Source organism: Triticum aestivum, chromosome 2B (genome assembly GCF_018294505.1).
Source record: "Triticum aestivum cultivar Chinese Spring chromosome 2B, IWGSC CS RefSeq v2.1, whole genome shotgun sequence".
NCBI lineage: Eukaryota > Viridiplantae > Streptophyta > Magnoliopsida > Poales > Poaceae > Triticum > Triticum aestivum.
In genome coordinates, this window is record NC_057798.1 from 161,103,170 (window position 1) to 161,175,258 (window position 72,089).

Genomic DNA, 72,089 nt, shown 5'->3' on the forward strand with positions numbered 1-72,089 from the left:
CTTCAAGGAAGGCGTTAAGTACAGAGAGCTAAATCTGAAATTTGGTCGAACCAGAGACATGTCTTTGAGTCGAATGATGGAGATTGCCACCAAATATGCCAATGGTGAAGAAGAGGATCGGCTCCGGAGTGGCAAGCACAAGTCAGTTGCCCACGAAACCGGAGGAGGGAACTCCAGTCGGAAGCAGAAGCGGAAAGCCGAGCCAGCTGCTCCTGGAGAAGCCTTGGCCGTGATTCAAGGAAAGTTTAAAGGGAAGCCCAAAGGGTCTTGGAACCCTAAGAAGGTGAAGGACAAGGAAGGAAATGACGTGATGGATTTGCCGTGCCACATCCACACGAAGAAAGATGAGGAGGGTAAGTTCATTCACCTGAAACATACCACTCGACAGTGTCGGCTCTTGATCCAGCAATTCCAGGGGAAACAGCCCAAAGATAAGGAAAAGGAGTCGGACAAAGTTGAGGACAAAGAAGATAGTGATGATGGATATCCCCATGTCAATTCCACCCTGATGATTTTTGCTGATGTTCAAAGCAAAAGTCGACTGAAAGTTATCAACCGAGAAGTGAATATGGTTGCTCCGGTGACACCCAGTTATCTGAAATGGTCTCAGACTGCCATCACATTTGACCAGTCCGATCATCCGACACACATAGCCACCCCTGGGAGGCAAGCTTTGGTGGTTGACCCAGTCGTCGAAGGCACTCGACTGACTAAAGATTTGATGGATGGTGGTTGTGGCCTAAATATACTATATGCAGAGACGTTGAAAGGGATGGGCATTCCAATGTCCAGACTCAGTACCAGCAACATGAGTTTCCATGGAGTCATTCCTGGAACGAAGGCCGAGTCACTCGGCCAAATTGCTCTTGATGTGGTTTTCGGTGATTCCAAGAATTAACGCAAAGAAAAGTTGACGTTTGAAGTTGTAGATTTCTAGAGTGCTTATCACGCTATTTTGGGCAGGCTAGCTTATGCGCGTTTCATGGCTCGACCATGTTATGTGTACCTCAAATTGAAGATGCCTAGTCCCAAAGGAGTGATCACTATTACTGGCAATCGGAAGAAGGCGGAAGAGTGCTTTCAGAAAGGCTCAAAGATCGCCAATGCTCAGATGGCAGTGGTAGAGCTGCAGGAATACCAGAAAACTGCACACCCGAGTGATTTGTTGCGAGCCAAGAAGTCCGCTACGGAATCAGCGTTTCAGCCGTCCGATGAGACAAAACCAATTCACATTCACCCGACCGACCCCAGTGCTGCTCCGACTCATATCTCTACAACACTCGACTCCAAATAGGAAGAAGCGCTCATCCAATTCCTCCGTGAGAACTGGGACATCTTCGCATGGAAGCCTTCTGACATGCCGAGTGTTCTCAGGGGGCTGGCTGAGCATCGTCTACGAGTCGACTCAAAAGTGAAACCTGTCAAAGAACATCCGCGACGGTCCGCCGTCCAGAAAAGAAAAGCCATTGGAGAGGAGGTGGCTCGGCTCTTAGCAGCGGAGTTTATCCGAGACATTTACCACTCCGAGTGGCTTGCCAATGTTGTCATGGTCCCCAAGAAGGACAAGTCACTTCACATGTGCATCGACTACAAACATATCAATCGGGCCTGCCCGAAAGATCATTTTCCTCTCCCCCGCATCGACCAAATAGTCGACTCGACCGCGGGATGTGAGCACCTATCTTTTTTAGACGCCTATTCCGGTTACCATCAGATCCGTCTGTATGGACCCGACGAGATCAAAACAACTTTCATCACTCCATTCGGGTGCTTCTGTTATGTCACCATACCATTCGGCCTCAAGAATGCCGGAGCCATGTTCATGAGGATGATTCAGAAGTGTTTGCTCACTCAAATCAGTCGGAATGTGGAAGCATACATGGATGATATTGTGGTCAAGTCACGGAAAGGTTCCGACCTGCTGACTGACCTTGCTGAAACATTTGCCAACCTCAGGAGGTATGATATCAAGCTTAATCCATCAAAGTGCACATTCGGAGTTCCTGGCGGAAAGTTACTCGGTTTTCTCGTTTCCGAACAAGGAATTGACGCCAATCCAGAAAAAGTTGGTACTATACTCCGAATGAAACGTCCTGTGCGTGTGCACGATGTCCAGAAGCTTACTAGTTGCTTGGCCGCTTTAAGTCGATTCATCTCTCATCTCGGTGAGAAGGCATTGCCTCTTTACCGACTGGTGAGGAAGTCAGACAAGTTTGAGTGGACTCCTGAAGCTGATGCAGCGTTTGCAGAGCTAAAAGCCCTGCTCTCCACCCAGACAGTGCTTGCTGCCCCAATCAGTGAAGAGCCTTTGCTGCTTTACATTGCAGCCACGAGACAAGTCGTCAGTACAGTACTTACGGTCGAGTGGGAAGAAGAAGGAAAAGCCTTTAAAGTTCAGCGCCCAGTATATTATGTTTCTGAAGTTTTGACCCCATCAAAGCAAAGATACCCTCATTATCAGAAGCTTGTATATGGAATTTATATGACCACGAAGAAGGTTGCTCATTACTTCTCTGACCATTCCATTACAGTCGTCAGCGACGCTCCATTGTCAGAGATTCTGCACAACAGAGATGCAACCGGTCGAGTGGCAAAATGGGCGATTGAACTCCTTCCCCTAGATATCAAGTTTGACGCAAAGAAAGCCATCAAGTCCCAAGCAATAGCAGATTTCATCGCCGAGTGGACTGAACAGCAACTGCCGACTCAAGTTCACTCGGAGCACTGGACCATGTTTTTTGATGGTTCTAAGATGCTAAGTGGTTCCGGTGCTGGGGTAGTGTTGGTGTCCCCCCGAGGAGATAAGCTTAGATATGTGCTCCAGATTCACTTTGATTCCTCCAATAACGAAGCAGAATACGAAGCACTTTTGTATGGGTTGCGTATGGCCATTTCGCTCAGCGTCCGTCGCCTCATGGTCTATGGCGACTCAGATTTAGTGGTTAACCAAGTGATGAAGGAGTGGGACATCAGAAGTCCGTCCATGACTGGTTACTGCAATGCAGTGAGAAAGCTAGAGAAGAAATTCGAGGGGTTAGAGCTTCATCATATACCCCGACTGAAAAATCAAGCGGCTGATGACTTGGCAAAAATAGGTTCCAAGAGAGAAGCCGTTCCCAGTAATGTGTTTTTGGAACACATCCACACACCATCAGTTCAAGAGGATCCTTTCACTGAAGAAGCCCCGTAGCCAAAAAGTGCCACGGATCCGCCTGAAGTTGAAGTTCCAGCTGTGATCGACCTGATCATGGAAGTTTTGGTCATCACTCCCGACTGGACAGTGCCGTACATCGCATATATCCTAAGGAAAGAGCTCCCAGAGAATGAAGAAGAGGCTCGACAGATCATCCGTCGATCCAGGGCCTTTACTGTGATAAAGGGACAGTTGTACAGGGAAAGCGCGACTGGAGTCGGTCAGAAATGTATAACACTAGAAGAAGGTCAGATAATTCTTGACGATATCCACTCGGGGACCTGTGGTCATCATGTGTCCTCTCGGACCATTGTGGCTAAAGCATACCGAGCGGGGTTTTACTGGCCAAGAGCAAATGAAATGGCGAAGGAGATACTCGACAAGTGTGAAGGATGTCAGTTCTATTCCAATATGTCATGTAAACCCGCCTCAGCCTTGAAGACCATTCCACTCGTCTGGCCCTTCGCTGTTTGGGGATTAGATATGGTTGGACCACTGAGAACTAGCAGGAGCGGCTTCACCCATGTACTGGTGGCAGTCGACAAGTTCACTAAGTGGATTGAAGCTAAGCCTATCAAGAATCTTGATGCCTGCACTGCTATCAGCTTCATCAGAGAGTTGATATTCAGATATGGAGTTCCACACAGCATCATCACTCATAATGGTTCAAACTTCGATTCCGACAAGTTCAGAGCCTTTTGCGCTTCTCAAGGCACGCGGGTCAAGTACGCTTCCGTCGCTCACTCCAGTCGAATGGACAAGCAGAAAGAGCAAACGGCCTAATTCTCAAAGGAATGAAACCCCGGTTGATGCATGATCTCAAGCACGCAGCAGGCGCGTGGGTCGACGAACTTCCTTCAGTTCTTTGAAGATTGAGGACCACTCCTAATCGGTCGACTGGGTGAACTCCATTCTTTCTGGTCTATGGAGCTGAAGCAGTTCTGCCGAGTGACCTGCTTCACAATGCACCCCGAGTCGAGCTCTACTCTGAAGATGAAGCAGAACAAGCCCGGCAGGACGCAGTCGACCTTCTAGAAGAAGAAAGAGAGATGGCTATGATCCGATCGACTATCTATCAGCAGGACTTGCGTCGATTCCATGCCAGAAACGTGAAGAGTCGAGCCTTCCAAGAAGGAGACTTGGTCCTCCCAGTGGATCAACAGAAACCGCACAAACTCGCTCCTACTTGGGAAGGCCCCTTCATCGTCACCAAAGTTCTCCACAATGGAGCGTACCGTCTTTACAATGTCGATCGCTAGATTGATGAGCCACAAGCTTGGAATGCGGAGCTGCTCCGCCCCTTTTATACTTAAGTACTCACTCGGATGAGATGTAATAAAAAGTACCTCTGTAGTTTGTTTATCAAAGACAAGAGTGTTATAATTTTCCCAGTGATTGTTGTTTCTTTTGTTTTCGTGAGAAATCCCCCCAGTGGGTGGCTTAGCTACGAATCCGTTTCGCCTAAGTATCTAAAAATCCTACCGAGTGACGAGCAAGCCTCTCACTCGAAGGTCTAGCTGTGAATCCGTTTCGCCTAAGTATTTAAAAATCCTACCGAGTGAAGAGCAAGCCTCTCACTCGGAGGTTTAGCTACGAATCCGTTTCGCCTAAGTATTTAAAAATCCTACCGAGTGAAGAGCAAGCCTCTCACTCGGAGGTTTAGCTGCGAATCCGTTTCGCCTAAGTATTTGAAAATCCTACCGAGTGGAGAGCAAACCTCCCACTCGGACGCTTAGCTGCAGTCTAGTACTCGCCTAAGTATTTGAAAATCCTACCGAGTGGAGAGCAAGCCTCCCACTCGGGAGCTTAGCTGCAGTCCAGTACTCGCCTAAGTATTTGAAAATCCTACCGAGTGGAGAGCAACCCTCCCACTCGGGGGCTTAGCTGCAGTTCAGTACTCGCCTAAGTATTTGAAAATCCTACCGAGTGGAGAGCAACCCTCCCACTCGCAGGCTTAGCTGCAGTCCAGTACTCGCCTAAGTATTTGAAAATCCTACCGAGTGGAGAGCAACCCTCCCACTCAGGGGCTTAGCTGCAGTCCAGTACTCGCCTAAGTATTTGAAAATCCTACTGAGTGGAGAGCAAACCTCCCACTCGGGAGCTTAGCTGTAGTCCAGTACTCGCCTAAGTATTCGAAAATCCTACCGAGTGGAGAGCAACCCTCCCACTCGGGGGCTTAGCTGTAGTCCAGTACTCGCCTAAGTATGAAATCCAGTCCAATCCGCAAGGACAATGAGGTGCAGGTCAACTGCTACCTTCTCCTTCGGAGCTACGCCACAAATACAACATGCGCTCTGTAAGGACGACGAGGTGCAGGTCTACTGCTACCTTCTCCTTCGGAGCTACGACACAAATACAACGTGCGCTCTGCAAGGATGACGAGGTGCAGGTCGACTGCTACCTTCTCCTTTGGAGCTACGCCACAAATACAACATGCGCTCTGCAAGGACGACGAGGTGCAGGTCGACTTCTACCTTCTCCTTTGGAGCTACGCCACAAATACAACGTGCGCTCTGCAAAGACGACGAGGTGCAGGTCGACTGCTACCTTCTCCTTCGGAGCTACGCCACAAATACAACGTGCGCTCTGCAAGGACGACGAGGTGCAGGTCGACTGCTACCTTCTCCTTCGGAGCTACGCCAGAAATACAACATGCCCTCTGCAAGGACGACGAGGTGCAGGTCGACTGCTGCCTTCTCCTTCGGAGCTACGCCACAAATACAACGTGTGCTCCATCCCGATCCGCAAGGACGCAGGTCGACTACAATATGTGCCCCATCCCTACCTGCAAGAGCGATGAGGTACATGTCGACTGGATTTTCCACCTCAGAGTCGCGTCTCAAAGCACTAAAGTATATTCCGAGTGAAGAACAAAGTTCGCTCGAAGGCTAATGCAATCATATTCAACGACAAGCCAAGTTCAGATAACATCCTACGGGTTCAAAAGTGCTCAGGCGTCAAGCCTGTAAAAGTTTATCGATTACAAAACCACTCGGCATTCACAGGCAAATTTAAGGCGAAGAATAGAAGTTTTTTTTTACTCCTCAGGTGGAGGACTGGAGGGCGCGACAAACTGGTCCAAGTTGATTCCGTCAGCAATCCGAGTGGCAGCAGCAATGAAGGTCTCCATGAAAGATTGGAAGTCGTGCTTCTTGGTATTGGCAACTTTGATGGACGCCAGCTTTTCCTCTCGCGCGTCCTTGCAATGAACACGGACCAGGGACAGAGCAACGTCAGCGCCGCACCTGGCAGAAGATTTCTTCCATTCTTGCACTCGACCTGGAACTTCACTCAGTCGAGTCATTAGAGACTCTAGGTCATTTTGAAGCGTCGCTCCTGGCCAGAGTGTCGTGTCGATTCGCGACGCCGCAACCTTCAGTCGAGTAAGGTAGTCAACCACACTAGCAACATGAGACTCCAGTCGGAGCACGTTCATAGCAGCTTCATCCTTCACAAGAGAGTTAATGGGGTCCAAGCTTGTCTCCACTCGACTGGTCTCCTCCTCGAAGTTTTGGCAGAATTCTGTAAGCACAATTCAGAGGTAAACCAGCAGTTCTACGATAAGTCGATGATTACAAGTCAGTCGGGTAGGAGAGATTACCCTCAAGCATGATGAATAACTTCTTGGCGAGCCCTCCCAGATAAGCCTACAGATCGTTCTTCTTCCCCACCAGTTCACCAGCCTTGTCATTCAGAGCAATCTTATCATTCTTCAGACGACTGACTTCCTTGTTGGCCGTGTCGAGAGCAGCTTTCAGATTGGCGTTCTCCTCTTCAAGTTTACCGACTGAAGCCAGTTTTTCTTCTGCAAGCTTCGTTTTGTCCAAAGCCGTCTTCTGCGCCTCGGCAAGGTCGTGGTCCTTCTTCTTCAGAGCCTCCTTCATTTTATCTGCAAAATGACAATGAGATCAGAATCAGGAGTGGGCAGAAAGATAAAGATAGTTGTCAAGTTCTCACCAATCATACCTTTTGCTTCGTCTTTCGCCTTCTGAAAGTTCTCCTGAACAAGCTTCAAGTCAAGGTAGAGCTGGATATGTTTGTTTTCCAACTTAGTATAGCGAGCCACAAGCTCGCAAGATTTCTGCGAAGGGTTAGTCGACAGACATCAAAGATAGGTTGCTTCCGAGTGACTAAGAGAAAAAAACCGTAACATTTCTAAGATTACAGCTGAATCAAAATATTCAACAGTAGTCTCGGGGACTACACCCAGTGGATGCACTCAGCGTGCCCCCACTGGTTCTACCGACTTGGTCCGATCAGTCGGCTGAAAGAGACAAAGAGGTTATGATCCTAAACCTATAGCTCTATAGCTAACTGCCAGCAGTCATCCTTGGTCTCATCATGATCTACCAAAAAAACAGGTTCTTCAGACTACAGTCAACTGCCAGCAGTCCACCATAGTCTCGGGGACTACACCTAGTGGGTGCACTCAGCGTGCCCCCACTGGTTCCAAGATTCCATTCGACATGGTCCGACCAGACCGAGTGAAGAAGTTAGAGTGAAGAAATTCAAAATAAAAAGACTACAGTCGACTGCCAGCAGTCCACCATAGTCTCGGGGACTACACCCAGTGGGTGCACTCAGTGTGCCCCCACCAATCCAAAAATTCAATCAACACACCCACTGGGTGTACAGATACAAAGATCTTCGGAAAGAAAGTCTTCAGATAGCATATCCTAACAGAACAAGCGGTGACCAACTAACCTGGACGTTGCTCTGAAGGGATGAGCTAGCATCATAGGCCGCTTGGCTGGCTTCCCGGATCGCCTTCACATGCTCCATCATGATCCCCGCCTGGCGTATAGCCTCCTTAGCAGCACCCGCTTGGTCCTCTGGGACGTGGTGTGTGGCGAAAAGGGAGGGCAGATCAGCAGTCGACGGCGAAGGCCGGGCACTCGTCAGCGGCACAACGAAGGACACGGAATTCCGAGTGATATTGCCACCCTCTTGAACCAATGTCTCAGGCACTGATGTTGTCTGAGTAGTCTTGCCAGCTGGCGCCTTTCTATTCCTCCTCGACCTCAGTGGCACCTCGTCGTCATCATCAGGGAGATCGATGACATGAGGAGGAACTTTAGGAAAAATCCAAAGTTAAAATCGAAAATCCAACCGACCAAAAGTGAAACCACAGAGAGCGTACCAAGGTTGGAGGTGGCAGCGTCTTCCATTTCCTGGTCTTCGTTCTTGGCGGAGGTCTCGAAGGTAGCAGCACTGCAGATTTCAGAAACCAGTCGGTTAGTCAATGAGTCGACCAAGAGTCCGTCATGCTAAACGAGAAAACACAAGTTCTGTTGTTACCCGGAAATGGTGGGAATGGACATTCTCATCTTGGACAAGGCCTTCGGCGGCTTTGATGGCACCGCTCGTGGATGCTTCGGTGCTTTTTCAGTCGGCGCCGGAGAAGCCGCCCGAGGGCGCTTTGACGACTGCCCAACGGGCGCAGTCGCTTTGCCACGCTCGCTCGCGGGGTCGTGGGTGAGCTTGGATCGCCTTTCCGTGTGAGGAGGATCGACTTCCTCCTCCCCCTCACCATCATATTTCCACTCCTCCTCACTTTCACCTCCGCTCGCCTCTCCCTCCTTGGCCTGTTCTTGCGCCCCGTTGGGCATCGAGTACATCTCAGTAGTGTCCTAGAAGACAACAAACAAGACAAAAGTCAGTCGATTGATTTCAAGCAAACAGAATGAAGAAAGCAAGACCACAGTTAGAGATGCAGAATTGGACCTTATCCACTTCATACGATTGGTCGAGTGGAGGAATCCTCCTGGCTCCTCGGGGGTTGTCTTTGTTCCCTGTGATACTTGACAACCACCCCTCCAACGTAGCCTCGTCGACCTCCTCCGGGTGAATCTGAGTGGTGTCATCGAGACCCGAATACATCCACATCGGATGGTCACGAGCTTGGAGCGGTTGGATACGTCTCCTGAGGAAGACTTCTAACAAATCCATACCAGTCACCCCGTCGCGGACAAGCTGAACCACTCGACCAACCAACACTTTGACTTGTGCCTTCTCTTCCGGTGTCACTTTCAGAGACGAAGGTTTTTCTGCTCGGTTCAGGGAGAAAGGGGGAAGACCCGTCGCCTGTCCAGGAGTCGGCTGGTCTTTGCAGTAGAACCAGGTCGACTGCCACCCGCGGACTAAGTCAGGAAGAGTCATAGCTGGAAAACAACTTTTGCTTCTCATCTGGATCCCAAGACCCCCGCACATCTGAATCACTTGCGTCCTATCGTCACTTGACTTGGCTTTCTTAACCGACTGAGAGCGACAAGTGAAAATGTACTTGAAGAGGCCCCAATGAGGAAGGCAACCCAAGAAATTCTTGCACAAAGACACGAAGGTAGCAAGGTACATGATGGAATTCAGAGTGAAGTGATGAAGTTGCGCTCCGAAAAATTTCAAGAAACTCCAGAAAAAAGGATGAGGGGGCAGGGAGAATCCGCGGTCGACATGAGTGGTGATAAGGACACACTCACCCTCGAGAGGCTGCGGCTCGATCTCGTTCCCCGGGAGGCGCGCAGATTCATGAGGGATGAATCCCCCCTCGGCCAAGTCATCGAGATCTTCCTGACGAATCGCCAAGGGCATCCAGTCACCCTGGATCCAGCCCCGCGGCAAGGCAGACCTCGAGGAAGATCCGCCACGACCGGACTTCTTCGCCTTCGCCTGCGCCGTCGCCTTCTTTGTGCGCTCTAGGTCCGCCGTCTTCTCCTTCACCATTGCCGCAGGCAAAGCCTGAACAGACCGATGGCACCGAGACGAGAGCAGAGGTGGCGGAGGAATTCAAGAAGGAAGGGGAAAATGAAGGCACACTGTTCAAAAACCCTGGGCCAGCGGCTTATATGGAGTTGCCTCCGAGTGACTGACCTGTAGGCCCAGACGATCCTGTCAAATCCCGCAACAGTCGCACGCGTGATACGTGGCGAAAAAGGTGGCGCGGAGATCAAGGCGTCTCCACCCTATCCCGCCCGATTACTGCGGCCTCCTCCGCCCCGCGCACTTCCCAAAATTCGAATCCCGCAAAATCCGCGAGCAGCGGAACAACTTGGCAGACGGAGGATCTCCTCCACACCGTCACTCGGAGCTTTGCAAGTAAAGAAATTCACTCGACTGAAACCAAGAATGGACCAAGGCGACCAAAAAAGAAGTTGGTGTCGTTATTTAGGTTCATGGACCCAGAGCAAGATGTACTCATATCACACAAAATGGGTCGGAAGAGTTCTCAACTCCTTCCCCACTCAAACCTCGATCCATTCGGGGGCTAATGATGAAGCTATTTACCTAGGGTAGGGTCGTGGACCTGTCCAAACTACCCTCCCCAAGGACATCTTTAGAAGAAACCACCTGTCAATCGACTCAGAAGCGTTCCACTCGACGGACTCGAAGACACTCGACCATGAAGCCAACCACTCGACAGCGAGAAGATCTAAAGTCACTCTGTACGCAAACGGTCGGCCATTGAGTAGCTTTAATGGTCATCATAGGACTTTATTCGTGGCATTACCAGTAACGCCCGACCTTAATGTACCTTAAACCCTACATAACTGAGGGCCAGAGGGGTCTGGCGAACTCTATATAAGCCACCCCTCTCCTAAGTGTAAAGGGTTCGCACCCCTGTAACTCATACACACATAATCCAGTCAACCGCCTCCGGGTTCCGAGATGTCGGGCTGTTACTTCCTCCGAGAAGGGCCTGAACTCGTAAATCTCTTGCGTATACAACTACTCCATAGCTAGGATCTTGCCTCTCCATACCTACCCCCCTACATTACTGTCAGACTTAGAACCACGACAGTCGATGTCGGAGTACCCCTTTTAAGAGTGTAAAAGTGTGAAATTCACCCCTGGTACTCCCGGGTTGGGAAGCTTGTTGGTCATGTGTGATACCAATATTTTTCCTTATATACTGCCGTAAAATGTATTTCCAATATTTTCATTGAACTCCGTTGGATATTATCTTTAAATTCAGCCTTTGGTAATACTATTTTCGTTACTAAAGTTGTCCATTGTTGCCTTGTCATTTCCTTGAAATTGAATTACACCGTTCTGATATTCATAACACTTTCTCCTTGTGTACCCTTGATAAAATGCTACTTGCTGGCTAGGAAACATCGTACTCACCCTTACTTAATTTCTATTTTTGCAGCCCAAAGCGGTAATGACCCCGAGCATGACTTTGAGCACTAGGAGTAGCACACGCCCGGGAGGGAATAAATTAAGTACTTTAGGAGTTTATTTTCAGCAAGAACTATGTATCCCGGGAATAAAGAATAGATGCTATGTATGTGTATTATTGTGAAATGATTAGTTAGGTCTCACACGTTTATAAGCTTTAATTTATAAACGTGTGGCGGCTGTTACGTCCGAGCCATGTTTTGGGGCGTGACACCGTTTCTTTGGCGACTGGGTGTTGGAGGACATCCATTGGCATCATCGAATAAACCGCCGACACCGTCTGTCGATCTTTCTAGTGCTCGGCTCCCTCCTTGAACGGGTCACCTCCTTAATAGACTACATCCCATAGCTTGTTGGTGCGGAGACCACATACCATGAGGGCCATTCAACTTCAAAGTTCTTCAATCAAATTATGGATACAATGAACTGCGCACGGCAAGTACTTTAGCCGCACCGAACGCTGCCACGATCTTCTTGCTCGCTTCCTTCGACATGATCCTTCAAATTTTTTATAAGAATCACAACCAAAAACCAAGGCTCTAGATATCAATTATTGACTCAAGTTCCGACCTCGATGCCGACTACTTCCGGCAGTAGGCACCAAGCTGCTCAATTACGATGCAATAGGTACGAACTAGCAGTAAGCTAGCTAGCTTCCTCGTGACGATTGCTAATCCAGTGAGTAGGTACGCGCACCAGTACACAAGGAGACACACGCGAGATTGATTGCTACGGTCCTGTTGTTTATTTCTTGCTTTTTGATCTGATCTGTTTACACGGTGGGGTAGAGATATATTTAAAGAAGACAACTAGACTAGTCCTACTCGGATGACTGGTCCACCTAGCAGTGGTTGATTCCAACAGAAACAATCTGCAACGTTTATTTTCCATCCAACCGCTCTAAAGCATCGACTGATCCAAATTCGTTTTTCAAACGACTTACTTCTAGCCATTCCTCTTATTTAGGCCTAATCAGTGTTTAAACTGTAAAGATGAAGAGAGAGAGAGAGGAGGAATAATGGGAATAAACAGTATCACTTTATTGATGACAAACAAGGCTATATATACAAAGTGAGGGGACGCGTTGAACGGACGCGACCTTTACGAAGGACACCATAAAGGCGGTAACCAATGACGGTTACTTATCTAAGGCGGTTGTTAAGCATGGATTATTAGGATTATAATTAATCCTTAACACTCCCCCTAATCTATGCTTGTCTTCGGTTATATGCACCATCTTGATAAAGACTCCTTTAGTATGTTTGCCTTGAGATTGTTCATCATCTTCATATTGAGAAATACTCCTCCAAAAACCCTGTGGTAAAAATATGAGGAAAATAGTGTAGATACGTTGCTGAAACTCCTTTAAACCCAATGGGAAAAATAAGGAGAAAGTGATGCAACCTATAATGATTATTGTCTCTTGATAACTTGTGACGCTCGGATAATCATGCTACAGTAATCTCACGTTAATGATGCCATGTCACCTCGGTCACTGTAGTTAATCTCGGGTTCATTCGAAAACGTTTCAAATTCAAATTCAAATAATGTCAAAGGACGAAGTTTTCAAAATATTAAACTAAAATGTTCGGGGTGTACAGTTAAATGCCTGGGTAATTATAATAAAGCAAACACATTTTTATAAAATACCTAGATAATTTAAAATGATTTAAAACAGAAAAGAAAATAAATAAAAAAGAAAAGAAACTACAAAACAAAAAAAAGACAAAAGAAAAGAACCCCTCTCTCTGGGCCGAATGGCCCAGCTAGCTACAGGCCGGCTCGGCCGGACCGGCCCACCCCACCTCACCTACTAACCCACCCAGGGGACACCGAACCCTAGCCCACACCCCCACGATCCCCACTCCACCCATCTCTTCCCTCGCTCCCCTCCTGGCGCCGCCACACTCCCACTAACGCACGACGTGCGCCGTACAGGAGGCGCTTGCCCCTCGCGCTACCCGCCGACCGCTGCTGCCAGGAGCCCCCCTCGTCGGAACCACCCCGCCGCCCTCCCCGCCGGACTCCCTCTGCCTCCTCTCGATCTGGATCGAGGGGATCCGCCCCGACTCCACCGCCGCACATCGCCATGGCCGCCGTCGACCTCGCCCACCCGCGCACTCACCCTGCCGCCTGGGATCTCGCTGGGAGGACCGTCGTCGACCCCTGCTTTGTCTACGCCGCTGGACCAAGGCCGGGAGGCCACCACATCGACGTACGCATCATCGCCACCGTCTGCCTCGATCCTCTTCGTCGGACGACGCCGCTACCTCGCCGTCGATCCTCTCGACTCCGGCACCCCCTGGCTCCCCTGAGCCCCCTGCCGGCCCTCTGTGAGCCCCCCACATCCTTTCCTCTTCCCTTGAGCTCTGGCTCCCCCACTAGCTAGCCCCGCTACCGCGTCCGAGAACTCGTCGCCGCCGCTTGACTCTCCATCGTGGCCACAGCCCGCAGGACTCGCGACCGAGCTTTGCCTCGTGTTCCTGGACTCCCCAGGAACCATCTGATACCCTTTGGTCGCCTCGCCATATGCTGCAACCTTGAAACCGAGCTCGCCTAGATCCGGCCATCACCATTGCTCGTCGTCGGCGTCGCTTGGGACCTCCCTCACTCCCACCCCTAGCACCATTGGACGCAGGACTTCACGCGCGTTCGAATGCGACAAGCGACGCCCGTTTTGGTGGCCTGTAACCGATTTTCGGTGACATCCCGTGCGTCATCGCTATGTTTTGGTCGCCGGCGACTAGACGTCGGCGCTGCTGACGTGTCCTCTTAACCCAGCCGCTTATGACGCCAGTACCACTGACTGCTGGGACCCGCCTTCTAATTAATCACAACTTAAGTAAACTGGCTAATTAACTAACCGAAATACTCCCTGACACGTGGGGACCAGCCCCCAGAACGTAAAAAAAGAGAAGAAAAATAAATAATAAATATAATAATAAAAATATTAATTAATTAATTAACTTAATTAAATCAGATTAGATTAACCTAATCATTTAGTTAAAGCTAATTAACCTTGTTTAATTATTGTGAGTCAATGACATGCGGGACCCACACGTCAGTTGTCCAGTCAACGCCTCTGTTGACTGCTGACGTCAGCGTGCACTGTTCTGGATAATGTTGAATTTAAATAATTAAATAAATCCTAAAAATGAATTAAATCTTTTAAAATTAATATAAAATAAACCGTAGCTCTGATGAAAATACTTTCTACATGAAAGTTGCTCAGAACGACGAGACGAATCCGGATACGCGGTTCGTTCGTCCGCCACACACCCCTAACCTATCGAACCCGCAACTTTCCCCCTCCGGCTCCTCTGCCGAAAACACGAAACCGGGATAATTTCTCGGATGTTTTCCCCCTTCACCGGTACCACCTCATACCGCGTTAGGGCACACCTAGCACCACGCTTTGTCATGTCATGCATCGTCTTGCATTTGTTTGCATTATATTTATTGTTTCTTCCCCCTCTTCTCTCGCTAGACACGAGACCGATGCCGCTGCTACCAGTACGACTACGGAGTTGACGACCTCTCTCTCTTGCTAGAGCAACCAGGCAAGCCCCCCCTTTGATCACCAGATATCGCCTACTCTTCTCTATACTGCTTGCATTAGAGTAGTGTAGCATGTTACCGCTTTTCGTTAATCCTATTCTGATGCATAGCCTGTCCTTGCTACTACTGTTGTTACCTTTACCTGCTATCCTACTGCTTAGTATAGGATGCTAGTGTTCCATCAGTGGCCCTACACTCTTGTCCGTCTGCCATGCTATACTACTGGGCCGTGATCACTTCGGGAGGTGATCACGGGCATATACGATATACTTTGCACAGTTACATTACCTGTGATACTGTTCGGAGATGGGGGCTGAAGGGGCAGGTGGCTCCATCCCGGTAGAGGTGGGCCTGGGTTCCCGACGGCCCCCGACTGTTACTTTGTGGCGGAGCGGCAGGGCAGGTTGAGACCGCCTAGGAGAGAGGTGGGCCTGGCCCTGTTCGGCGTTCGCGGATATTTAACACGCTTAACGAGATCTTGGTATTTGATCTGAGTTGGCTACGAGCCTATACGCACTAACCATCTACGCGGGAGTAGTTATGGGTATCCCGGCGTCGTGGTATCAGCCGAAGCCTTCTTGACGTCAGCGACTGAGTGGCGCGCGCCGGGTTGGACTGCGTTAACGCAACTTCCTTTGTAATGGAGGTTGCTAGGTCTGCTCACCGGCCGCGTACGCAACGTGCAGGTGTGCTAAGGGCGATGGGCCCAGACCCCTGTGCGCTTAGGTTTAGACCGGCGTGCTGACCTCTCTGTTGTGCCTAGGTGGGGCTGCGACGTGTTGATCTTCCGAGGCCGGGCATGACCCAGGAAAGTGTGTCCGGCCAAATGGGATCAAGCGTGTTGGGTAAGTTGGTGCACCCCTGCAGGGAAGTTAATCTATTCGAATAGCCGTGATCTTCGGTAACAGGACGACTTGGAGTTGTACCTTGACCTTATGACAACTAGAACCGGATACTTAATAAAACACACCCTTCCAAGTTCCACAGACAACCCGGTGATCGCTTTTCCACAGGGCGACGAGGGGAGGATCGCCGGGTAGGATTATGCTACTGGAGATGCTACTTGGAGATGCTACTTGGAGATACTACTTGGAGGACTTCAATCTACTCTCTTCTACATGCTGCAAGACGGAGGCTGCCAGAAGCGTAGTCTTCGACAGGATTAGCTATCCCCCTTTTATTCTGGCATTCTGCAGTTCAGTCCACTGATATGGCCTCCTTACACATATACCCATGCATATGTAGTGTAGCTCCTTGCTTGCGAGTACTTTGGATGAGTACTCACGGTTGCTTTCTCCCCCTTTTTCCCCTTTCCTTTCTTCCTGGTTGTCGCAACCAGATGCTGGAGCCCTGGAGCCAGACGCCACCGTCGACGATGATCCTACTACACTGGAGGTGCCTACTACTACGTGCAGGCCCGCTGACGACGACCAGGAGTAGTTAGGAGGATCCCAGGCAGGAGGCCTGCGCCTCTTTCGATCTGTATCCCAGTTTGTGCTAGCCTTCTTAAGGCAAACTTGTTTAACTTATGTCTGTACTCAGATATTGTTGCTTCCGCTGACTCGTCTATGATCGAGCACTTGTATTCGAGCCCTCGAGGCCCCTGGCTTGTATTATGATGCTTGTATGACTTATTTTATTTGTAGAGTTGTGTTGTGATATCTTCCCGTGAGTCCCTGATCTTGATCGTACACGTTTGCGTGCATGATTAGTGTACGATTGAATCGGGGGCGTCACAAGTTGGTATCAGAGCCGACTGCCTGTAGGAATCCCCTTTCCAACTCCTTGGCCGAAGTCGAGTCTAGTCGTTGAAAAACTTTTACTAACATGGCTGTGTGGCCCATGGGCCCACGTCGCCATCGGGTGGTATTAGGATCTTTTATTCCTCGACCTTTACTCTGGGATTCTGAACCCTCTTCTATTCGGGTTAAACGATTTTTACTAAAAACTAACTTTAGGTTATCGAAAATACTTTCTCCCGGAGAGCCCCTTCAGTCCAGATGGTCACCGACTGCACCAGAAGATTTCGGAGATACTCTTTGATATTCTCTCGAGACTTTGTGCCCATCACTTTTGCTATTCCCGACCACCGAAAAATCCTTATGGATAACTACTTACACTTGCCATTCTTATGATCATTCCCCATTGATCTTGTTATTACAAGATACCCCGAAGTTTTCTCTATTGTTCCGAGAATACTTTGTGCCTACTGCCAGGCAGTTCTTTGCCACATGAATACCCCTTCGAATAAATCCTCGCACTTGTCGAGTATCCGCTCATCCCCAGTTGTTCATGTGTTTCACAAAAGTCTTCGAAATAATATTCGATCTTCCGAAAATCCTTTGGGGCCTTTGGCTCTTGAAATTCTTGCTTGCTTGCATTATGGATAATCCCATAAGTCTCGTAGTCATATTGACATTCCTTGTCATTACCATTTTGAGTCTGTTGACTCAATATGTTTGCGAATACACGCAATCATCATTGATCCTTATAAATTACTTTTCCGGCTGAGCTGCCATTCTTTTAACTGGAATTGGTTCTCGACCAATCCAATTGTCTTGGATTGTACCCTACGGCTATTCAACTTATCCATCCCTAATCAGAGCATTGCTTCTGATCCCTTGATTTGGAAATCATAATTCCTTTGCATTTGACAATTGAGTTAGTCAGTTGTTTCTATAATCTGATCTCCTTGCATTCTTCTTCCTCTGGTTGAGTACCGATGCTCACGTCAGATCCCTTGTGGACCACCAGGTCCTTTGTTAGATTTTATCTGACAACGCCCTTCATATTCAATAACCTTGTGAGCCTTTCCTCTGATACATAATTCCTTTGGTAAATTGTATCCTCTGCTTTCTCAACCATGCTCTGCCTTCGAGCTTGAGTTAATTATTTCTAAAGATTCTGGTATATGATTCCAAGAAGCCCCTATGGGTTGAACATATGCCTTCACTAAACCGTGTGAACCCGAAAGTTTTCACGAATCATACTCTTCTGGTGCTTCGCCAGATAAAATTTTCAACACTGCAACTTCATCGAACGTGAGAAGTGAATGAAAGGTTATGCATTGGAGAAGTGGGAGTCGACCTTGAACTTGTGTTCATGCCCATGGACACGATGTAGATCTTATCATTAAAGCTTCTCTTAAAATTAGTTATTCCTTCGGTATAAGTTCATCTTATATCAGGGATCCGGCCTTTTGCAATCGGGGATCCGACCATGTTCTCTTTTAAATACCATTTCTCGTGCAAGTTTTAGCACTTATCTTCTGTAGAGAAATACCCCCGTCCAACCTCTACTTTGATATGTCATCGAGTATTACCCCCTGGTATCTCGAGATTATCATGGAACTGCATAACTTCTTATGAGTTCTTCATCAAGTGCTACCTTCCCACTGATTCCAATTTTTCACGGGCTATGAGTTATTAAACACTCAAAGACACCGATAACTGAACCGAGTCCGCACTACGGTTCAACAACTCTTCAGTAAGCTTCTATAAGTATGAGTTTGTACCCGATCACGCCATTCCTAGCCTGTTTGGCTATATCATTGTCGTGATTATTTTAACTGTGCTACCCGGTCCTTCTCCTCGGAGCGCAATTTTCGACGATGAACTAACCTTACGTCGATCCGCATCGTCATATCATTTCGCCTTGAACAACAAGCTTGGTTTCGAGTTTGTGTCGTACCCTTGGTTCCAATAACCTTTCACTTCATCATTACTTTGACTTGTTGTTGTCGCCGATCGATTACGTCTTCATGAACTCTCGCGACAAAGGTGTCGTGATCATCAACATTCTGAGCTCATCCAGGATACCAATTGGATCCATGATGAGAAATACCATCCTTGCCCTTGATGAATTGTATTATCATCGACCACTTTATTGCCTTCCGTTCAACACAAGTTGTTCGTGTTTTGTGTAAACCTTGGGATCCCTGCTACCCAGCAGTTGATCTTCCTTACCTTGGAAGTATTACCATCTCCTTTTGTCAAGGATGTGGTGAGAATTTCACCACCTCTTAAGAATTCTTGATATCATAATACTTCTTGCCATCTTCGTTCATTTCTTGGTCCCCGTGTTAATTCCAACAAGTGAATGGTGTTGTTTGGATTCTTTCCTTCTAGCAACCCTATTTTTTTAAGTTAATGGTCGAAAGTTCATTCTTAGGCTATTGACTATTGAATCACCATTCTGACATTGGTCGTGCAACCCAACCCATATTTCGGGTGCACCTTTCAACCAATGTTTACTTGGGTATGTTCTCCTTGACTATACCTCATTATATTATCTGATCTGACAAATGTTATTTCCTTGTTCACATAATTGTGGAAATCCATCTTTTGAAAATCTCAATGGATTGTCGCTGAGTTCATCAGCTACCTCCTTATCCCTTCATTGGTTTAATGATGAGCTTTTGTTTCGGAACTCGCTTCCGTAGTAAATTTTCCGAGAATCTTACAATGTCATCTCGTCATTTGTGTTGCACCTTTTCTTCTCAGGCATCCTGAGCCTGAGGTATCCTGACACCAATCATACCTGAATCTCCGTCAGATATGATGGTTAGGACAACTTTCCAAGAGTTATGATGTTGATCCTTTGATGACCCGGTAACATGATGTCATGCCTAGCACCCCCCCCCCCTCGGCTGGAGGACCTATCACTATAGATTCCTTTTCAGCAAGGTTATCCGTTCATCCATGGGGAAATTGTAAGACTTATTCTACAAGTTATTCCTGATGGATCCTTCATGTTTCCAAAGTTTGATCTTCACCTGAAGACCATGTCAATTCTATCTCGAAGCATGTCTATGGTACTCTGATGTTTCAACAAGAACATTTGAAGCCCAATGCTAAACGTTTCTTGCTCAATTATCCAAACACCACTGTATGGATAATGTCATGAAAATTTCTCTCCCCTCACCTAAGAGGCTTTTCTACTTAATATCATGTCATGGTTATCATGTTCTGCTTGTCCTTGGGAAGGATATACCCCTGAAATAGGTGTATAAACATATTTTCCATTCCATTGTTCTTTTTGATCTGATGATCACCTTTTCCTTTCCATTGTTTGTTTAACCTTTCTTGTGATCTATATGATCTAAGCAGTAATGTTCTCCTGCTTATGTAAACACCTCGGTGTACAACTCTGTCAGCAAGACCCTGTTACTATTGTTGAAAACATTCCGGTAACCACCGATGGACGAGAACTTTGCCTATTGGCCCGCCTCGTTCAACGAGCAGGAAAATGGTTCTCTTCGTCCCTCGCCCTTGGTATCGATGTTGTTGCCGACATATCTGACAGGCTACCCTTTGACACACCTTACTATCATGACCGTGCAAAATGTCGGCCCCCTTCCTACTTTCAACCACATGGTGGGCCCATAACCCACAGTTCCACAGGATCGAAACCTGACTCTCCTGCACCCCCTGTTACTAAAGTTAATCCTCGTGCTTGACTTTGTATGTAATTCACGGGCCACTTGCCTGTTGATCTATTCTGGTATCGGACACAATACTTATTCCCGTTGCTCAGAACCCCTTTCGCACTCTGCTTCAGGCAATGAACGATTGCCTATCCGCTTGAAACTTCTTATTGCACCGTCTTACTTTGCTCTCGATAGGTGTAATTTGTTCAACTCGAGAGATACTCATATGTTCATTCTTGGGATACCCCAGATGAATTTCCCTTATAACCTCCTATCATTGTAGAGCTGCCCCTTACCTATTCGTAAGTACGATGGAGTTCCCCGAAGGAAGGACGACAACTTCATCATGATGCTTTGGAATAAAGAATTGAAGACATCAACGAAAGGGATTAACTTCTTCAAGAAGATCCATTAGAATAACCAGAACCCCCCCCCTACTCCCCTCTTAAATCTCGGGACGAGATTTCTTGTAGTGGAGGAGAATTGTGACGCTCGGATAATCATGCTACAGTAATCTCACGTTAATGATGCCATGTCACCTCGGTCACTGTAGTTAATCTCGGGTTCATTCGAAAACGTTTCAAATTCAAATTCAAATAATGTCAAAGGACAAAGTTTTCAAAATATTAAACTAAAATGTTCGGGGTGTACAGTTAAATGCCTGGGTAATTATAATAAAGCAAACACATTTTTATAAAATACCTAGATAATTTAAAATGATTTAAAACAGAAAAGAAAATAAAAAAAAAGAAAAGAAACTACAAAGCAAAAAAAAGACAAAAGAAAAGAACCCCTCTCTCTGGGCCGAATGGCCCAGCTAGCTACAGGCCGGCTCGGCCGGACCGGCCCACCCCACCCCACCTACTAACCCACCCAGGGGACACCGAACCCTAGCCCACACCCCCACGATCCCCACTCCACCCATCTCTTCCCTCGCTCCCCTCCTGGCGCCGCCACACTCCCACTAACGCACGACGTGCGCCGTACAGGAGGCGCTTGCCCCTCGCGCTACCCACCGACCGCTGCTGCCAGGAGCCCCCCCTCGTCGGAACCACCCCGCCGCCCTCCCCGCCGGACTTCCTCTGCCTCCTCTCGATCTGGATCGAGGGGATCTGCCCCGACTCCACCGCCGCACATCGCCATGGCCGCCGTCGACCTCGCCCACCCGCGCACTCACCCTGCCGCCTGGGATCTCGCTGGGAGGACCGTCGTCGACCCCTGCTTTGTCTACGCCGCTGGACCAAGGCCGGGAGGCCACCACATCGACGTACGCATCATCGCCACCGTCTGCCTCGATCCTCTTCGTCGGACGACGCCGCTACCTCGCCGTCGATCCTCTCGACTCCGGCACCCCCTGGCTCCCCTGAGCCCCCTGCCGGCCCTCTGTGAGCCCCCCACATCCTTTCCTCTTCCCTTGAGCTCTGGCTCCCCCACTAGCTAGCCCCGCTACCGCGTCCGAGAACTCGTCGCCGCCGCTTGACTCTCCATCGTGGCCACAGCCCGCAGGACTCGCGACCGAGCTTTGCCTCGTGTTCCTGGACTCCCCAGGAACCATCTGATACCCTTTGGTCGCCTCGCCATATGCTGCAACCTTGAAACCGAGCTCGCCTAGATCCGGCCATCACCATTGCTCGTCGTCGGCGTCGCTTGGGACCTCCCTCACTCCCACCCCTAGCACCATTGGACGCAGGACTTCACGCGCGTTCGAATGCGACAAGCGACGCCCATTTTGGTGGCCTGTAACCGATTTTCGGTGACATCCCGTGCGTCATCGCTATGTTTTGGTCGCCGGCGACTAGACGTCGGCGCTGCTGACGTGTCCTCTTAACCCAGCCGCTTATGACGCCAGTACCACTGACTACTGGGACCCGCCTTCTAATAAATCACAACTTAGGTAAACTGGCTAATTAACTAACCGAAATACTCTCTGACACGTGGGGACCAGCCCCCAGAACGTAGAAAAAAAAAGAGAAGAAAAATAAATAATAAATATAATAATAAAAATATTAATTAATTAATTAACTTAATTAAATCAGATTAGATTAACCTAATCATTTAGTTAAAGCTAATTAACCTTGTTTAATTATTGTGAGTCAATGACATGCGGGACCCACATGTCAGTTGTCCAGTCAACGCCTCTGTTGACTGCTGACGTCAGCGTGCACTGTTCTGGATAATGTTGAATTTAAATAATTAAGTAAATCCTAAAAATGAATTAAATCTTTTAAAATTAATATAAAATAAACCGTAGCTCTGATGAAAATACTTTCTACATGAAAGTTGCTCAGAACGACGAGACGAATCCGGATACGCGGTTCGTTCGTCCGCCACACACCCCTAACCTATCGAACCCGCAACTTTCCCCCCTCCGGCTCCTCTGCCCGAAAACACGAAACACCGGGATAATTTCTCGGATGTTTTCCCCCTTCACCGGTACCACCTCATACCGCGTTAGGGCACACCTAGCACCACGCTTTGTCATGTCATGCATCGTCTTGCATTTGTTTGCATTATATTTATTGTTTCTTCCCCCTCTTCTCTCGCTAGACACCGAGACCGATGCCGCTGCTACCCAGTACGACTACGGAGTTGACGACCTCTCTCTCTTGCCAGAGCAACCAGGCAAGCCCCCCCTTTGATCACCAGATATCGCCTACTCTTCTCTATACTGCTTGCATTAGAGTAGTGTAGCATGTTACCGCTTTTCGTTAATCCTATTCTGATGCATAGCCTGTCATTGCTGCTACAATCATTGATACCTTACCCGCAATCCTAAATGCTTAGTATAGGATGCTAGTGTTCCATCAGTGGCCCTACACTCTTGTCCGTCTGCCATGCTATACTACTGGGCTGTGATCACTTCGGGAGGTGATCACGGGCATATACTATATACTTACACTGTTACATTACTGGTGATACTGTTTGGAGATGGGGGCTGAAGGGGCAGGTGGCTCCATCCAGGTAGTGGTGGGCCTGAGTTCCCGACGGCCCCCGACTGTTACTTTGTGGCGGAGCGACATGGCAGGTTAAGACCACCTAGGAGACAGGTGGGCCTGGCCTTGTTCAGCATTCGCGGATACTTAACACACTTAACGAGATCTTGGTATTTGATCTGAGTCTGGCTACGAGCCTATACGCACTAACCATCTACGTGGGAGTAGTTATGGGTATCCCGACGTCGTGGTATCAGCCGAAGCCCTTCAGACGTCAGCGACGGAGCGGCGCGCGCCGGATTGGAACGTAAGCCTGCTCTTGTATTAAGGGGGCTAGTTCTGCTTTCGGCCCCGTACGCAACGTGTAGGTGTGCTATGGGCGATGGGCCCAGACCCCTGTGCGCTTAGGTTTAGACCGGCGTGCTGGCCTCTCTGTTGAGCCTAGGTGGGGCTGCGACGTGTTGATCTTCCGCGGCCAGGCATGACCCAGGAAAGTGTGTCCGGCCAAATGGGATCGAGCGTGTTGGGCTATGTGGTGCACCCCTGCAGGGAAGTTAATCTATTCGAATAGCCGTGATCTTCGGTAACAGGACGACTTGGAGTTGTACCTTGACCTTATGACAACTAGAACTGGATACTTAATAAAACACACCCTTCCAAGTTCCACAGACAACCCGGTGATCGCTTTTCTACAGGGCGACGAGGAGAGGATCGCCGGGTAGGGTTATGCTATGCGATGCTGCTTGGAGATGCTACTTGAAGATGCTACTTGGAGGACTTCAATCTACTCCCTCCTACATGCTGCAAGACGGAGGCTGCTAGAAGCGTAGTCTTCGACAGGATTAGCTATCCCCCTCTTATTCTGGCATTCTGCAGTCCAGTCCACTGATATGGCCTCCTTACACATATACCCATGCATATGTAGTGTAGTTCCTTGCTTGCGAGTACTTTGGATGAGTACTCACGGTTGCTTTCTTCCCCCTTTTTTCCCCTTTCCTTTCTTTCTGGTTGTCGCAACCAGATGCTGGAGTCCAGGAGTCAGGAGCCAGCGTCGACGACAACTACTACATTGGAGGTGCCTACTACTACGTGCAGCCCGCTGACGACGACCAGGAGTAGTTAGGAGGATCCCAGGCAGGAGGCCTGCGCCTCTTTCGATCTGTATCCCAGTTTGTGCTAGCCTTCTTAAGGCAAACTTGTTTAACTTATGTCTGTACTCAAATATTGTTGCTTCCGCTGACTCGTCTATGATCGAGCACTTGTATTCGAGCCCTCGAGGCCCCTGGCTTGTATTATGATGCTTGTATGACTTATTTTATTTGTAGAGTTGTGTTGTGATATCTTCCCGTGAGTCCCTGATCTTGATCGTACACGTTTGCGTGCATGATTAGTGTACGATTGAATCGGGGGCGTCACATAACTCATATGAGAAAAGCCTTTGAAGAAGGAGAAAACTCATCGATAAGTTTAGAGAACAATTAATATATCTTGAGTACTTCCTTTAAAAACCCCGGTAGGGAAAATGGAAAGTATGATATATGATCTTTGAGAAGATATTGCCTCGTTAAAAACCATTATGAGAAACATTGAGAGAAAACTCATAATGGAAAAGAGTGCGATCTAATATGCCATTGAAAACTCCTTTAAAACCCGGTAGGAAAAATATAAGGAGAAAATGATATGGCATATATAGACACTTGTGTTTATATTGTCTCATTAAAAACCTTTTATGATAAACCATTAGGGAAAACTCATGAAGGGAAAAAGAGTACAATATATGCAGTCTCATGATTGTTAGCAGGTTATAGATTTGGTAAATTACTCCCCCTGAACTTTGCAAACCTGGAGAATGTGTAAAACAAATTCCATTGATATGATCATGACATTATTAATAATCTGTAGGATTTTCAAAGTATGTTGTTTGCAAATTGTTTCCTCACTTTCTATAATTTCTGAGGATAAGTAATTTTCGAGCAATGTGCTTTATGATATTGCTCTTCATATAACCTTTAGGTATTGAGTAACACAAGTGGTGGCGTCTTGATAAATCAAGTTATGTGATTCTAATGAATCTCAACCACATGATTTTGAATGTGGTTAATCATTTTGCTAAGCCAAGCATATTTTGCAATTCTTTTAGATAAAGCAATTATGTCAAAATGATAACTAGAAATAGCCATTAATGCTCATTTAGATCACTTCCATATGAAGGCTATTCCCGCAAATTCAGTCATTGATATGGCATTGTTGGGATCAAAGAAAGAGCCAATATCATTATATCATATCATGGTCATATCTTGTATTTCCTGATGGAAATATCCAAGCTTTATTGTGAGCTTGATATATAAGCTAATATTTCTTATATCGTCCATATACCTTTTGTTGTGGGTTGCACTCTGAACAAAGATAGCAAATTTAGTGTCAGGCCTGACGTAGTTTTGCAATTATATGAGTGCTTTGACATTAGTGAGATAGAACTTCAGGTCCTGATATCACTTCATTATCACCCCTAGGTATGAATGGATTTGTACCCTATCAGGGGTACTATGACCATATTACATGTCTTTTATTGGTTTGATATATCCACATTGAACTTCTCGTATATGTCTTGGATATATGTAGACTGATATGTATTCTTGATAGAATGCTCAAGTTGTAAGCTTAAGCTAAATTTGGTTGAATCCAAATTTCCCGTCTTGAGATGATTATGTGTATGTTTAGGTCTTGTATAGACATTGATGATGAGGTCATCAATATACACTGAGGTGATGAAAGGAAATCAAATTTGGGATTCCTTTATTAAACATGTAAATAATCATCATTATTCGAGTAATCCTTTTGAAGAAGGAACTCATTTAGTCGGTAGTACCATATGATTTTCGACTATTTCAAGTCATAGAGTGACTTATGAAGTTTTACACAAAACTTGTTGCGATTTGCTTTTGGATTCGGAAGTATAAGCCCTTCAGGGACTTCAATAGAGATTTCCGAAATGAGTGACTCATATGAGTATGTAGCCACTTCATCCATCAACTGCATGGACATTATTATTATTATTATTATTGCCAATGATATTTAGTATCGAAACATAATTCCACTCATACCAAGCGGGTATGACATCGTAATCGATGTCGGGTCTCTACGTGAACCCTTTTGCTACAAGCCTCGCTTTCTCACCACCTCATTGACTTAGTCTATGAATGAGAAGTGTTTAGTATTCCATACGGAAGATACTTATCAGGAGTAGGTATTACTGCGGTAAATACTACTCATTTTCAAAGCGAGTACTATTCTTCGTTACTTGCTTCCTTTTATGGAACCAATATGAATGCAAGAGGCACTCTACCATGGATTTTGGTTCAGGGCCCAAAAGGTTTTAGCAATTTTGAGAAGAAATATATGTCGACAAATGTAGTCTTTAGTTTATATGATTCTGATGGAATCATTGAAGTTTGTGGATAATATATTTATTCCTTTTAACTCCTTGTGATTTCCTAGAACAAATGGAGTCAAGGTGTTTCGATGTCCCGGCACCAAAACATTTATGCACATTTATGCCGGGCTTTGGATGATGAGCATCCAGTCAGGTGTCTTTCAACTTGATGTTGAATTACATTTACTGGTTGACGATTTGATTTCCTCTGTTTCCGCGGAAGCATATGAGAAGTTATATCTCGTGTTGTCAGATTTTCTCCCCCTCTTGCTCTCATTTGGGGAGAAGAGTGGTTTATCAGGTACCTCCACTCTTTCTGACACTTTACTGCAGGAATATAGAATTTAGTGACACCTTGTCATCAGTAAATGTATGTGGCAAATTTGCAATGTGTTGCAAATATATGATTCTCTAAACTTCTAGTTCAGATTCTTTGAGTACGTGGATATAAGGATTGAATGTCAATAACATTTCTAATTTATTTCTCGGCATTCTTTGTGGTACTTATCTCCCCCTAATGCCGGAAAATATCCTTATTGCTGATGCAATCAGCATACGGGCTATGAATAATTTTGATTGACGGATAAATTTTATTCCTCACATAGATCCCTAATTTTCTGTGAGTGCCCATTGATGTACGCTGGAGTGGTGATATCGGTATGTAACCGAATTATTGCAGATGGGAAATACTTTGTTGATTTCCACGTAGTAACTACAAGGGGAAAGTAGTATGATATGCAGTTGTTATGATTTAGATCATACTTACGGTGTGTAAGGCCGTATGTGTCCAACAAGAGGCTGGTAAATTTACAATTCTTTAAAAGTGGTCATGTAATTCATTTAACTCTCTTTGATAAGAAATTTAGCTAAACCATCCTGGGTATGCACAGAAAGTACTTAATGCAAAAAATGCTCATTGAATGAGTTCAACAACATTGTTCATTTGAATGGGTTTATAGATCCTGTTTCAGGAGAATTTGCTCTTACTTTGATAAGTTGAGCAATTTATTTAGTAAGATCATGCATGGTTGTGTGTGATAAGAGACACACTTAAAAACATTTTATGAATGTGTATATGAGTACCATGAAGTATCTAAATTATCCCAGATAATGGTTAAGCAATCCAGACATATCTTTTGAATGTGTTCAAGGAAGAATAAGTGTCCTGCTTAGAATTTTAAGGTGAGAGTGCCTTAAAACTTATTTCCCCAATGACACATGCGGTGCACATAAAATCTGATGATTTGGGAAAATTTGTTACTTGATAAGTTGTGACCAACAAGATTGTCAATAATTTTCTAATCATCCCAAACCAGGATGGTTAAGGCTACCAAGCCAAATATTTAATTTATTAAGATCTAGAAAATTATTGTGTACGCAACAATATTGAGTATGACTTGATTCATACATTCAAAATTTATCGAATATGATGTCCAAGAAATAAGATATTGAACATCGCACTACTTGTAGTACAACAAGTATAGGTTAATAATATTTTGGGATAATTAAAAGATTACATGAGGTCTCCAATATTATTGAAAAATTTATTACGCAAACATATCATCGTCGCAATGGAATTCACCATCCTTTTATTGCACTAGATTTTTGGTTCTCACCTTCTGATGAAGATTTGAGAACGATCAATTACCAAAATATTTTCTGGTTGTAAGTTTGCAAATTTTAAAATTTATCCCAAATATGTGGTGTGGTTTGACTATGTATTTGAGGGTTTGGTAATCATAGGTATAATCTTTGTATAACCACACATTTGACAAACTTGAAAGTTGTCTTTGTGATCCTTTGAAGACGATATATTCCCTATTAAGAGGTAATTTTGTCTTTGGTTGTCTATTAGCCTCCACTTTACTTCGTATTCCTCATTGTTCTATTTTGTGACCACTAAGTTGCATAGTATTCTCGGTACAAGCAAGAATTTCAAATAATGGTATAGCACCCGTTGGGTAAATCTGATGATTTTAAGAAATTCCATGTTTCTCCATCGTGGAAAAATGATAATACCATCATATGAGGATGTAAAGGGTATTAAGGGATTTTCAACCGGATTACATATGAAAATATATGATCATGGGATCTCAACTTGAAGTTGATTACATGACATAATTGTGAGATGCGATAGACTTGAGGTCTTGAAAAACGAATGGGTGATCATTCGTGATGTACTCATGACAACATGTTTCTCTTAAGGGAAATATTCGAGATGAATAAATATCCATCCATTATGTACTTAGTTTGAGAACTGAGTGAAGTTTGCGAGATGTAAAATGAAATATGTACATATTTAGCTATCAAGAGAATAGCCATGACATTTTTTTGAACATGGGGTTAGTCAGTATAAAATACCAACCAAAAATGTGATGTAGATCTTGTAATAGTGTTTGAGACACTCGATCTTTGCTATAAATTATGGTCTCCACCTTTATGTATGGACGACAATATCATCACAAAAAGTAATATTTGTGTAATTTTCCACGACTTATTCAAGCAAAATGATGCTTAAATAATTGGTACTAGAAGAAAAAAAATGCCATTTTAATCATGTAAGATCAATATAATTTTTTTATTAGGAGAGTAAATAATTTTAGTGAACAACAATAATTGCTTCAGAGGAGCAAATTTTATGATAGCTGATGCTCTACACTCATATGTGTAGACCTCAATTTATATAGGATAACACTTTGAAGATAATCACCGGATGCGGTGTAGATCTCGCAGTAATAGGAAACATAGTCTGACTTTTGTCAGTAGATGTTCATAATTCTATTACCTTATGTTATGTAAAATGTGTGAAATCACTTTGAAGGTAATCATCTGTCAAAGTGACATGATGTAGACCTTGCAGTAATAATGGATAGTCTGCAAAATTTGCAGTAGATGCCAGTATTACCTTATGATATCTTGAGGTAGTCACATATAATATTAATATTTGGAACAACACTTTGAAGGTAATAATCTTGTTAAAATGACAAGATGTAGACCTCACAATAGTGGTTGATAATCTGCAAATGGTGCAGTAGATACCACCAATACCTTGTGATTCACAAATTAAATTTGGAATAGTCACATTAATATTTGGAAGAACACTTGAAGGTAGTCATCTTATCAAAATAACAAGATGTAGACCTCACAGTAGTGATAGATAATCTGCAAATTATGCAGTAGATGCCATCAATACCTTGTGATTCACAAATAAAATATGATGTGGTCATATTAAGTATGACACTTCAAAATCCTTATTTTGGATTTTGTTAAGATTTGCAAGAAAAATTAATTCCAATTGCAAAAGACAGAAAAATGTTGTTCTAAAATTAATATTTACAATGAATGTTGAGGCAAACATGTATAATATGGCACAATGTCGTCTCTAATATATAATGGAAATTCAAGGTATGAACACTTGAACAATACTACTATGCTCATAATACATGTGGAATTCATTTTTTAAAATATGATGCACAATATGACAAGACCAGAGGGTCTGAGTGATACGATCACAATTAGCCTGAGGGCTTCTATGCAAGTAGTACTAAAGCTGATGTCCTTATTTGGCAATAGAAAAAAAATGCAAATTGTTAAATGGCCGAAGAGATAAGGTTCTCCGGTGATTCTCGCTACGGCCAAGAATCCATCGATTGAGTTAGCTTTGGCTGTACAGAGTCATAGCACATCTCCTCGTGAGGAATTAGGAGGGAAGATGGCGTCGCCAATCGAAGGTCGTCTGCGCCTGGGAAGCATCTCCACGCCGTGGGACGGATGTTGGCCGCCGCCACCGCCGGCCGCCGCGCCATCGCGCCGCATCAGGAGAAGCGGCGTCGGAGCCGAAGGCCGCCGCCGTGCCAAGGTGTGGCGGAGAGAACCGCGCTCCGCATGCGCGTTGGCCGTCTCTGTTGCCGGGCTGCGTGGCGGGCCGTGGTGCTCCTCCGGAGGGAGGAGCGTTGCTGCCGGGATGTGGTCGTCGCCGCTGTAGACGGCCGTGCCGATGGAGGCCGCGGGTGCAGCCTCAACCATCCGCATCCAGGGGGAAAAGGGAGGAGGAGAGTGGACGAGCGGCCGCCGCTTAGACCTTCCTCCGTCCGGAATCGAGTCCGCTGAATCCGCGGCCGATCTCATTTAAGAGGCAAGAACATCACAAATTGAAGAAATCACATGGATGCTTACAGTTATTGGTATGGATTTTCGATCGAGTGATCCTGGATGCCAACGCCCATATCCTTTTCTGTGCGTCTTCCTTGTGTAATTGAAAATTGTGCCCAATTTCAAGTTCTGATGTTCCTGCTTGGAGTATGATAAATCCGCTCAATTGATTGATTTTCTGTCCTTTGGCAGAGTGTGTTCGAGGCTTCCAATTGTTGAATCGATGGAGGCTGGCGCTGCGTTCTTCCATCGGTTCTTCTTTCTTTGTAGTTCACGATTGATCAATTCTTCGTGAGATTCGTGTGAGCGCATATACATACAGGAGAAAAACAATTCATTGTTAGATTATTAATTGATGATTGCAAGAAGACAAGATCAATCAATCAATCTCCTGATTAGTTTCTTTCCTTTTTGTACGAGGAACATCTCGTCTCCGCCGTGAATCGCGTGGTGGCCGAAACTCTAGTAGCCAACTTCTCCAGACTTGTCCAGTCATCGTCTGCGGCAATTGCAGATCGCCGGAGTGGCCTCCTCTGGCCATAGAGAGGCCTTGCCGTTTGCCGCCGCTGTCGTCGGCAGTCATGTGGCGGATTGAAGCGCCGGAGGGCGCCGCTTCGACGCGCCTACAGAGGAGGGCGTCGTCAACCATGGGGTGCCTCAGCCGCCTGCATCGCGCGCTGGTGCTGCGCCGCTGGAGCGCTGTCGAGGCCGAGGGTCCTTGTGTCCTTGGGGCCGGAGGGAGTCGCCGCCACAGCCGTGTATCAGGCCGATGGTCAGGGACGGTGGTGCCGTCGAGTTCTCGGCCTAATTGCTCTCTGGAAGAGGCGTGCGTGATAACGTGTAAAGATGAAGAGAGAGAGAGGAGCGAATAATGGGAATAAACAGTATCACTTTATTGATGACAAACAAGGCTATATATACAAAGTGAGGGGACGCGTTGAACGGACGCGACCTTTACAAAGGACACCATAAAGGCGGTAACCAATGACGGCTACTTACCTAAGGCGGTTGTTAAGCATGGATTATTAGGATTATAATTAATCCTTAACATAAACTAAAGATTAGCCCCTTCCTCCCATTAATTTGCTCCCCTTCAACCAATGGTCCCCTCTTGGATTATGCTTATGCTCAAGCTCCGCCACTGCCGACGGGATAACACCACCGTGCAGCGCGTCCGCGTCCAGGTAGCCGGCGAAGTCCGCCGTCTGGTTGTTGTTGTACCCCGACAGCGACGACAGGGACCCATCATCGCTGCACCCGCCGACCGCGGCGTGCGCACCGCCGGCGCCGTCCGTGCTGCCCCCGACTGTACACGTAGCTCTCCGCCGACACCAGCGGCGGCATGTGCGGTCCCCCCACGGGCGACGACAGTATCAGCTCATTCTCGCTGAACACGGCGTTGCGGCTGACGGGCGTGGCGGGGGCGGCAGGGGCGGCGGGGTCGAGAGGCTTGTGTTCGTGTGTGGCCGGGTCGATGCCGCGCTGGCGGAGCTTCTTCTTGATGAAGGAATTCCAGAAGTTCTTGACCTCATTGTCCGTGCGCCCGGGCAGGTGCGCGGCGATCTGAGACCACTTGTTGCCGCGGATGGAGTGGAGGTGGATGATGAAGTCCTCCTCCTCCTGCGAGAAGGCGCCCCCTCGGCCCGTCGTCAGGTAGTTCATCCACCTCAGCCTGCAGCTCTTCCCGCACCTCTCAAGGCCTAATAATGCAGCAACAAAATAAATAAAACCCGATTAGTTCCATCGAATTGGCAGATAAAAACTGTTAACCAGTTCTCCACACAAAAAACATTGTCAATCAGTTGCATCACATAAAAGGAAACCATCTCTAATTCAGATAGAAAATGTTATAGTGGCACTAGCATAACTGACGAGAAAGCTACTGCTGCATTGGCGGATCAAGGAGGGGGCAGGATAGCTAGTGTGGCCGTAGTGAACTAGGGATGCGGCTATAGGTTGGTACGGTACCTGCAATCTTGGCGACAGAGCTCCAGCAGCCGTAGCCGTACTGGGCAACGTGGTTCATGAGCTTCTCGTCCTCCTCCGGCGACCAGAGGCCGCGCTTCAGCCTCTTCTTCGTCGCTCCCGGCCACTTCGACATGCCGCCAACTGAGATGACGCAGACTCAAGCTCAATGGCGTTGCCGGCCGTGCAGCTTTGCTAGCCGGCCGTCGATTGCGGCAATGACAGAGGAAGAAACGACCGACGGAGCGATGGAGGGGAAGACAAAGCGAGGCCAGAGTATAAAAGGGGCCTCAAGGCGGAAGGCGCGAGGTCCCTCTCAGGAGTAGGTGCCAACGTAGCGCTTGCTACTGCTAGCTAGTCGTAGAGAGTACACACAGCTAGTGTCAGTGATGTGTACTCTCTCGTCTTTTCAGCTATGGATCGCTTCTAGTAAGTCTGCCTTTTGCTCATCCGAGCAAGGCTGCTGGTCGTGAATCATGCCATGTGGTACGTACGTACTGCTAAATCTATGGCCCGTGTGTGTGCGCTGCTGATTAGACAAAGAGATTAGGTCTCGTAACTGTCCACCCAGCTGTGCTGGTAGGGCTGGTTGACTCTTTTCTGCCCCCCTGCTTTTCCGCGCCTTTCCCTTGCTTAATCATTTTTCACCTTGACACCTTTGCATCCTCCACTACCACCACACAGATGCTGCATGCGTTGCATGCACCCTAGCCGGCCCTGTGGGGCTTTGGATGACGCTCACTTTGCGTTAACATCACTTCTTGATGCTGCAACAAGTTATCTGGAACGCAGGCAATTGAGCAGCTAGCACGGCAACAAACATGTCATGTCCATCGTCGCTCATGTAATGCAACTATTCTCCACCACGCATATGAACCACAACAGTAACGTACGTAGCCCATTCAATTCATGTCAATATGCGTATGGGTCGCTTTTGGTTTGCGAGATCTATTATAAAGATTCAGTGGAGTACAAAACACCCCAAACATAATAAAAATTACATCAAGGTCGATGAACAATCGAACAACCATTGCCGCCGCTAGAACGAGCCGCTGACGCGCCGCTGTCGCCGCATCCAAACTGGAGCCGGCCTGACCTTGTCGATGACAGCCGGAAAGTCATCGTGCACGTGCCCCTAAGGATCAGCGTTTGGGAGCCACAGTTGTTGGCATTGAATCCTTGGATCGATGTGAAGAACCTGGCACCAAATCTCACCCTTGCGTATGCACGACGAGAAACCCTAATCTCGCTGCTCCGAGGAGCTGGCAGGAATCTACGCCGGAGCTCCGTCTAATCCATCCCGACGAACGAGCTTGAGGAGGATCGGAGCACGAAAGACTGACTCGAAGAAGAAGTGCCGCCATCTGTTCGAGCACGGCCCTTGCGTGAACCAAAACCCTACCTATCTAAGCCAAGGCACGAGGAATACCCTCCCCACACCAGCTGCCGGAGCGGTAGGCGGAGGAAAGCCAAATCCATGGGCTCGCCGGCAAAGATCGAAGGGAAGAATGCTTTCCCTAGTCGCGTTTCATATGCATGACAAGAAATCCTAATCTCGCCGCTCCGAGGAGCTGGCAGGAATCTACGACGGAGCTCCGTCTAATCTGTCCCAACGAACAAGCTTGAGGATGATCGGAGGCCGAAAGACTGACTCGAAGAAGAAGTGCCGCCATATATCCGAGCGCCGCCCTTACAAGAACTAAAACTCTATCTATCTAAGCCGAGGCATGAGGAATACCCTCCCCGCCACCGACCGCCGAAGCGGCTGGCGGAGGGAAGGCAAATCCACAGGCTCCCGGCGAAGATCGAAGGGAAGAATGCTTTTCCTAGTCGCGTTACCAGAGGGGAAAGATGAAGCTTGTAATCAACTTGCCGGTATGTTCTGCATACGTGTCACTTTAGAATAATGTCTCAATCAAAGTAAACATTTTCAAGTTAGCATGGCAAACATTTAGCTGCTCCTGTCCATGTACGTAGAAAGAATCACAAACAATTATTGACAGAGTCAAAATATTTCTGTCGGTCATGCAACATTTACGTACATAACCCCTTCACCTCCTGTCGGTATACGCGCTACTCTAGAATATGTCTCAATCAATAAATACTTTTTGAGTTTGTCAATAGATGTAAAAAGAAATCAATTAACATCCATTGGTAGGTCTTTTAATATATATAATTTTAAAATTAAATGTTTCAGAGAATCAGTAATCCAAATGTTTTGTTGGAAATGGTGTCAATATATACTGAAAACGACAGGTATCTCAACACGCAGGTAGTACTGGTTAGTAGCCGAATGCCACAGTAGAAGAATCTTATCATGCCACTGATGCGTACGGAGGCAAGTGATCCTATTATTGGGGTGAAGATTGGCTTCAACGAAAGTAGGAGCTGAGAGAAAAGGCCAAATGCCCCAGGTGACACAAGAGAATTAATCTGGGGATCGACACTACAGCAAAGCATGTGTGGACAACGGGGCGCTGCAACGATGCCCACATAACCATTAGTTAAAACACGTTCGCTTTTCCTAGCTACCTATATCACGAAGCAATCAAACTAAGCCTATAATGTGTGTGCGATCCCTGCTTTGGCCACAGCGATCCAGGGTTTCTATATGGAACAGATCATCGGGTAGATCATTTTCCGTGGCAGAGAGCCGGTCGCCAGCGAATAGTGACCGCGTGACAAAGAGCGTTTATAGCACACGTGCCCCTACGCACCGACAGGGTTCACTGTCGTGGAATTGTCACGTCAGATGTCCTAGTGAAATGACTTAGTCGCGGAGCCATCGCAATTAAGAAGCTTAAAGGGGTTAATCGGGACAAAGGACACGGGGTTTATACCGGTTCGGTTGTAAGAGTACGCCTCCTGTTGCGCCAAAGCCGTCTGAAGAAGCTCTCTGACCCTTCGTGTTTCAACCGCCGTCGGAGATTCGCCATCCACCGGGAGAGCATCCAATCGCGCCGCGCGGCGATCATGTTCTACAAAGGGTTAGAATAATAACCCGGTTGTGTTGGTACATAATGAGGCGGGGTAGTATTCAGATGAGGAGGTTCCATCACCCGTGGTTGAACCGACGTCCCTGCCCCGGGCATTGCAACCCGGTTTACCTCCGGCGGGTTACTGGGCCCTGCACCGGGTGTACGGAAAAGGTTTCGAGGATCATAAACCGGAGGCAGACGGGATTGAGTCTTCTGGTACCTTCTCCTCATGACCTCGGTTGACGCGTTCTGATCCATCGTGAGCTCGAAAGCCTGCGACTGAATCCGCTGAGCTTGAGCGTCCAGAGCCGCCCGCTCTGCGGTCATCCTGATGTCTTCGGCCGCCAGGTCTTCCTTAGCCTGTACTATATCCTGCTTTAACTGCGCCACTTTCGCATCGTGTTGAGCTTGATCCGCCAGGTTGACCACGGTGGTTAATAGAGCTGTCATCTTATCCATCAAAGCCATCAGAACCTGAGCCGGTGGGCGCACAGGGCCTCCTGCCCCGGCTGCCGCTGACCTAAACGTTATCGCTGCCGCAGTCGTAGAGTTTTGAACGGGTTGCGTGACAGCCATGAGGATCCCAACTCTGCTCGGCGGCTTAAAGGGGTTCGGAATACTGTTGCCATCGGAACAGCCCCCAAGCCCGCAGTCTTGCAGCTGATACAACGAATCCGTCTCACCCGTGGACGATTCACCATCAGAGTAGATGGCCATCTCACCGCCAGATACAGATCCTTCAGAAAGTTCCCCTCCGTGGATGCATCCCACGAAGGCACGCTTCACAGCAGGCTGAGCCCGGGCGGGTCTCGCACGCTGAGCCGTCTCGATGATGTCGGTGCAGATGTCCGGCTCAGGGCCCGGCTCGCCGATCTTGCCGATGAAGACGTGGATTCCGCCGATGGGGACCCGATACCCATACTCAATTGAGCCGGCGTCGGGGCCCCAGCCTGTGTCGTCGATGTAGAGCTTGTCGCGACGACTTTTGGTCATCCGGCCCATAGCGTATCCTTTGAGCCCTTCGAAGCTGCCCTTCAAGAACTCAAATCCACCGTGCGCTGGCCCCACGGTGGGTGCCAACTATCATGGAATTGTCACGTCAAATGTCCTAGTGAAAGGACTTAGTCGTGGAGCCATCGCAACTAGGAAGCTTAAAGGGGTTAATCGGGACAAAGGACACGGGGTTTATACTGGTTCGGCCCCTTACGGTGAAGGTAAAAGCCTACGATCCAGTTTTAAGTGGGATTGCTTATGTCTCGATTACCAGGGAGCGAATCCGCTTAACCTAGTTCTCGATCTGATGTTACTTGCCCTGAACCGCCGCTGGGTCGTCCCTTTATATACAGAGGTCGATGCCCAGCGGCTCACAGAGTCCCGGTCGGCTCATAAACAGTGTCCGGCTCGGTCTCTGTCTATTCCTGCCTTACAATACAAGTTACATACATATGGTGGTTTATCTCTACGGGCCTTGAGTCGCCTTTGGGCTTTGGGCCCTTAATTGAACCGCCATCTTCAAGTTTTGTCTTGGGCTTCATGAATACTCATAGGTATAACTCGGCCCTTCCTGGGCGGGTCATACCTAAAAGTTATATCCCCAACATTCACTGTGGTGCTTGCGCCTGCCTGCATGAAATGTTGGATTCACGCTACGTACAAACGGCCCGGCACCATCTGCACCAGCCGCCGTCGACTTGTCACGCTCTCCCGTCCGTGACTTCTTCTTCTTCTTCTTCTTCTTCTTCTTCTTCTTCTTCTTCTTCTTCTTCTTCTTCTTCTTCTTCTTCTTCTTCTTCTTCTTCTTCTTCTTCTTCGTTGGAATGAGATGTGAAGCGGAGTCCACATACTAGAGCAGAATGGACGGCGGAGATGAGATGAGCCGGTCGACAACTAAGCTTGCCGGAGAGGTCGCGCTTTGGAGTTAGGGTTGAGGGGAGGAGGGAGGGGGTGATGTCACAGCATGTGCCGCGGACCGGACCTGGGGGTCATATTTTTCGTGGTCCATGGATCCAGAGGGAGATTGGCAGGGAGCTGGGTAGCGCCGAACAACGGGCTGGCAAACGGGAACGGAGTAAATCTACGAGCGACGCTACACGCACGGATAGGTATTTACTGACTCTACGTGGGATGCCTAGTTGGAATGAAATGATTGGAAAAAAAGGGGGTGAGGGGACCACACCCCCTGAAAATCAGGGGGGTCAAGATTAGTTAACAAGAAGGATCCCGTAAAACCTTGTATTAGTCCGTTGATCTAGAATTTTCATAAATCTGCAGGGCCGTCGCTGGCACGGAGGAGCCGAGCAGTGACGTTGACACGACCGCTTGTTTTATGTACGAGGCACGAGAGACAGCGTCGATTAACCGAAGTCACTAGTTAAGGAGTACTCGTTGCGAAGATCACTTTAACTCCCCCAGGTCGCGACAAGTGACGCGCTGCATATGCGCCACTTGTCGCAACCTGGGAGTTTTCCTTTTTTTCGTAGATCCGTTTATTCAAAATGATTTATCTCTTAAACAGTGTGTCCAAATCTCGAACCACTTTCGTCGTTGGATTCTTCGCGTCGAGATATTCAATACTAGATCCCATGTTAATGTTGGGGAACGTAGTAATTTCAAAAATTATCCTACGCACACGCAAGATCATGGTGATGCATAGCAACGAGCGGGGAGAGTGTGTCCACGTACCCTCATAGACCGAAAGCGGAAGCGTTAGCACACAACACAGTTGATGTAGTCGTACGTCTTCACGATCCGACCGATCAAGTACCGAACACACGGCACCTCTGAGTTCAGCACACGTTCAGCTCGATGACGTCCCTCGAACTCCGATCCAGCCGAGCTTTGAGGGAGAGTTCCGTCAGCACAACGGCGTGGTGACAATGATGATGTTCTACCGACGCAGGGCTTCGCCTAAGCACCGCTAAGATATTATCGAGGTGAATTATGGTGGAGGGGGGCACCGCACACGGCTAAGAGATATCAAGGATCAATTGTTGTGTCTAGAGGTGCCCCCCTGTCCCCGCATATAAAGGATGAAGGAGGGGAGGCCGGCCAGCGCGCTAGAAGTGTGGAGTCCTACTAGGACTCCCTAGTCCTAGTAGGATTCCTCCTCCCACATAGAATAGGAAAAAGGGAAGGGAAAAGGAGAAGGAAGGAAGGGGGCGCCCCCCCTCCCTAGTCCAATTCGGACCAGACCATGGGGAGGGGCGCGACCACCTTTTGAGGCCTTTCTCTCCTTTTCCGTATGGCCCATTAAGGCCCAATACGAATTCCCGTAACTCTCCGGTACTCCGAAAAATACCCGAATCACTCGGAACCCTTCCGATGTCCGAATATAGTCGTTCAATATATCGATCTTTACGTATTGACCATTTCGAGACTCCTCGTCATGTCGTTGATCTCAGCCGGGACTCCGAACTACCTTAGGTACATCAAATCACATAAACTCATAATATAACTGTCATCGAACTTTAAGCGTGCGGACCCTACGGGTTCGAGAACTATGTAGACATGACCGAGACACATCTCCGGTCAATAACCAATAGCAGAACATGGATCTTTGTCAGTCAAACCGCATAACAACATACGTTGTTCCCTTTGTCATCGGTATGTTACTTGCCCGAGATTCGATCGTCGGTATCTCAATGCCTAGTTCAATCTCGTTACCGGCAAGTCTTTTTACTCGTTCCGTAATACATCATCCCGCAACTAACTCATTAGTTACAATGCTTGCAAGGCTTATAGTGATGTGCATTGCCGAGTGGGCCTAGAGATACCTCTCCGACAATCGGAGTGACAAATCCTAATCTTGAAATACGCCAACCCAACAAGTACCTTCGGAGACACCTGTAGAGCACCTTTATAATCACCTAGTTATGTTATGACGTTTGGTAGCACACAAAGTGTTCCTCCGGTAAACGGGAGTTGCATAATCTCATAGTCATGGGAACATGTATAAGTCATGAAGAAAGCAATAGCAACATAGTAAACGATCAAGTGCTAAGCTAACGGAATGGGTCAAGTCAATCACATCATTCTCCTAATGATGTGATCCCATTAATCAAATGACAACTCATGTCTATGGTTAGGAAACTTAACCATCTTTGATTAACGAGCTAGTCAAGTAGAGGCATACTAGTGACACTATGTTTGTCTATGTATTCACATATGTATTATGTTTCCGGTTAATACAATTCTAGCATGAATAATAAACATTTATCATGAAATAAGGAAATAAATAATGAATTTATTATTGCCTAGGGCATATTTCCTTCAGTCTCCCACTTGCACTAGAGTTAATAATCTAGTTCACATCACCATGTGATTTAACACCAATATTCATATCTGGGTATATGATTAACACCCATAGTTCACATCGTCATGTGACCAACATCCAAAGGGTTTACTAGAGTCAATAATCTAGTTCACATTGCTATGTGATTAACACCCAAAGAGTACTAAGGTGTGATCATGTTTTGCTCGTGAGAGAAGTTTAGTCAACGGGTCTGTCACATTCAGAGCCGTATGTATTTTGCAAAAATATTCTGTGTCTACAATGCTCTGTACGGAGCTACTCTAGCTAATTGCTCCCACTTTCAATATGTATTCAGATTGAGACTTAGAGTCATCTGGATCAGTGTCAAATCTTGCATCGACGTAACCCTTTACGACGAACCTCTTGTCACCTCCATAATCGAGAAACATATCCTTATTCCACTAAGGATAATTTTGACCAATGTCCAGTGATCTACTCCTAGATCACCATTGTACTCCCTTGCCAAACCAGGACATAGTATACAATAGGTCTGGTCCATAGCATGACATACTTTTATAGAACCTATGACTGAGGCATAGGGAATGACTTTCATTCTCTTTCTATTTTCTGTCGTGGTCAGGATTTGAGTCTTACTCAATTTCATACCTTTGCAACACAGGCAAGAACTCTTTCTTTGACTGTTCCATTTTGAACTACTTCAAAATATTGTCAATGTATGTACTCATTGAAAATCTTATCAAGCATCTTGATCTATCTCAATAGATCTTGATGCTCAATATTTAAGTAGCTTTACTGAGGTCTTTATTTGAAAAACTCCTTTTCAAGTATCCTTTTATGCTATCCATAATTTCTATTTCCAATCAACAATATGTCATCTACATATAGTATTAGAAATGTTACAGAGCTCCCACTCACTTTCTTGTAAATACAGGTCTTCTCCAAAAGTCTATATAAAACCATATGCTTTGATCAACTCATCAAAGCGTATATTCCAACTCTGAGATGCTTGCACCAGTCCATAGATGGATCGCTGGAGCTTGCACATTTTGTTAGCACCTTTAGGATTAACAAAACCTTTTGGTTGCATCATATACAACTCTTCTTTAATAAATCCATTAAGGAATGTAGTTTGGACATCCATTTGTCAGATTTCATAAAATGTAGCAATTGTTAACATGATTCGGATAGACTATTAAGCATCGATACGAGTGAGAAAATCTCATTGTATTCAACACCTTCAACTTTTCTCAAAAACCTTTTTCAACAGGTCTAGCTTTATAGATAGTAACACTACTATCAGCTTCTGTCTTCCTCTTGAAGATCCATTTATTTTCTATGGCTTGCCGATCATCGGGCAAGTCCACCAAAGTCCACACTTTGTTCTCATACATGGATCCTATCTCAGATTTCATGGCCTTCAAGCCATTTCACGGAATCTGGGCTCATCATCGCTTCCTCATAGTTCATAGGTTCATCACGGTCAAGTAACATGACCTCCAGAACAGGATTACCGTATCACTCTGGTGCGGATCTTACTCTGGTTGACCTACGAGGTTCGGTAGTAACTTGATCTGAAGTTACATGATCATCATCATTAGCTTCCTCACTAATTTGTGTAGGAATCACAGGAATAGATTTCTGTGATGAACTACTTTCCAATAAGGGAGTAGGTACAGTTACATCATCAAGTTCTACTTTCCTCCCACTCACTTCTTTCGAGAGAAACTTCTTCTCTAGAAAGGATCCATCTTAGCAACGAATATCTTGCCTTCGGATCTGTGATGGAAGGTGTACCCAATAGTTTCCTTTGGGTATTCTATGAAGACGCACTTCTCCGATTTGGGTTCGAGCTTATCAGGTTGAAACTTTTTCACATAAGCATCGCAGCCCCAAACTTTAAGAAATGACAACTTTGGTTTCTTGCCAAACCACAGTTCACAAGGCGTCGTCTCAACGGATTTTGATGGTTCCCTATTTAAAGTAAATGCAGTTGTCTCTAATGCATAACCCCAAAACGATAGTGGTAAATCAGTAAGATACATCATAGATCGCACCATATCCAATAAAGTGCGGTTACGACGTTCGGACACACCATAACGATGTGGTGTTCCAGGTGGCGTGAGCTATGAAACTATTCCACATTGTTTTATATGAAGGCCAAACTCGTAACTCAAATATTCTCCTCCATGATTAGATTGTAGAAACTTTATTTTCTTGTTACAATGATTCTCCACTTCACTCTGAAAAGCTTTGAACTTTTCAAATGTTTCAGACTTATGTTTCATTAAGTACATATACCCATATCTGCTCAAATCATCTGTGAGGGTCAGAAAATAACGATACTCGCCATGAGCATCAACACTCATTGGATCGCATACATTGGTATGTATTATTTCCAATAAGTCAGTAGCTTGTTCCGGAGAATGGAGTTTTAGTCATCTTGCCCATAAAGCACGGTTCGCAAGCATCAAATGATTCATAATCAATTGATTCCAAAAGTCCATCTTTATGGATTTTCTTCATGCGCTTTACACCGGTATGACCCAAACGGTAGTGCCACAAATATGTTGCACTATCATTATCAACTTTGCATCTTTTGGCATCAATATTATGAATATGTGTATCACTATGATCAAGATTCAATAAACCATCAACATTGGGTGTATGACCATAGAAGGTTTTATTCATGTAAACAGAATAACAATTTATTCTCTGTCTTACATGAATAATCGTATCGCAATAAACATGATCTAATCATATTTATGCTCAACGCAAACACCAAATAACATTTATTTAGGTTCAACACTAATCTCGAAAATATAGGGAGTGTGCGATGATGATCATATCAATCTTGGAACCACTTCCAACACACATCGTCACTTCACCCTCAACTAGTCTCTGTTTATTCTGTAACTCCTGTTTCGAGTTACTAATCTTAGCAACCGAACAAGTATCAAATACCCAGGGGTTACTATAAACACTAGTAAGGTACACATCAATAACCTGTATATCAAATATACCCTTGTTCACTTTGCCATCCTTCTTATTCGCCAAATATTCAAGGCATTTCCGCTTTCAGTGACCATTTCCTTTGCAGTAGAAGCACTCAGTTTCAGGCTTTGTTCCAGCTTTGGGCTTCTTCACGGGAGTGACAAGTTGCTTGTCATTCTACTTGAAGTTCCCTTTCTTTCCCTTTACTTGAAACTAGTGGTCTTGTCGATCATCAACACTTTGATGCTCTTTCTTGATTTCTACCTTTGTCGATTTCAACATCACGAAGAGCTTGGGAATCATTTTCGTCATCCCTTGCATACTATAGTTCATCATGAAGTTCCAGTAATTTGGTGATGGTGACTAGAGAACTCTGTCAATCACTATCTTATCTGGAAGATTAACTCCCACATGATTCAAGCGATTATAGTACCCAGACAATCTGAGCACATGCTCACTGCTTGAGCTATTCTCCTCCATCTTTTAGCTATAGAACTTGTTAGAGACTTCATATCTCTCAACTTGGGTATTTGCTAGAAATATCAACTTCAACTCCTAGAACATCTCATATGGTCCATGACGTTCAAAACATCTTTGAAGTCCCGATTCTAAGCCGTTAAGCATGATGCACTAAACTATCAAGTAGTCATCATATTGAGCTAGCCAAACGTTCATAACGTCCGTATCTGCTCTTGCAATAGGTCTGTCACCTAGCGGTGCATCAAGTACATAATTCTTCTGTGCAGCAATGAGGATAAACCTCAGATCATGGACCTAGTCCGCATCTTTGCTACTAACATCAGTTTTCTCTAGGAACACATATAAAAACATAGGGAAGCAACAACGCGAGCTATTGATCTACAACATAGATATGCTAATACTACCAGGACTAAGTTCATGATAAATTAAAGTTCAATTAATCATTTTAGTTAAGAACTCCCACTTAGATAGACATCCCTCTAATCATCTAAGTGATCATGTGATCCAAATCAACTAAACCATAACCGATCATCACGTGAAATGGAGTAGTTATCAATGGTGAACATCACTATGTTGATCATATCTACTATATGATTCACGCTCGACCTTTCGGTCTCGGTGTTCCGAGGCCATATCTGCATATGCTAGGCTCTCAAGTTTAACCTGAGTATTCTGCGTGTGCAAAACTGGCTTGCACCCGTTGTAGATGGACGTAGAGCTTATCACACCCGATCATCACGTGCTGTCTGGGCACCATGAACTTTGGCAACGGTGCATACTCAAGGAGAACACTTTTATCTTGAAATTTAGTGAGAGATCATCTTATAATGCTACCGTCAATCAAAGCAAAATAATATGCATAAAAGATAAACATCACATGCAATCAATATAAGTGATATGATATGACCATCATCATCTTGTGCTTGTGATCTCCATCTCCGAAGCACCGTCATGATCACCATCGTCACCGGTGCGACACCTTGATCTGCATGTAGCATCGTTGTCGTCTCGCCACGTGTTGCTTCTACAACTATCGCTACCGCTTAGTGATAAAGTAAAGCAATTACTGGGCGATTGCATTGCATATAATAAAGCAACAACCATATGGCTCCTGCCAGTTGCCGATAACTCTGTTACAAAACATGATCATCTCATACAATAAAATTTAGCATCATGTCTTGACCATATCACATCACAACATGCCCTGCAAAAACAAGTTAGATGTCCTCTACTTTGTTGTTGCAAGTTTTACGTGGCTGCTATGGGCTGAGCAAGAACCGTTCTTACCTACGCATCAAAACCACAATGATATTTCGTCAAGTTAGTGTTGTTTTAACCTTCTCAAGGACCGGGCGTAGCCACACTCGGTTCAACTAAAGTTGGAGAAACTGACACCTGCCAGCCACCTGTGTGAAAAGCACGTCGGTAGAACCAACAATACCGCCTAACCAAAGTATGACATGCTGGTATCCAGTATGACTAGTATCGCCCACAACTCACTTGTGTTCTACTCGTGCATATAACATCTACGCATAGAACCTGGCTCAGATGCCACTGTTGGGGAACGTAGTAATTTCAAAAATTATCCTACACACACGCAAGATCATGGTGATGCATAGCAACGAGAGGGGAGAGTGTGTCCACGTACCCTCGTAGACCGAAAGCGGAAGCGTTAGCACAACGCGGTTGATGTAGTCGTATGTCTTCACGATCTGACCGATCAAGTACCGAACGCACGGCACCTCCGAGTTCAGCACACGTTCAGCTTGATGACGTCCCTCGAACTCTGATCTAGCCGAGCTTTGAGGGAGAGTTCCATCAGCACGACGGCGTGGTGATGATGATGATGTTCTACCGACGCAGGGCTTTGCCTAAGCACCGCTACGATATTATTGAGGTGGATTATGGTGGAGGGGGGCACCGCACATGGCTAAGAGATATCAAGGATCAATTGTTGTGTCTAGAGGTGCCCCCCTGCCCCCGTATATAAAGGATGGAGGAGGGGAGGCCGGCCAGCCCCTAGGGCGCGCCAGAAGTGTGGAGTCCTACTAGGACTCCCTAGTCCTAGTAGGATTCCTCCTCCCGCATGGAATAGGAAAAAGGGAAGGGAAAAGGAGAAGGAAGGAAGGGGGCGCCCCTCCTCCCTAGTCCAATTCGGACCATACCATGGGGAAGGGTGCGGCCACCTTTTGAGGCCTTTCTCTCCTTTCCCGTATGGGCCATTAAGGCCCAATACGAATTCCCGTAACTCTTCGGTACTCCGAAAAATACCCAAATCACTCGGAACCCTTCCGATGTCCGAATATAGTCGTCCAATATATCAATCTTTACATCTCGGCCATTTCGAGACTCCTCGTCATGTCCCCGATCTCATCCGGGACTCCGAACTACCTTAGGTACATCAAATCACATAAACTCATAATATAACCGTCATCAAACTTTAAGCGTGCGGACCCTACGGGTTCGAGAACTATGTAGACATGACCGAGACGCATCTCCCGTCAATAACCAATAGCGGAACTTGGATGCTCATATTGGCTCCTACATATTCTATGAAGATCTTTATCGGTCAAAGCGCATAACAACATACGTTGTTCCCTTTGTCATCGGTATGTTACTTGCTCGAGATTCGATCATCGTATCTCAATACCTAGTTCAATCTCGTTACCGGCAAGTCTCTTCACTCATTCCATAATACATCATCCCGCAACTAACTCATTAGTTACAATGCTTGCAAGGCTCATGTAAGTGCATCTAGTGCCCCTTAGTGATTTTGGTGTATTGAACACTTATAGGTTAAGGGACTGATGCGTTTGTGAGTGTACATAGGTCTATAAGTCTATGAGGAGTTTGATATTTACAGAGAAAGTCGAACCCTAAAAATGAAGTTCTTCAACTGAAGACTTTGGATTTCTGAAGACTTTCTGAAGACTTTGAAAGTGAAGAAATTGGTGTGACCTTGAAGACTTGGTATTCATTCGAGGAACATGAAGCGTGAAGACTTTTGTTTTTATAGTTTCATTTTCTCTTTCTTGAGTCATAAGAAACATTGTACTGTTAAAGGGGGTCGAGGAAATACTAAGGAAAAATTTCCATGTGATGCTCAACTCAAAATCCTACACCTTACCAATCCTTTCGAGTGAAGCCATTGGAAATCTCGCACAGTTCAGTCATATTCTTCAGTGAGAGAGACGAAGTTCTTCTGGTCTTTGAGGAATTTGTTCTGACTGAGGAGTTAGGAATTCACCAGTGCGGATTGCCTATAAAGTGAGGAACATGATAGCCCTGAGGTATTTGAGAGTCAAATATTCCGACCGTTGCTGTGCTACGCGCGAGCTGTCCCAAAATATCTACCCACCTAACGGTTATATCAGACAAGGACATTTATGTCTTATCATGCCGGGCTGCTCCCTAGGCTATAAATAGCCGCCCCCTACAACCACTAGCTAGTTGGCTGCTCCGAGAGAAACTGACACTTGTCATTTGAGAGCAACCCATCCTCCGAGGACTTTGAGCGAAAATCATCAAGTGAGGAAAACCCAAACCCCAAACCTACAAACCCCAAAGTGATTGAGCATCACTGAAGAGATTGATCATGTGTGGATCCGACGCTTGTTTCCTTTGAAGACCGTGCTTCTTCCAGACGGTTAGGCGTCAAGGTCTAGAGCATCCAAGAGGAATTGTGGATCGCCGAGTGACCGAGTTTGTGAAGGTCTGGAAGTCACCTGAAGACTTACCACGAGTGATTGGGCGAGGTCTGTGTGACCTTAGCTCAAGTAGGATACGGTGAGGACTATGTGTCCGGGACTGGCACTAGTAGAAAAAAGACCTAATGTGAGACACATCAGTGCCGGTTCGATTTTGGCCCGGTACTAATGGTACCTTTAGTGCCGATTCGAACGGCTATGCATTAATGCCAGTTCGTTTTGAACCTTTAGTACCGGTTCGTGCCACGAACCGGTACTAAAGGGGTGGTGGCAGGCTGGCGTCAGGTCGGGGCCCCACGATCACCTTTAGTACCGGTTCATGGCACAAACCGGTACTAAAGGGCTAACCTTTAGTACCGTTTCGTGCCACGAATCGGTACTAAAGGGGTTTGACCTATAGTACCCGTTCGTGGCACAAACCGGTACTAAAGGGCAATTTTCAATCTCTACCCCCCCCCCCTTATGTCACCATTTTAGTTTTGAAAAATACAAAAGAAAATGATAAAAAATTCAAAAAATAAAATTCTTCGAGATGTAGTTATATTACTACATCTACTAGTTAGGAAAATTAAAAAACTTAAATTTGGACATGTTTTGCAAAAAGTGTAGGGAAAATGTAAAACGGCTATAACTTTTGCATACGATGTCGGAAAAAAACGTATAATATATCAAAAAATTCAGCACGAAAATCCGCATCCAATTTTGATAGCCCATGGCCTGTTTGCAATTTTTTAGAATCCTCAAATTCCAAAAGGAGAAAAAGATATGCTCAAATTTAAGTTTTTTTTTAAATTTTGGTTAAATCTGGTCAAACTATGGTCAAACTACTTATTCAAGAGGTATTAATGTTACTACATACTTATTCAAGAATATTAGTGTTACTAAATAATTATTTCAATTTTTTGAATTTTGGTCAAATCTGGTCAAACTATGGTCAAACTTATTTAAGAAATATTAGTTTTACTAAATAATTACTGTTTTTTAGAATAATAGTTTCAAACTCAAACGGTGAAATGTGTGACCTAATGCTCAAGCTAAACTGCTGAGAGTTAATAGGATTTACAGCTTACATTTGTCAGGAAAACAACAAGTGCAGACTTGGAAAGTAGGGGGAATAGAACTCCGAAGTTAAGCGTGCTTAGGTTGGGGGAGTGAGAGGATGGGTGACCGGTCGGGAAGTTAGACGATTTGGAATGAGTGGTCCACACTTGAGTAATTAAGAGGGGCGATTAGAGACTAAATCATCAAATAATTCAGAAAAATGAAAATCGAAAAAAATCATTTTTTTTCAACATTTCCATAAAAAATTCAAAAAAATACCTTTAGTACCGGTTGGTAACACCAACCGGTATTAAAGGTCCCCCATACCACGGCGCAAGCTCATGCCGCGTGGTGGGCCTTTAGTGGTGGTTCGTGCCGAACCGGTACTAAAGGGGGGGTGTCGTGGTTCTAAGTCTGACAGTAGAATGGGGGGTAGGTATGGAGAGGCAAGATCCTAGCTATGGAGCAGTTGTACACACGAGGGTTTTACGAGTTCAGGCCCTTCTGGGAAGAAGTAACAGCCCTACATCTCGGAGCCCGGAGGCGGTCGACTGGATTACGTGTGTGAAAGGTACAGGGGTGCGAACCCTTCTACCAGTGGAGGGGGGTGGCTTATATAGAGGACGCCAGGACCCCAGCCAACCCACGTAGTAGAGGGTTAAAGTACATTAAGGTCTGGCGTTACTGGTAACGCCCTACATAAAGTGTCATCATGACCATTAAGACTACTTAATTACAGACAGTTTGGATACAGAGTAGATCTTGAACTCCTGGTGGTCGAGTGAGTCTTCGTGGTCGAGTGTCTTCTAGCCGGTCGAGTGGAACCCCTCTTGGTCGACTGGAAGACGGCTTCTTCTAAGAGATGTCCTTGGGGAGGGTACCTTGGACAGGTCCGTAACCCTACCCTAGGTACATGACTTCATCAGTAGCCCCCGAATGGATCGAGGTTTGAGTGAGGACGGAGTTGGCAATCTTTCCGACCTGCTTTCTGGTACTGTAAAGGCGTTTTTGCTCTGGATCAATGACTTTTAAGTGAGGGTGTCAACTTTCTTCAGTCGCCTTGATCCATTCTTTATATCTGTCGAGTGAACTTTATGAACTTGGAGATTTCCGAGCGACGGATCGCAGGAGATCTTCCGTCTGACAAGTTGCCCTATGGTTAGCAGATTTAGTGGGATCCGAATTTTGGGAAGCGCGCGAAGCGGAGAAGGCCATGGTACTCGGACGGGATAAGGCAGGGATGCCTCGATCTCCGTGCCGCCTTTTTCGCCATGTATCGCGTGTGCGACTGTTTCGGGATTTGACAGGATTGCCTGGGCCTACCCGTCAGCCACTCGGAAGTGACCCTATATAAGGAACCAGGCGGAGGTTTTCCGAACAGTGCCTCCTCATTTTCTCCTCCCTCGTCTCCAGATTCATCTGCTGCGCTCGCCAACTGCCCAACACCGCTGCTCCGTTCGGGCTTCGTCGGCGACAATGGTGAAGGAGAAGACGGTGGCTTTGGAGCGGGCGAAGAAGGCGATGGCGCAAGTGAAGGGGAGAGCGCCCAGTCGGGGTGGATCCTCGTCGCGGTCTCGCCTGCCGCAGGGTTGGATCCAAGGGGATTGGATCCGCTCGACCATCACCCAGAAGGACCTCGATGACCTAGCCAATGAGGGGCTGATCGAGCACGGAGCAGCGAGGCTTCCGGGAGCAGAGTGTCAACCGCAACCTCAGGAGGGTGAGTGCGTCCTCTTGGCGACTCATGTAGATCGAGGATTTTCTCTACCGCTGCATCTTTTCTTCCGAGGATTTCTGAATTTCTTCAGAGCTCAGCTCCACCATTTTACTCCAAATTCCATCGCCTATCTCTCCGCCTTTGTATCTTTGTGTGAGAATTTCTTGGGTTGTCGGCCGCATTGGTGCCTCTTCAAACATATATTCACTTGCCGTTCCCAGACGGTGAAAAAGGCCAGCCCCAATGATGAGAGAACCCAGGTGATCCAGATGTGTGGGGGTCTTGGGGTCCAGATGAGGAGTAAGAGCGCTTTCCCTGCTATGACCCTTCCCGAGTCGGTCAGAGGGTGGCAGTCGACCTGGTTATACTGCCAAGACCGGTCGACGCCAGGGCAGTCGACCGGGCTCCCTCCCTTCTCTATGAGTCGAGTGAACAAGCCCTCCTCTCTGAAAGTAGTTCCGGAGGAGAAGGCTCAGGTGAAAATGTTGATGGAGCGAGTAGTTCAGTTGATTCGTGACGGTGTGACCAGCATGGACCTTCTGGAGGTTTTCCTTCGGCGGCGCATCCAACCACTCCAGTACCGGGGCCACCCGATGTGGCTGTATTCTAGTACTGAAGACACCAGTCGGGTCCACCCAGAGGACGTCGACGATGCTACATTGGAGAGGTGGATGACTGCCATCACGGGGAACAAGGACAACCCTCGTGGAGCTAGGAGGATCGTTCCACTCGACCAATCTTATGAGGTGGATAAGGTACGACTATTTTCCTCTGACTGCTCCGTCTATTCTGTTTCGTCGTAAATCAGTTGATTGACCTTTGTCTTGCTTGTTGTCTTTCAGGAAACCACTGAGTTGTACTCGATGCCCAACGGGGTGCAGGCACAGGCCGAAGAGGAGGAAGGAAGCGGAGGCGAAAGTCAAGAGGAGTGGGAGTCGGATGCCGATGAGGGTGAGGAAGATGCAGGTTCTGACGAAGAGGAAGAGGAGGAGGAAGAGGAGGAGGAAGTTGCGCCTCCTTGTTCCGAAAGGAGGTCCAAGCTCGCCCACGACCCTGCGGCTGATCATGGCAAGGGAGTCACGCCTGCTGGGCAGTCGACGAAACGTCCTCGGACAACTTCACCGGCGCCGACTGAAAAGGCATCGAAGCAACCCCGAGCGGCCCCGTCAAAACCGGCGAAAGCCCTACCGAAGATGAGGATGGAGATTCCGACTGTCTCTGGGTAACGGTCATAACTCATGTTTTCCATTCTTGGTCGATTCAATCGCTGACCGACTGATATTTGCAAATCACAGTGCTGCTACTTCTGAGACTTCGGCCAGGCATCAAGATCAAGAAATGGAAGATGCTGCGACTTCTCAGCCTGGTATGATCTGCGCGGTTTCGCTTCCGGTCGATTGAATCTTTATTTTTGATTTTGAACTTCTTCTGCAGCTCCGCCTAACGTTGTCATCAATCTTCCTGACGATGACGACGAAGCACCGCTGAGGCAGAGGAGGAGCAGGAAGGCGACTGTTGGCAAGGCTGCGCAGGTTACATCGGCACCTAGACCACAAATTCCCGAGGGGAGCAATGTTGCTCGGGCTACCGTGTCCTTTGCGGAGCCGTTGACGGTTGCCCGCCCTTCGTCGTCGAGTGCTGACCCGCCTTCTCTCTTCTCCACCTACCACGTCCCGGAGGACCAAGAAAGCGCTGCCAAGGAAGCCATATGTCAGGCCGGGATTATGATGGAGCAGGTGAAGGCGATCCGAACCGCTAGCCAAGCAGCTTATGACGCGAGCTCAGCTCTCTAGAGCAATGTCCAGGTTAGTTGAACACCGACTGGAAATCTTGATATTTGTCATGCACCCACTGGGTGTGTCAATTCTACAGTGGACTGCTGGCAGTCGACTATAGTTTTTGTGTCTTGAGATTTCTCACTTTACTTGTTCCACTCGACCATGGTCGAGTGGAACAATGAAACTGGTGGGGGCACGCTGAGTGCACCCACTGGGTGTAGTCCCCGAGACCGTGGTCGATTGCTGGCAATCGGCTATGGTCTGTATTTTTTTTATTTTTTTTGACAATTAACTGCTTTCGGTCCACTGATCGACTCTGAGTCTAGCTGATAGAACTAGTGGGGGCACGCTGAGTGCACCCACTGGGTGTAGTCCCCGAGACTACAGTTGAATGTTTAGATTCATCTGTAGTCTTATAAATAGTACGATTTTTCCTTTAGTCACTCGGAAGTGATCTGCCGTTGATGTTTGTCGACTGAACTTTCGCAGAAATCTTGTGACCTTGTTTCTCGTTATACCGAATTGGAGAACAAGTATATCCAGCTTGAGCTTGACCAAAAGCTTGTCCAAGAGAACTTCACGAAGGCGAAGGAGGAGGCAAAAGGTATGTTTGGTGAGAATCTTGACGACTGTCCTCGCTTCTTGCCTGTCTCCGAATCTGATCTTATTGTGATTTTCGCAGAAAAACTGAGGGATGCTTTTAAGAAGAAGGACCTTGACCTTGCCGAGGCGCAGAAAACGGCTGCAGACAAGACTAGGCTTGCAGAAGAGAAGTTGGCTTCCGTCAACAAACTTGAAGAAGAAAACACTAATCTGAAAGTTGCTCTTGACGTGGCCAACCAAGAAGTCACTCGACTGAGGAATGCCAATATGGTCCTGGACGACAAAGCTGGTGAACTGGCAGGAAAGAAGAATGACTTGGAGCTTTATCTGGGAGGACTCGCCAAAAAGCTATTCCTCATGCTCGAAGGTAACCTCTTATCTCCGATTGGTAGTTACTGACTTGCTGTAGGGGCGTTAGCTTATTCTTGAATCATGTCCACAGAATTCTGCCAAAACTTTGAAGAGGAGATTAGTCGAGTGGAGACTGGCTTGGATCCCATCAATTCTCCGGTGAAGGATGAAACTGCTATGAACGTGCTCCGCCTCGAGTCCCGCATTGCTGCAGTGGTTGATTACCTTGCAAGACTGAAGGTGTATCGCGCATCGACACATCGCTCTGGCCAGAAGAAACACTTCAGAACGACCTTGAGTCGCTGATGACTCGACTGAACGAGATTCCTAGTCGAGTGCAAGAGTGGAAGAAGTCTTTTGCCAGGTGCGGTGCTGACGTCGCTCTGTCCTTGGTTCGCGTCCACTACAAAGAAGCGAGAGAAGACAAGCTGGTGTCTCTCAAGGTGGCCAACACTAGGAAGCATGACTTCCGTTCTTTCATGGAGACCTTCATCGCGGCTGCCACTCGGATCGCAGATGGGATCGACCTGGACGAGTTCGTTGCGCCTTCCAGCCCTCCGCGGGAGGGATAAAAAACTTCTATGCTCGATGATTTGAATTTGCCTCGGAATGCCGAGTGATTTTTGTAACCGTCAAACTTTAACAGGCTTGATGCCTGAGCACTTCTGGGTCCGTAGGACGTTATCCGAACTTGATTTGCCGTTGAAATACATTTGCTTCTTTCGGACAACCATCTTCTTTGGGTTGGAATATATGCTAGCATCTGAAATGCTTTTTGCAGGTAGGAGTGAAGCACAAATTGCAGTCGACTTGTGCTCGTCATGTTTGGGTGAGTGCTTCGTTGCAACCAAGCCTCCGAGTGAGAAACTTGTTCTCCACTCGGAAGGATTTTAGAAACTTAGGCGAGCACTGTGCTGCAGCTAAGCCTCCGAGTGGGAGGTTTGCTCTCCACTCGGTAGGAATTTAGAAACTTAGGCGAGCACTGAGCTGCAGCTAAGCCCCCAAGTGGGAGGTTTGCTCTCCACTCGGCGGGAATTTAGAAACTTAGGCGAGCACTGGGCTGCAGCTAAGCCCCCGAGTGGGAGGTTTGCTCTCCACTCGGTAGGAATTTAGAAACTTAGGCGAGCACTGAGCTGCAGCTAAGCCCCCGAGTGGGAGGTTTGCTCTCCACTCGGCAGGAATTTAGAAACTTAGGCGAGCACTGGGCTGCAGCTAAGCCCCTGAGTGGGGGGTTTGCTCTCCACTCGGCAGGATTTTAGAAACTTAGGCGAGCACTAGGCTGCAGCTAAGCCCCCGAGTGGGAGGTTTGCTCTCCACTCGGCAGGATTTTTGTGACACGGTTTTGGAGGAGAAGGTAGCAGTCGACATGCGCTTCGTCCTCCTTGCTGGACGCACGTTGTGTTTGTGATGTAGCTCGGAAGGAGGAAGCGGGGGTCGACCTGCGCCTCGTCCTTCTTGTGAAGCGTACAATGTCTTTTATTCTTAGGCGAACACAAGGTTGCAGCTAAGCCTCCGAGTGGAAGACAGGCTTACCACTCGGTAGGATTTTCAAAAAACTTAGGCGAGCACTGGGTTGCAGCTAAGCCCCCTGAGTGGAAGGCTGGCTCACCACTCGGTAGGATTTTGTTTACTTAGGCGAGTACTTGGACTGCAGCTAAGCCTCCGAGTGGGAGGCTGGCTCATCACTCGGTAGGATTTTGTTTACTTAGGCGAGTACTTGGACTGCAGCTAAGCCTCCGAGTGGGAGGCTGGCTCACCACTCGGTAGGATTTTGTTTTAACTTAGGCGAAACGGATTCGCAGCTAAGCCTCCGAGTGGAAGGCTGGCTTACCACTTGGTAGGATTTTTTACAAGCTTAGGCGAAACGGGTTCGCAGCTAAGCCACCCACTGGGGGACAGATTTATTAGAGCAAAAGCAATAACAATCACTAAGAAAAATTATGAAACACTTGTCTTTGATGAATACACTACAAGAGTACTTTTATTACAACTCATCCGAGTGAAAAACTTAAGTATAGAAAGGGCGGAGTAAGTCCGCGTTCCATGCTCTGGGCTCGTCAATCTGGTGCTCGACATTGTAAAGGCGGTATGCCCCATTATGGAGAACTTTGGTGACGATGAAGGGACCTTCCCAAGTAGGAGCAAGCTTGTGTGGTTTCTGCTGATCCACTCGAAGAACTAAATCTCCCTCCTGGAAAGCTCGACTCTTCACATTTCTGGCATGGAAGCGATGCAAGTCCTGCTGGTAAATGGTCCATCGGATCAAGGCCATCTCTTTTCTTCTTCTAGAAGGTCGACCGCGTCCTGTCGGGCTTGCTCTGCTTCAGCTTCGGTGTACAGTTTGACTCGGGGTGCATTGTGAAGCAGGTCACTCGGCAAGACTGCTTCAGCTCCGTGGACCAAGAAGAACAGAGTCCTCCCAGTCGACCGGTTTGGCGTGGTCCTTAACCCCCAAAGCACCGATGGAAGTTCATCGACCCATGCACCGGCTGCGTGCTTGAGGTCGCGCATCAGTCGGGGTTTCAACCCTTTGAGAATTAAGCCATTTGCACGTTCTGCTTGTCCATTCGACTAGGGGTGAGCGACCGAAGCATAGTCGACTCGTGTACCCTGAGATGTGCAGAAAGCTCTGAATTCTTCGGAGTCGAAATTCGACCCATTGTCTGTGATGATGTTGTGTGGAACTCCATATCTGAATACCAACTCCCTGATGAAGCTGACGGCGGTGCCGGCATCCAGATTCTTGATGGGTTTAGCCTCAATCCACTTAGTGAACTTGTCGACTGCTACCAACACATGGGTGTAGTCGTTTCTGCCTGTCCTCAGAGGTCCAACCATATCCAGTCCCCACACAGCAAAGGGCCAGACGAGTGGAATGGTTTTCAAGGCTGAGGCGGGTTTGTGTGACATATTGGAGTAAAATTGACATCCTTCACACTTGTCGACTATCTCTTTCGCCATCTCATTTGCTCTAGGCCAATAGAAACCAGCTCGATATGCTTTAGCCACGATGGTCCGAGAAGATGCATGATGGCCGCAGGTCCCCGAGTGGATGTCGTTGAGAATCATTCGACCTTCTTCTGGTGTTACGCATTTCTGGCTGACTCCAGTCGCACTTTCCCTGTATAACTGTCACCTCATGACAGTGAAGGCTTTGGATCGGCGGACGATCTCCCGAGCCTCTTCTTCATTCTTGGGGAGCTCTTTTCTCAGAATATAGGCGATATAGGGCACTGTCCAATCGGGAGTGATGACCAGAACTTCCATGACCAAGTCGACCACAGCTGGGACCTCGACTTCAGTCGGATCTGTGGCGCTTTTTGGCTGTGGGACTTCCTCAGTGAAAGGATCTTCTTGAACCGACGGCGTGTGAACATGCTCCAAAAACACACCACTCGGAATGGCTTCCCTCTTGGAACCTATCTTTGCCACGTCATCGGCTGCTTGATTTTTCAGTCGGGGAACATGATGGAGCTCTAATCCCTCAAATTTCTTCTCCAGCTTTCTGACTGCATTGCAGTATCCAGTCATGGCCGGGCTTCTAACGTCCCACTCCTTCATCACTTGGTTGACCACTAAGTCCGAGTCGCCGTAGACCATGAGGCGACGGACGCCGAGTGAAATGGCCATATGCAACCCGTACAAGAGTGCTTCGTATTCTGCTTCATTGTTGGAGGAATCAAAGTGAATCTGGAGTACATATCTGAGCTTATCTCCTCGGGGGGAAACCAAGACCACTCCGGCACCGGAACCATTCAGCATTTTGGAGCCATCGAAGAACATAGTCCAGTGCTCCGAGTGAACTTGGGTCGGTAACTGCTGTTCAGTCCACTCGGCGAGGAAATCTGCTATTGCTTGGGACTTGATAGCTTTCTTTGCCTCAAATCTGATATCAAGGGGAAGAAGTTCAATCGCCCATTTTGCCACTCGACCAGTTGCGTCTCTGTTGTGCAGAATCTCTGATAAGGGGGCGTCGGTGACGACTGTGATAACATGGTCAGAGAAGTAGTGGGCAACTTTCTTCGTGGTCATGTAAATCCCATATACAAGCTTCTGATAATGAGGGTATCATTGCTTGGACGGGGTCAGGACTTCGGAAATGTAATATACTGGGCGCTGAACTTTGAAGGCTTTTCCTTCCTCTTCCCGCTCGACCGTAAGTACAGTACTGACGACTTGTCCTGTGGCTGCAATGTAAAGCAGCAAAGGCTCTTTGCTGATTGGGGCAGCAAGCACCGGCTGGGTGGAAAGCAGGGTTTTTAACTCTGCAAACGCTGCATCAGCTTCTGGAGTCCACTCGAACTTGTCTGACTTCTTCATCAGTCGGTAAAGAGGCAATGCCTTTTCACCGAGGCGAGAGATGAATCGACTTAATGCGGCCAAGCATCCAGTAAGTTTCTGGACATCGTGCACACGCACGGGGCGTTTCATTCGGAGTATAGTGCCAACTTTTTCTGGGTTAGCATCGATTCCCCGTTCGGAAATGAGAAAACCGAGTAACTTTCCGCCAGGAACTCCGAATGTGCATTTGATGGATTAAGCTTGATATCATACCTCCTGAGGTTGGCAAATGTTTCAGCTAGGTCAGTCAGCAGGTCGGAACCTTTCCGTGACTTGACCACAATGTCATCCATGTACGCTTCCACATTCCGACTGATTTGAGTGAGCAAACACTTCTGAATCATCCTCATGAACGTGGCTCCGGCATTCTTGAGGCCGAATGGCATGGTGACATAATAGAAGCACCCGAATGGGGTGATGAAAGCCGTTTTGATCTCATCGGGTCCAAACAGACGGATCTGATGGTACCCGGAATAAGCGTCCAAGAAAGAAAGTCGCTCACATCCCGCAGTTGAGTCAACTATTTGGTCGATGCGGGGAAGAGGAAAATGATCTTTCGGGCAGGCCCGATTGATATGCTTGAAATCGATGCACATGCGAAGAGAATTGTCCTTTTTGGGGACCATGACGACATTGGCGAGCCACTCGGAGTGGTAAATCTCTCGGATAAACTCTGCTGCTAGGAGCCGAGCCACTTCTTTGCCAATGGCCTTTCTTTTCTGGACGGCGGACCGTCGCAGATGTTCCTTCACAGGTTTTGCCTTCGAGTCGACTCGTAGACGATGCTCAGCCAGTCCCCTGGGTACACCCGACATGTCAGAAGGTTTCCATGCGAAGATGTCCCAGTTCTCACGGAGGAACTGGATGAACGTTTCTTCCTATTTGGGGTCGAGTGTTGTGGAGATATGAGTCGGAGCAGCGTTTGGGTCGGTCGGGTGGATGTGAACGGGTTTTGTCTCATCGGACGACTGAAACGCTGATTCCGTGGCAGGCTTCTTGGCTCGCAACAAATCACTCGGGTCTGCGTTCCTTTGGTGTTCCTGCCACTCTTCTGCCACCATCTGAGCATCGGCAATCTTCGAGCCCTTCTGGAAGCACTCTTCTGCCTTCTTGCGGTTACCAGTGACAGTGATCACGCCTTTAGGGCCTGGCATCTTTAGTTTGAGGTACACGTAACAAGGTCGAGCCATAAAACGTGCATATGCTGCTCTGCCCAAAATTGCATGATAGGCACTCTGGAAGTCCACAATCTCAAATGTCAGCTTCTCTTTGCGGAAATTCTTTGAATCGCCAAAAACTACATCAAGAGCAATCTGACCGAGTGACGCGGCCTTCTTGCCAGGAATGACTCCATAAAAACTCATATTGCTCGTGCTCAGTCTGGACATCGAAATGCCCATCCCTTTCAGTGTCTCAGCATATAGTATATTCAAACTGTTGCCGCCATCCATCAACACTTTGGTCAGTCGAGTGCCCTCAACAACCGGGTCGACCACCAACGCTTGCCTCCCAGGGGTGGCTATGTACGTGGGGTGATCAGATTGGTCGAACATAATGGCAGTCTGAGACCACTTCAAGTAATTGGGTGTTGACGGAGTAGCCATGTTCACCTCTCAGTTTATAACTTTCAATCGGTTTTTGCTTTCAACATCGGCAAAAATCATCAAGGTGGAATTGACCTGCGGATATTCTCCGTCACTATCCTCCTTGTCCTCAACTTTGTCCGACTCATTTTCTTTGTCCTTGGACTACTTCCCTTGGAACTGCTATATCAGGAGTCAACATTGTCGGGTGGTATGCTTCGGGTATATGAAATTACCCTCTTCGTCCTTCTTGGTGTGGATGTGACATGGCAAATCCAACACGTCATTTCCGTCCTTATCTTTTACCTTCTTGGGGTTCCAAGGTCCCTTGGGTTTCCCTTTGAATTTTCCTTGGTTCAGGGCCAAGGCTTCTCCAGGTGCGGCTGGCTCAGCTTTACGCTTTTGCTTCCGACTGGAATTTCCACCTCCGGTGTCTTGGGCGACGGACTTGTGTTTGCCGCTCCGGAGCCGATCCTCTTCCTCACCATTGGCATATTTGGTGGCTATTTCCATCATTCGACTCAGAGACATGTCTCCGATTCGACCGAATTTCAGGCTTAGCTCTCTGTACTTTACGCCCTCCTTGAAGGCGCAGACCGCCTGGTGGTCAGATACATTTTCTACTGTATGATGCAGTGTGATCCACCTCTGGATGTAATCTCTCAGAGTCTCATTCGACTTCTGCACACAAGACTGCAGCTCTGTCAGCCCTGCTGGCTGCTTGCATGTTCCTTCGAATGTCCTGACAAACACTCGGGAGAGGTCCTCCCACGCGTAGATGCTGCTGGGCGTCAACTGATTCAGCCATGCCCTGGCTGACCCTTCTAACATGAGAGGCAAATGTTTCATGGCCACCTCATCATTTCCACCGCCGATCTGAACAACCACTCGGTAGTCCTCAAGCCAAGTGTCGGGCTTGGACTCACCGTTGAATTTGCTGACTCCAGTCGCCAACCTGAAGTTGGGAGGAATCACCGTGGCTCTGATGGCTCTGCTGAAACACTCTGGTCCGGAGACGTGCACTCAGCTGCTGGTGGGTATGTCTCTGTCATTACCCTCTCTGTGGGATCTGTTCCGGTCGAGTAGACCTTGAACGATGATGGATCTCGCGTCAAAGCCTGGTTCTCTAGGGTCGACTGGGATTCTTCGTCCACCACTATACTGGCGTCTGTCATCTTGCTGTCGAGGCATATATGATCCACCTCTCCGGGGAGGGATGGGCACTCGACGTCGATCGTTGCGATCGACTCGGTGATCATCCTGCTCATAGTTCCTGTACTGATCATGTCGGTCGCCATGCCCTTCACGCCTCGGGGGCGATCTAGGGCTATGAGCAGACTGGACAGTATTCGCCCCCACGGACCTGCTATGAATCATGTTCCGCGACTGCGACACAGCCGAATTCTGATCCCCAGCTGCCCGGAGCAAATCCCTGATCTGCATCAAGCCTCTGTCAGCCTCTGACTGGGAAGGCTGAATCGACTCTGCTATACGTGTTGCAGCTGCCAAATTCTGGATTGGAGTGCGGTATACCCGAGTCGGAGGTTTAAAGAGTTGGCGTCGACTGGAGTCTGGAATCCGTTGCCGCGCGCGCTTGTCGAGTGTCCGCTGAAGGTTCTCCAGTCGAGTGCGCTCAGCCAGGTTGGCCAAGCGCGCGTCCTCTAAGGCGCGAACCTCAGGGGTTTCTCCAACGATCGGAGTATGAAGCGCATCCATGTTCCAGCGGCGAAGCTCTTCTCTTTGCTGTGAGTCGAGGGGCTCGAGGCGGTACTCCTCATGGTCGTGCGACGGGTCGCCTCCGTCATTGCCTCCCTCGGTGCCAGGAAAGCCGGGGGGAACGTGCGGTCCATTGACCATCAGGACCTCCACGGCCGGATCACTGCTGTCGCATACGGATGCAGTCTCTGCGGAGCCAGTCGACGGGTCGAACAGGCCGTAGAGAGATTCGTCGGGCTCGATTGCCGCGACTTGGGCAGTGGTCGACTGGCGAGCCACTGCGTGCCTCACCCACCGCTGAAGCCTCGACCGACCGGAGCGCTTACGCCAGCGGGAAGCTGGGAGGGAGGATGACACGAAAACCGGCCGATACTGAGTCGACGGTTGCCGTAGAAGGACACCGCGGACGCACGCTCGAAAATGCGTAGCTCCGCGGACCGGGAGCGCATCCACGTCGAGCGGGGCCTCCTGCAGCCAGGCAGAGTCGTCGGCGATGAATGTGAGCGCGTCGAGACGGATCTCGCGGCCCTCAACCAAAACTCCACCTGAAACCATGATGATGGGAACTGAAAAGATTGCAACTTCTCCAACAAGTCGCTAAGACACCCGCCCCAAGGTGGGCGCCAACTGTCGTGGTTCTAAGTCTGACAGTAGAATAGGGGGTAGGTATGGAGAGGCAAGATCCTAGCTATGGAGCAGTTATACACACGAGTGTTTTACGAGTTCAGGCCCTTCTCGGAAGAAGTAACAGCCCTACGTCTCAGAGCCCGGAGGCGGTCGACTGGATTACATGTGTGAAAGGTACAGGGGTGCGAACCCTTCTACCAGTGGAGGGGGTGGCTTATATAGAGGACGCCAGGACCCCAGCCAGCCCACGTAGCAGAGGGTTAAAGTACATTAAGGTCTGGCGTTACTGGTAACGCCCTACATAAAGTGTCATCATGACCATTAAGACTACTTAATTACAGACCGTTTGGATACAGAGTAGATCTTGAACTCCTGGTGGTCGAGTGAGTCTTCATGGTCGAGTGTCTTCAGGTTCGTCGAGTGTCTTCTAGCCGGTCGAGTGGAATCCCTCTTGGTCGATTGAAAGACGGATTCTTCTAAGAGATGTCCTTGGGGAGGGTACCTTGGACAGGTCCGTAACCCTACCCTAGGTACATGACTTCATCAGGGGGGCCTTTAGTCTCCACTCTTTAGTGCCGGTTGCAGAACCGGTATTAAAGGCCCTTATGAACCGGTATTAAAGCTCCGTTTTCTACTAGTGTGGGTGTCCTCGAGTTTAAATACTCAGCCGCTCCAACCAGATGTACAATTGAGACAGCAGTTGGAACTGGTCTACCAAATCATTATCTTCACCGAGTTTACTGGTTCTATTTCCTCAACTCTTTAATTTCCTCATCTATGTTGTTGTGTGCTCGTTCTTATCTGCTTGAAGACTTTGACTGAAGACTTTCTCAATTTCCTCAGTTCAATTTCTTCAGTCTGTCCGTCTTCATCTTGTGTTATCCTATGTTTACGCTTTTTGTACGTTGTGCTTGTCTTCATTTCATCATGATGACTATGCGTGTGTTATGCTATGTTTACTTTTGAGTACTTATTCCGCTGCAAGTAGTTTTTCATTTAGGAATTTCCTCACCAGCAAATTCCTCAGTGAAGAATTCATAAAAATTGCCTATTCACCCCCCCTCTAGTCGATATAACGCACTTTCAGCTTATAGTGATGTGCATTGTCGAGTGGGCCCAGAGATACCTCTCCGACAATCGGAGTGACAAATCATAATCACGAAATACGCCAACCCAACAAATACATCAAATGGCGCTGATCATTGCGAGGCTTTCGAAGAAGCGCTCGTTAAACTAAGGGCAACTCTAGCCGATGTCCTACGTCGCACCTAGCCGAAGTACTAAAACCCACAAGGGAGGATAAATTATCCTCCACTGCTCCCGCACATTCTCAAAAAAAAAAAGACCGTTCTGAAATGCATAATTGATTATTCCCTTGGTCATTATGCATGTGTGTGCAAACCAAATTACTATTCCACGTTCGAAACCGCAGCACGATCGATTGATGAGTCGACTGTATAGAAATCCCCGGGGACCGGTAGCTTGAAATCCTGCAGCTACGTGTGCATGCATTAAACCGCGCGTACACAGGTCGCCCTCGACGTAGTACGCACCCACTGCACAAGAGTACCAGCCATACTGTACGCCGCGACTCAAAGACAATAGCTTTGATATATCATTATCTTCTTGTGTGTATGAAAATATATATCCGAGATACCATCCACGTGTTGGTACTTGATACACATAATATATAAAGTTGAGACATGATAATTTCAGATAAATAGGTCGGGAGGCTTGCCACGCCCGGACGGAATTGTGTGCTGTCCGTGTCTCCAAAAGTAAGTGAACAGGAACAGTGAGTTCGTTCCATCAGATAACTTTACGTACTGTATTCCCGGAAGTTCGATCAGCTGGCTACGAAATGAAACAGTGGTTTGTTCCATCAACTAGCTTACCATGGTCTTGTGGTGGAACCAGCCTATCAAGATTCAAGGCATAAATTTCTCGGAGGAGACGTTTCTACGGAACTCCTCCTGTGTTGACTTCGTCAATCTCAAGATGTTGTGAAGGTTCAGTATCTCAGAGATGCTCATGGGAATAGAATGTGTGTGTGTGTTCATAGGGGTAAATATATGTGCGTGTACCTAAGCATTTATGATTATACTATCATAAAAAAAATGGAACACTATATGGTATAGGAGCTTTGATGTTTTGACATTGCCCGTGTGGGTGTTTTTAGGGTGTGATTGTGTTTGGTTTGTACCCAAATTTAACCTATCAAAATTTTGTTCGAGATTTTATTTGCCCATGATGTCGACATTATTTAAAAGAATGTACTAGAGTTGCCAAAAGGAGTTTTGGCATGTCAAAAAGTTGACAATCATCCAAATAAGGACCAACGTTTTGGCCACGACCAAAATGAAATACTGGTAGGATAGTTTAGTAGTAATCATAACATAACCTTTACTCTCACAACTCCCACAATGTGGATTGTGAGAGCATGCACATCACTGTCAAAAATGGCCATGTTCGGTGGCCTCTCTACCTTTGGTGGTTTCATTGTCACTGGATTTGCCTCCATATTTGTCGATCTACCTCCATTGCAGCTAGATTAACTCGTGGACAACTCGCTAGCAAGCACTTGCCCAGTTATCATCTTAAATGTTTGTGGCTAGAGTCATTGTTGAGCCGCTCGCCTCCATTACCAGTTCACTTCATTACCGCCCCGGACCATCCCTCTGGTGTGGCCTTGGGACGGAGGGGATGGACATAGCGGGGAAAGAGGTGTCATATCTTCTCTACAGCCGATGCCCAATGCGTCCTCCTCCACCAAACCCTAACCCTAAGTCAGACTATGAGCTTATCTCATCGGATGTTGATCCCATCCTCGTGTCGCGTGTGTCATCATCGTCGTGGCCGACTTCATCATCATTGGCTTTGGGTCGGTGGCGTCTAACTTGGACCGTTAAGGCTGCGGTCGACCATGTCATTGGCTCGATGGAAGGTTGCTCTCACCATCATCTCCGTGTCTCTATCGCTCTAGTGCTCTCTAGAATTGACGTGGACACATCTCTACTACGGTAACACCCACAGCCTCGCGGCTACACCTACTCAAGTTCCGAACATACAAGGACCGACCACTAGAGTTTGCACATGTCAACTCAAATATCATGTACTGTCAGTTTTAGGATCTTTTCTAGTAGCTCATGAGAATGCGATGATGCCTAAATTGGACTAGTTTGTATTATTCAGAAATGGAGAACTTAGCATGGACAAGAGGGACTCACTTTGAACCATGATCAAGCACGGATATGGCATCAAGCACATAAGGATTGAAATGGGGCCCCGAGTGGTGATTTCAGGACTTGAATGCCACCATAATGATGCATGAAAACATGAAAAAAAATACAAGATGACATTTCATTGGTCCATTTATAGTTATCTTTGTACTTCCATACCAGAAAGAATATGCAAACCGGAGTAAATTCCTGTCTTGGAATGTGTATGGGCCATTAACGTGTACTCCCCGTACCGGAAAGAATATGCAGACCATCGTGCATATGTATATGGATCAAGCGAATATGATTGAAAACCATGAACCGCCAAAATACTCGATCCGGGAGCAACCGTACCAAGCAATGGCTAGTATACTATGCTTAAGAACGATTCTTGCATGTGCTGTTCTCCGACATCAATTTGCACAACACAACGTCGATTGTTTCCCGTTCACTAGCTAGCCCTTGTTCTGCTCGCAATCGAGCTAATTAATGTGATTACGCCCCAATTATGGAATGCTAGTTGGGGGTTATCTTGATCAAAACCTTGTGAATTGTGTGGATGCACTGGAGGCTGAACTAGCTGTAATTCACGAAGGCATAACATTGGCGCTCAGTTGGACAGAATTGGACCTTGTGGTAGAGAGCGATTGTGCGGATGCGCTACATTTGATCTCTGCTGTGGGGAAAGATCGGTCAGCTCACACTCATAGAGTCATGGAGATTAGATCCCTGCTAGCTCAAGAAAGAAGGATCCAGTTACAGAAGATTAAGCGTAGTGTAAATCTTGCTAGCCACACTCTCGCCCATTTGGGACGTACTCAACAGCGGACTGCTGTTTGGCTGCGTAACCCTCCCGACGAGATCGCGAGCATCATTGCCGCTGAGTGTAATCATATTACTTGATGAATGAAATCCTCTTCCCCCCCCCCCTCCCCCCCCCCCCCCCCCCCCCCCCCCCCCAAAAAAAAACAGAGCTGCCGCTCTGGATGAGGACAGATTGTACGTTAGGTGCCGCAATCATGCATAAATTATTGGGTTTGCATTTTGCAAATGGTGCCTAGCCTAGCGCAGCTTGTAACGGCTAATCATGGAGTCAAAGTTTATGTTGACGCGTATGCACGTTTAATTGGTTTATAGGATGTATGACGATCGTGGCATAGTAACTTAATGAAAAGTCATAGTTAAAAGTTTGGAAAAATGGTAAAAGAAAATCATGCATGTAAAAGATGCCTAGACACATATGCATGTAGAATGTAGTAAAGCTAGGCAGAAAAACAATACTCTCTCTCCGTTTGTATTTACCCAGCATGTTAGTTGTGTCAAGTGAAACTTTGTAATATTTGAACAAATTTATAAAAAATATTAACATTCACAATATCAAATCAATGCCATTATTGAATATATTTTCACATCACATATACTTGTTATTCTTAAAGCCATATTGATAGACTTGGTCAAACTTAATAAAGTTTGATTTTGGTCAAAGCTAATATGCTGAGTAAATAAAAATGGATGAAGTACTAATTAAGTAAATGCATACTGAGCTATAGTAACTTGCAATAATGTGGTGTAAACCCAAGGGCGGATCTAGGAAGCGTCACGGGTGCCATGCCACCCCCTATAAAAACAAAAAATAGTTTATATAATATATTTAACCTTAATTTGCACTATCGTTGGATTTACTATGACATTTAGGCACAAACAAACTACTACTTTTTGTGTATTTTCTCTAAAACTTTTACCTATGTATTGATGTTTCGAACCCCCGGTAATTTGATCCTAAGTCCATAACCGTGTAATGTGGACTATTCTTTAAGTTACAGTAAGTACCCATTGAAAATGATTTTCTCATTTTACCAGAAATTACAAGTATGTGTTCATGTCGACCCTCTGCATATATCTATTTGTTTCTTCTGGTCATTTTTTCTCTCTTTCATGTGTTGAACTAATTTAGATTTGCAGGATTATGACACGATATTGGGTTTTAATAGTTTTGAGTTTTCAAGGTTGGTACAACATGATTGCACAATGCAAAATGGTCTAGAATAAATAAAACAGTAATGCAGCTTCATAAAGTTTAATAAAGACGGCATTGCATTCTCTAGAAGCCTATACAGAACTATCAGTACAAAGTTAACTATGTGAGCATGCACACCAACTGGTATTAATTTGCGAAAGCAGTGGTTTTGCTTTGCATGGACTTCAGTAAGAAAGGCTCAAGCCATGCCAATGTAGCATTTACTATATTAGTATATGGCATAGTGATTAGAGAAAGGAACATATCACCAACTATATGGTGGGGTACTTCATTGATCAACGAATCAATAGCCACACAACAGTGTTAATAGGGTTAAAGGGACAAGTGAGGGGATATCCGCCACAATCACCAGTTTAGCTATAGCAAACCCATGACAAATGTAATCAACTTAGGTTACACACAACCAAGTTTTCAATGGAATTGCCATGTGTAGTAATTTTGAAGTCATTGATAATTAACTAAGAATAAGGTCTTACCACTTGCTAGTACGTACTGTTTTATCAGCTTTCCGATTTCTAAAAATAGTACTAAAAGCCTAAGCTTTCCGTCTGTGCATATCTAGCCAAGATTTTCCTGAAATCGTCCTTCAAAAGTGTAGCTCCGGTTCATTTTTGGAATATTTTAGTGAAGCGCGTCCTTTATCACTCAGTCACACAATTCAACGACAATCAAATTGCCATTGAAAGTAACCTCACAGTTTCTCCATTTTGGACCACCCCTCTGCGTGTGACATGGGAAAAATGCCCTCCCATCATGTGAACCATATGGCAGGTCGATCACGATCGCCCTCGAACAATACTCCCTCCGTCCGAAAATACTTGTCATCAAAATGAATAAAAAAAGATATATCTGATACTGATCCACATATTTGGCATTCAAATATGTTCGCTTTTGACCGGGAATACTGATCCACATATTTGGCATTTCAGCCCGCATTGAACATATCCATTACAGTACCCTAACCTGTACCTGACGCCCTTGTCACTACAGTACTCTGTTATCCTTGAAACCTTCAGGTCGCGTTATTTCGCCTAGCTATGCATCACGTCCGGCCACGTTAATCATTGTCCCGTACGTAGTGCGTAGGACAGGTCCGGTGCAATCAACGCGCGCGCAGTTCCTCCTCCACAGTGCGCACGTACTGCATGCATGGTACGCGTGTGGACACATCCATGGTGCAGCTAGCCTGCCCATACCACGGAATGCATGCACGCATGGGTGCGCGAAATAAACACGGCCGATCGCGGCATTGGGTGCGTGTGGAGATGGGTCTCGATACCACGGAACTTGTGCGTTTCAGATTCCTGCATTTCGTCGAACAGTCTGACGACAGCGAGTGGTAGTGTCAAGTGTCAATGGCTACTAATAACAGTGAAGTCCTCACCAGTCACCAGCACGCCGTACCCGTGTGTAATATACTTGTGTTGGTGTGCCCGTCGATACGGCTGTAGCTCACACTATCGCACCAGGTAGGTGACTAGCCAGAAAAGCCTCTCCACGTTTGCGCAGGTAAAGGAACGTACGTGTACGATACTTTGAAGTTCAACATAGAGCGCTTCACCCTGACCACATGTTATACTACTATAGTGACAGTATTACGCTATACCACTACCAACAAGGCCTCGCTAGTCAACAGCATGTCCTTCCAGGAGAAGAAAAGAAAGGCGATCGCCTCCTGCCGCCAGGGCGACTTCCTCCGCCGCTGTCCTCCGGCGGCTTCCCTCCGCTGACGACCTCGGTCGTCGGTGGTGAGAGGGGTCGCCGGATTCACGCGTGTGGATTGTTTTAGGCCTTAGTTTTTTAGAATTTTGGGTTGTTCATTGTCATGGCTTCGGCGATTGCAATGGCGGCGCCGACTAATAAATCTTCAGATCCTTCCCCAACGAGACGATCCGTTTTTGGGGTGGATTTGGAAACCAGACTGTTCAAGCAAGGATGGTGCGGCGGCGGCGGCATCCTCGTTGTGGACCTGTGTCCTCGGGCTTCGCTGTTGCGACGACGTTTGCTCCAGCGCCGACGTGGAGCTTGGGAGGTAATTCAGGAGCGGATGCAGATTGTGGTTTGCATCGACGGCATCTGGAAGATGGTGGATCTGGGTTCGTGGTTCGTGGCATGCAGGTATGGTTTTCTCCTCCAACGTCTTAGTTGGGCGGAGGTGCCAGATCTGAAATTCGATGGCGTGTCCGGGGTGTTGCCCCGGTCTGATTCGTTCAACGGCAATGGCTTCGCCTTTATTGGCGAGCCACCTTGGAGGTCCGCAAAGCTGCATATCAGCGATGGAGCCGCGTCGAGCTCGAGTGTGAAGGTGATCTGCCATTTTCTCCTTTGGTGGCTGCTATGGTGGTGCCAGAGGCAGGTGACGGACGTTGATGCCAAGCTCAGAGGATTCTTCAGTCTTGTTTGTAATTTTACTTCTTGGCTGGTGTTCCTGTGTGCAAAGGCTAGCGTTCTGCTGTCTTTTCAGTTTTGTCAGATCAGTATGTACGTGGCTTGTACTATGATCCTTATGATATAAATGAGACACGTATTACCATGCAAAAAAAAAGTCAACAACATGTCATACCAGCATGTAACGTGTGTGGCCTATACGTGTTGGTGTACACACGTCGATCAAATTGCAACTCACACTGTAGTGCCACGTGACCAGATAGAAAAACCTGCCGGTATTTGGCAGGTAAAGGGACGTGACGGACACACAAACTATTTGTACTTTGAAACTTGGCCGAGAGCATTGTACCCTAACCACAGATTATACTTGTACTATATAGTGGTAGTATTATGTCGTACCCGTGCGTAATATATGTAATATTCGTGACCTAGACGTGCTAGTGGGCCCGTCGATCGGGTTGTAGTTCATACTGTCGCACCAGATGGTCAGTCAGAATAACATATATACGATTGGTAGGTGAAGGGACGTGACTGACACCTAGACTATTTGTACTTTGAAATTAGACAGAGAGCACCTTACCCTGACCACAAATTATTACCTCTATAATGGAAGTACTCCCTATGCTATACTACTAACAAGCCCTCACAATCATCAACGTGTGTAATGTATGTGCCTTATTTGTGTTGGTGTGCCCGTCAATCGTGCCATAACTCGCACTGGTGTACCAAATGTCCACCCTGAAAACATCTTCATGTTTGGTTCGTAAAGGAACGTGACTCACACACAAACTATTTGTACATCCAAATTTGATGGAGAGCACTTTAATACGTGCTATTGTGCCCGTTGACCGGGATGTAATTCACACTGCTGTACCAGGTGACTAGTCAAAAAATCACTACATGTTTGGTATGTAAAAGGATGTGAATGACTCCCCCGGAATATTTGTACTTTGAAATTTGACGAAGAGCACTTTACTCAGACCACAAATTGTGCTACTATACTGGTGATATTATGTTGTACTACACTAACAAGTCCTCACCAATCACCAGCGTGTTATACCAATGTGTAATGTATGTGGCCTATATGTGCAAGTTGTGCCCGTCAATCGGGTTGTAACTCACATTGCCGCACTAGGTTCCAGCCAAAAAAACGCTCCACGTCCAGTAGGTAAAATGATGTAACTGACACACAGGCTATTTGTACTTTGAAATGACTTCACGGAGAGCATTCGACCGTGACTACAAATTATACTACTCCCTTCAATCCATATTATTTGTCGTTGCTTAATTACAACTATACAACGATAGGTAATATTGATCAAAGAGAGTACTATTGTGATAATATGCTATGCTACTACTAAAACAAGTCGTCACCGGTCATCAGCATGTCGTATCCATGCATAATGAACGTGGTTATAGCTCACAGTCACACTGCACACTAGGTGACCAGCCCGAAGAACCTCTAGACGCTAGCACAAGTAAGGACGCACAAACTATTTGTAGTTTGAAACTTAACGTAGAGCATTTTACCATGACCACAAATTATACTAGTATTATGCTATACTACTGCTAACAAGCTGTCACCAGCCATCAGTATGTCGTACCCGTGCGTAATATACGTGACAAACACGTGCTTGTGTGTACGTCGATCGGGTTGTAGCTCACACTGCCACACCAGATGGTCTGTGAGAAGAACCTCTTTACGATTGGTAGGTAAAGGGATGTCACTCACACCTAAACTATTTGTACTTTGAAACTAGACGGAGAGTACCTTGCCCTGACCACAAATTACACCGCTATAGTGATTGTATTATGCTATAATACTAACAAGCCCTCACAGTCATGGGCACGGCGTACCCGTGTGTAATGTAAGTGCCTTATTTGTGTTGGTGCCTTGGTCAATTGTGTTGTAACATGCACCGACGTGCCCGAAAAACATCTTTATGTTTGGTTCATAAAGGAACGTGAATCATACACAAACTATTTGTACCTTGAAATTTGACGGAGAGCACTTTAATATGTGCTATTGTGCCTGTTGACCGGGATGTAATTCACACTGCTGCACCAGGTGACTAGTTAGAAAAATCGCTCCATGTTTGATATATAAAGGGGTGTGAATGACTCCTGGACTACTTGTACTTTGAAATTTGGTGAAGAGCACTCTACCCAGACCGCAAATTGTGCTACTATAGTGGTGGTATTATGTTGTACTATACTAACAAGTCATCGCCAATCACCAGCGCGTTATACCTGTGTATAATGTACGTGGCCTATATGTGCAAGTCTGATGATCGGGCTGTAACTCACATTTCCTCACTAGGTGTCCCGCCAAAAAAACGTTCCACTTTTTTTCGAAAAGGAGGGTTACCCCGACCTTTGCATCAGCATGATGCACTCAACCATTTGTATTAATTATTCTTCAGAACCTGACAAAATGAATACAAGGATCAACCTAAAGCCACCATCTACACGAACAAAGTCGCTACACCTACAAGTACATAGATGTGCTCTGTCCGCATAGCAGACACAATCTAATCCATTGGACCTAAGACCATCGGGTCTAGGCGTCCCATGACGTGCACCGCTTGCGCCCGCTCTAGGATCCGCCGCCGCCATTTTCCGACATCTCGTCTTCAGGAGGAATCACTGCATAGATCTTGCCAGTCCCATCTGCCGCCGAAGACACCAGACATTGCCACCAGCCTGCGCGCATTGATCAAACCGCGTCCAACTCCGAGACTCCACTGCTCCACGCCGCCCAGACCCACCGTCTTCAATGCGGTTGATACAACACCGCTTCACATGTTGGTATCTCTAGTGAACCTCTGCTCCAAGACGATGCCCCCAGGAGGGAGGACGGCACCAAAGTCTCCGTCATCATCCGACCCGGGAGACCTAGGTCAAGGGTTTCCCGCGGCACAACTACCACCTGGAGGAAGAGGGGCACACCATCTACAACTGCCCATGCACCCAAGTGGTACCCACCGTGACAAAGCTCTCACGACAACACCTTCAAGAAGGACACGACGCCATGAGTGTCGTTGCCTCCCTACAGTTTCACCAAAGAGACTCACAAAAAGGGCACCCTCAGGTGTCGTCGCCGTCGTGGCCGGCACGAGCCAACCTGGGAATTGTCCCAATCTGGATCCCTACATCCCGCTCTGTCCCAACCCCGTAACTGGTTAGCAGCACGGCCATGTCCAGTAAGACGGAGTGCATGCAACATGGGTTGCAGGAAGGTGCAGATCGGTGCCTTTGGTCGTCGGGGCACCAACCCGCCGGTGAATTACCGGCACCCAATCTGATCCCCAGCAGCCCACCCGCCTTGCCGCGCCACTGGACAGGGAGGCCGCTGCCCCTGATCTAGGGCCCTCCACCCCTAATTGAGAAGGGTTGCACCAATCTTGCTGCCAAGGCCACTA

General features: G+C 47.0%; 1 protein-coding gene, 1 long non-coding RNA gene and 1 pseudogene across 2 annotated transcripts; 1 reads left to right on the forward strand and 2 right to left on the reverse strand.

Annotated features, from left to right (window-relative positions):
* Nucleotides 1–30,151: 30,151 nt before the first annotated feature.
* LOC123044076 (uncharacterized) lies at nt 30,152–31,124 on the reverse strand. Its single transcript, XM_044466714.1, has 2 exons — nt 30,897–31,124; nt 30,152–30,826 (listed from the first exon to the last, which is right to left on the reverse strand). Exons 1-2 carry the CDS (start codon nt 31,120–31,122, stop codon nt 30,396–30,398), a joined length of 657 nt encoding a protein of 218 aa, XP_044322649.1. The 5' UTR covers nt 31,123–31,124; the 3' UTR covers nt 30,152–30,395.
* LOC123044077 (uncharacterized) lies at nt 30,718–31,778 on the forward strand. The gene is made up of 2 exons (XR_006419826.1): nt 30,718–30,956; nt 31,065–31,778. It is a non-coding gene; the product is annotated as an uncharacterized lncRNA (long non-coding RNA).
* LOC123044075 (myb-related protein Hv33-like) lies at nt 31,745–33,136 on the reverse strand (annotated as a pseudogene).
* Between the last annotated feature and the right edge of the window lie 38,953 nt (nt 33,137–72,089).

Bases quoted from the DNA above. Each gene is read 5' to 3' on its own strand.
- LOC123044076 (XM_044466714.1), bottom strand. From the start codon at position 31,122: ATGGAAGAACGCAGCGCCAGCCTCCATCGATTCAACAATTGGAAGCCT. The intron at 30,827-30,896 runs GTAAGCATCCAT...CCGCGGATTCAG, and splicing joins GAAAATCCATACCAATAACT to CGGACTCGATTCCGGACGGA.